At 50.5% G+C, this 69958-nt stretch overlaps 3 protein-coding genes across 7 annotated transcripts in view; 2 read left to right on the plus strand and 1 right to left on the minus strand.

Annotated features, from left to right (window-relative positions):
- The first annotated feature begins 20553 nt into the window (after nt 1-20553).
- LOC116834697 (phosphatidylinositol 3,4,5-trisphosphate 5-phosphatase 2A-like) lies at nt 20554-49640 on the plus strand. Of its 4 annotated transcripts, none has more exons than XM_032796969.2 (27): nt 20554-20674; nt 21524-22134; nt 27691-27754; nt 28970-29108; nt 29424-29577; nt 30048-30188; nt 31207-31294; nt 33263-33349; nt 34711-34818; nt 35346-35460; nt 35902-36008; nt 38156-38258; nt 38787-38983; nt 39954-40071; nt 40435-40531; nt 41120-41258; nt 41526-41625; nt 42440-42528; nt 43132-43213; nt 43346-43435; nt 43866-43982; nt 44738-44826; nt 45298-45385; nt 46110-46265; nt 46589-46664; nt 46991-47558; nt 48390-49640. In XM_032796969.2, exons 2-27 carry the CDS (start codon nt 21998-22000, stop codon nt 48399-48401), a joined length of 3261 nt encoding a protein of 1086 aa, XP_032652860.1. In that variant the 5' UTR covers nt 20554-20674; nt 21524-21997; the 3' UTR covers nt 48402-49640. The 4 variants fall into 4 exon arrangements, with proteins under 4 accessions (XP_032652860.1, XP_032652861.1, XP_074924849.1 ...); XM_032796970.2 differs by having other exon boundaries at nt 20560-20674; nt 29424-29499; XM_075068748.1 differs by lacking the exon at nt 20554-20674 and adding an exon at nt 47956-48080 and having other exon boundaries at nt 21918-22134; nt 48390-48606.
- Nucleotides 49641-52535: 2895 nt separating this feature from the next.
- P2RY4 (pyrimidinergic receptor P2Y4) lies at nt 52536-68622 on the plus strand. Its single transcript, XM_032796995.2, has 2 exons — nt 52536-52657; nt 65783-68622. The coding sequence occupies exon 2, from the start codon at nt 65799-65801 to the stop codon at nt 66858-66860; it is 1062 nt and encodes a 353-aa protein (XP_032652886.1). The 5' UTR covers nt 52536-52657; nt 65783-65798; the 3' UTR covers nt 66861-68622.
- A 976-nt stretch (nt 68623-69598) lies between these two features.
- Nucleotides 69599-69958, minus strand: part of LOC116834701 (diacylglycerol O-acyltransferase 2-like) — an 18723-nt gene continuing 18363 nt past the window's right edge. For both annotated transcript variants that reach the window (XM_075068749.1, XM_075068750.1), the window contains exon 9: nt 69599-69958. This exon is cut by the window's right edge and continues 5430 nt beyond it. The gene's annotated coding sequence lies outside the window, so the exon portion shown is untranslated.

A 69958-nucleotide genomic window follows, 5' to 3' on the forward strand; every position in this document is an offset into this window, starting at 1 on the left:
ATTATTACTCTGAGAAGGCACAAAAATATGGCAGGTAAGATCCATCTCATGCTGCTGCTATAGGAAATTATTTCTCCCATCTCTACCCCCACATGAGTTTAACGGGAATGCATAATTGCCACTATCATTGCTTATTCGTCCTTAGCACTATACACATACTCAGGAAGACACAGTCCCTGCGCCAAAACCCTCACAGTCTGCTCAGTGGGCTTTCCTATAATTCAGCCTGTGGGAAATGAAAATACCATTCTGCTTGGAACATTACATTTCCATATTTAACCACTTCTGCCTCCACATCTGTCTCTTACCATTCATGCGTCCATCATCTCTCTCTTCACACTTTACATAGCTACTACGGGGAGTGCTTTTGCTCTTACTGAAATCAATGAAAACTTCCATGGTTTTAATAGTGCAGGGCCATGGTCCCAAAGTCCGTTCCAGGAGAGTACAAAACCCAGGTCAATTCCCGTGACCATAAACATCCAGTTCTGGTTCCTTCCCTTGGCCCTAGTGAATGGTTTGAGAGCATAGACTGACTTAGCGATCATTAATCATCAGAGACAATTTCAATTAAACCCTGCACTGTAGTGTTGTGCCAACATGGAGTGGAGTCTGGCTTTGCCCTGCACTCAGGGGCATGCACAAGATCTTCTCATCATCTGAATGAGGTTTACTTGATCAGTCTTTGCAGCCAGAATTATACTTGTAAACGTCTCAGTTGTAATCAGCTGATTTGTGGGGCGCTTAGCAGGGATGAGCTCGGTATTAAACTTAGATAGCCCTGCTTAAGCCAGGTGGGATAGGAATCCAGGCAGAACTGCTAAATTGGGCGGAATGTGGGCAGAGCTTTTTTGAGTGTAATTGAAATGAAACCCAGGAGAAAAAAGAAATCAGAACTCTGGGGGAAAGAGGGATGAGCCCCCTTCTGCCCCATTGGGAGACAGGTAATTAAACTTAACAACAGACTGTGCCTTTAATGCCCTGTGGGAAAGCTCTGGGATTCTTAAACCCTGGGCATCTGCCCTAGCTAGACCTCAGGAGCAGACACAGGCAGATTGCCCTGAGTCCAGAGAAAGAGGGAGCAGAGGAGGATATTATGGGCCTCATCCATTTCCAGATGGAGACAAGGCTGGGCTGTGGCAGGATGCCACATGCCACATGGGATGTAGTGGGAATTAAAGAAGAAAGTGGATGGAGGAAGCCAGAGAAGAAAGGAGCTGAGTTCCTTCCTATTTCTCCTGAGGAAGGGTGCACTAGGGTTTTGGAGACATATTATGGTTTGGTTAGGATGGGGCATCTCCTGCTCTGATATATTAACACTTCTGTTCTCTAATTTCCAGCTCAACCACATGCAGGTTCCTGGGTTCCCTGCATGGGGTTGGCAAAGTTCTTTAGCATCTCAGCAGGCGGCAGCCCTCTTTTAGCCCCCTGTGGACCAGAAGGCACTACCCAACTACCTAGCCACTACTGATTATTAACATTACTGGTCCTTAGCACTTTACAAGACCCAGAAGGGTCTCTGCCCCAGTGAGCTCACAACGTAACCACATAGGGTAACCGATCTTCCGCCAGAGTACTAGATGGGAGGGACAGAATCAGCCCCTTCCTCTCCCAGCTTGAGAAAAAGGGAGGTAGATAGGTCTTACCTGTGAGATAAGTGAACAGAGCCCAGCTCCTCTTCCAGCCCCTTCTTCTGTAGACAAGTTACTAGGAGGCTTCTGCTCTCTGCTCGTAGGCTTCTTATAGCTCCTTGTTAGTCCCTCCCCTGGAGACTGCTCTTGCCAGAGGGGCTTTGACTGGAGATGTGATTTGTGTGTGTGTGCGTATTGTAGGGGGAGTATTTTCAGGCTAGAATCCTATTACTTTATTAGTTGGGGGACTTTTAGTAAGTAAGAGTGGGCTATAAATAATGCTTCTGCTGGAGCCCTGAGAAAGCAGATTAGAGAGATTGGTAGAGCAGGCTTAAACCCTGATGATGGTACTGTAATTAAGATGGATGCTTTGCTCTTGCACATTTGAAGTTTGCACAATGCTGGGAGCCTGTTTCCACAATCACTGCACTGCTGTAAAATCACATCAGGTCATTAGGAGACTTGGTTTGAGAAGCTAGCAGGGAGAGGTGTGGTGAGGAGCCCTGGGAAGGCCAGGTTGAGAGCTGACATTAGAATGGAGAAGCTTTGTGGTCCCTGTTTCTTCCTGTCATTCTTCAATCATTGAATCATAGAAATGTAGGACCTTGAGAAGTCATGAAGTCTAGCCCCCCCATGCTGTGCTAGGATCAAGGAAAACTAGACCATCACTGATTGGTGTTTGTCCAACCTGTTTTGAAAAACCTCTAATGATGGAGATTCCACAACCTCCCTTGGAAGCCTATTTCAAAACTTAATGGTCCTTATTGTTAGAAAGATTTTCCTAATATATAACCTAAATCTCCCTTGCTGCAGATTAAGCCCATTACTTCTTGTCCTACCTTCAATAGTCATGAATAACAAATGACCATGGTCCTCTTTATGCCAGCCCTTAACATATCAGAAGACTTTATCAGGTCCCTTCTCAGTCTTCTTTTCTGAAGATTAAGCATGCCCAGTTTGTTAACCTTTTCTCAGAGGTCAGATTTTAAACCTTTTACATTTTTGTTGCTCTCCTGTGAACTCTTTCCAGTTTGGCCACATCTTTCCTAAATTGTGGTGGTCAGAACTGGACACAGTTCTCCAACAGAGGCCTCACCAATGCCAAGAATAGTGAGATAATTACCTCCTATGTCTTACATATGACCGTCCTGGTCATATGTAACCCATGTGCCTAACAGGGAAATATCGCTTTAAGAGACCAATTGTGGGGAGGTGGGAATGAGTTGTGTCTGGGTCATTGTTCTTATTGGGATCCAGGAAGTGGGCGGACGGAAACTTGCTCACTGCTGAAGGACTTTCCCCCAGCCTAGGGGGAGGACCCACAGGTCCGGGATTCCAAGTAAGTGCGGGGGACAACCAGGGCCAGTGCTACCATTAAGGCGAACTAGGAGGTTGCCTAGGGCGCCAAGATTTGGGGGCGCCAAAAAGCAGTGCCCCCAATTTTTTTTTTTAAGCATTCCTCCCCGAGCATGTGGTTGCTGCTCCACTTCTCCCGCCTCCCAGGCTTGCAGCGCCAATCAACTGTTTGGTGCCGCAAGCCTGGGAGGAGAATTAGAGCGGGGGCGGTGTGCTCAGGGAGGAGGTGGAGCAGAGGTGAGCTGGGATGGGGTGGTGCTGCCCGGCTCCCAGGGGGAGGGGGCCTCAGAATGGGGTGGGTGGGGAGCTGCCGCACGGCTGGGGTGGGGGTGGGGCGCAAGGTGGAAGTTTTGCCTAGGGCAGGAAACTTCCTTGCACCGGCCCTGGGGACAACTAAAGATATAACAGGGACAGGAGTGAGGTCACAGAGCTAAATGAAGGGAACCTGGCCAGGACACCAAGCAAAGAACCCCGGACCGGGCCCACTGCTCCTCGAAAGTGTCAAGAGAGCCAGCAGACGCCACCCAGAGGAACTCTGCCCTGATGCATGAACCGACTGAAGATCGGAAATAGGCCCCACAGTTGCAGGAAACCCCGTCGGCCAACCTCCTTTCCCTGGTTTTGTAGATGGCCATTTTGGCCAGGGCTAGGAGGAGGCTGACAAGGAGGTCCTGCAGCTTTGTGGGGCCACGGATAGGAAGTGCACTGATGAGAAGGTGAGGGGAAATGTGCAACCAAAAATGTAATAATATATCTACGAGGAGCTGGAATAGCGACTGCAACCAGGCGCACTCCAGATATATGCATGCCAGGGTCTCCCTCATGCTGCAAAAGGGGCAGGTGTCTGGGAGGGGAGTGAACCATGCCAAGTACACACCTGTACTCACAGATCCATGAAGGCAGAGGCGGCTCAAGGCCCCAGCACGCCAAGCACCTGCTTGGAGCGGCAATCTGCGGGGGGCGCTCTGCTGGCGCCTGCTAGGGAGGCAGGCAGGCTGCCTTCGGCGGCTTGCCTGCGGAGGGTCTGCTGGTCCTGCGGCTTCGGTGAACCTCCCGCAGGCGTGCCTGCGGGAGGTTTGCCGAAGCTGCGGGACCAGCGGACCCTCCGCAGGCAAACCACCGGAGATAGCCTGCCTGCCGTGCTTGGGGCGGCAAAATCCCTAGAGCCGCCCTTGCATGAAGGAGCCGCCAGCTGATGTCCCTGGCAGGCCTCGGATCCAGGGTGGCCCACCGTGCCCCCTCACCCTCTAGAGGTGGCAGGACATCCCGCCGCTTCGTGTCTCCAAACTTCTTACGCCCAAGATCACTTTTCGAATTTAAGGGCAACCCAAGATCTACCCTGCCCTCTCCCTGAGGCCCTGCCCCTTCCCCAAAGCCCCGCCCTGCTTACTCCACAAAACCCTCCCCAGTTGCTTGCTCCTCCCCCACCCTCACTCACTTTCACCAGGCTGGGGAAGGGAGTTGGGGTACAGGAGGAGGTGCAGGCTCTGGGCTGGGGCCAAGAGGTTCACAGTGTGAGAGGGGGCTCAGGACTAAGCCTGGGGCAGAGGGTGAGGGTGCACCACGTGGGCTCTGGGAGGTAGTTTGAGTGCAGGAGGGGGCTCTAGGCTGGGGCAGAGTGTTGGGGTGCAGGAGGGGGTACAGGATGCTGGCTCTGGGATGGGGGTCAGGGCTGGGTTTGGGATGCAGGAGGGGGTGTGGGTGCTGACTTTGGAAGGGGGCTCAGGGCTGCAGTTCGGGGTGCAGGAGGGGGTATGGGGTTCTGGCTCTGGAATGGGACTAAGATATAGGATTGGAGTGTGCCCTCCTGCCAAGCATCACTTACCTCCAGTAGCTCCTGCTTGGCAGGAGGTGCAGTAAGGATAAGGCAGGCTCCCTGCCTACCCTGGCCCCACACCGCTCCTGGAAAGGGCCACACGCCCCTGCGGCCCCTAGGGGGGTAGGTAGCGGGGACATGGTTCTGCATGCTGCCTCTCTCTGAAAGCACCACCCCCGCAGCTCTCCTAGCCAATGGGAGCTGTGGGGGGTGGTGATTGCAGGCAGGAGCAGAACACAGAGGGAGACCCCTGCCCCTCCTTCTCACTGTATTTCTGTGGGGACTGAACTGTTTAGCTTTTAATTTGTTTTCTTTGTTTATGTTTATGTATAACTGTGAAGGTAATAAGAACGAGGAGTACTTGTGGCACCTTAGAGACTAATGAATTTGTTTGAGCATAAGCTTTTTAGTCCAGGAAAGCTTATGCTCAAACAAATTTGTTAGTCTCTTAGGTGCCACAAGTACTCCTTGTTCTTTTTGCTGATACAGACTAACACGGCTACCACTCTGAAACCTGTGAAGGTGATGTATGTGGATTACAAATAGCCATGTCATGCTGTAAAAATTAGATTATATGTTTCTTTATCATAAGATTTTTTAAAGTTATTTAACTAAATTCATTTCTTTAGTTCCTTTTGGGACTTGAATGTGGAGAGGTTGACCCTGTGCAATCCTTGCTGAAAATCCTTAGAGACAGAACTCTGGGTCTCCAGCTACTTTCTATGGGAGTTGGGTTTTTTTAAGGCACTGGAGATGGGAAATGAAGTGACCTCTAGCCCACACAAAGGTTACAAATTTGTGCTTGAACAGACAGGGACTTCAGGATTGCTCGGAGCTCACCTCTGAATTCTTTTGAGGATTATTGCAGTTAGTTATAAAATAATGTGGTGTTATTGAACATTATTGAATTTGTGCACTGTATTAATATTATTAAGATAATGGAAACTCATACACAGTTAGGGTTAGATCCCTGTAGGACCATTTTGGTCACTGATATGTCCCCTGTTGATAGTACAGCAGATATTAAGAGAGCTATTAGAATCTTTGGTCATGTGACTAATATGAGGTGGGTGAAGGGAGAACAAAAAGATATGATTCTCTATTAATTTGAACTCTGTTTCTGTGATACACATAGGAAGAAAATGTGTGTTGCAGAAGCTAGGGCAGGAATAGGATGTGACTCCTATTCGTTTTGAGGTTTGGCCATTTATATCCACTGGTTCTGTGCCCAAAGTACCTCAGTGCATTAATCAGGGATATTCTGTGTATTCTGACAGAGGGTTCAAGACTGAGACACAGGCTGTAGTTACACCTGTGGGTGATAGACAGACTAGGTGGTTAACAGATGCTACACCAGTTATCAACCGGGGTCTGTGGCATTATACATATACTCCAAAATGATAATACACTTTTTTGCAGCTGCGTCACATTATTGACTCATATTCAGTCTGTGATCCACTGTAATCCCAGGTCCTTTTCAGCAGTACTACTGCCTAGTGAATTATTCCCCATGTTGTAGTTGTGCCTTTGATTTTATTCCTTCCTAAGTGCAGTACTTTGCACTTGTCTTTACTGAATTTCATCTTGTTGATTTCAGACCAGTTCTCCAATTTATCAAGATGTTTTCATTTTCTTCTAAAGCAGCAGGTACTGTCTGCTGCTGGAGGTGTGATATCAGGCTAGCTGGGCCAATCATCTCTTCTGGTATGGCAGGAGGTGTGACACAGGACTAGCTTGACCAATGATCTCTCCCATGTGGCAGTGCCAGCATACTCCTATAAGAATGTGGCTCACATGTCCCTACTGGTTTCATAACAACACATGCTAGTCTCAGCTGATCCTATTACAATGCCTCTAATCAATGGTTTCCTGCTGTGAATGGAAAACTCTTGCAAGAGTAAAGGTGGCTTTGTTTTATGAGACAAAATAGCCTCCACCCTCCATTTCCTTCTGCCTTTACAGACTGGGCCAATTAGCAGGAATTTTCCCACCCTCTCTCAGCAGGGCTGGCCTTGTGTCATCCTATGGCTCCCAAAAGAGAGAGAGAGGGACAGGCCAACAGAGAGTGCCCAGTTCCAAATTGAAGATGTGATGAAAGGATGTTTCCAAACTGATGTTTAGAGCTGGGGAAGCCCCTTTGGTACCCTCATCTGCCTGATTGTTACAAGGCTGCCCTCTCTCATTACCGCAGCTCCAGGACCTTCCTCTGGTTTCTCTTGTCCCCATTACTGCCAGGATAAGGTGGCACTTACTTGATGAGAAGCTTCTCAGGCTAGGTGACTCCTCCAGAGCTGCTTAGTGCTTGGCTGTTCTGCTCTCTTCACAATGTGATGGGCTCATGCACGGGAGGCCCAAAGGAGGAGAGAGCCAGCCAGCCCCAGAAGGAAAGTGGGAGGTAGGCTGCTCCCTCAGAAGAATGTGGATGATCAGATGTGAGATCAGGGCCAAGTTCAGTGCTAATCATATGCATCACCCTGAGCCCCCTGCTGACACTGCCCTATTAATCTGCTGGAAGCTGCTTTACATTTAGTGCGAGATACTCATCAAACTCTATAGCATCCCCTTGAGGCTGCCTCTCCGATGTGTACGTCTGAACGTGATTATAGATTCATAGATTCCCAGGCCAGAAGGGACTGTTGTGATAGTCTAGTCTGACCTGCTGCATAACAGAGGCCAGAGAATGTCCCCAAAATAATCCCTAAAGCAGAGCTTTAAGGAAAACATCCAACTTTGGTTTAAAAATGGTCAGTGATAGAGAATCCACCACGACCCTTCATAACTGGTTCCAATGCCTAATTACCCCCACTGTTATGCCTTATTTCCAGTCTAAATTTGTCTAGCTTCAGCTTCTAGCCATTGGATCATGCTATATTAATAACAGCACATAATCTGATTTGCCAGTCAATGTGAAGGGAGTGCCAGGCCCCAGGGAGCAGCAAGATCAGGAGCCACTAGAGCTCATTCATGGGAAATATTCTACAGTACTATCTGTCTGGCTATCAGCTGTCACAGTCCCAGGGTGTCAGAGTTGTCAAATGGGGTGACATATGTTGCCTAACACAGCCAAAGGGAGAGGGCGGGAGAGAGGCAGGTATTGCTAAAGTACTAGATGAAGCCCATTCTCTTTGGCCTCTGACTGAGTCTGAGTTCAGAGTCCCAAAAGCTTCTGATCACAACTAAAACCCCAAGAAAAGAAATTCAACAACAAAGTCTCCTTCCCTCTTTCAGCAAGAAAATCCTCCTGGAATGAGTTTTCTTTGGGGGCGGAAATTTGGTGATTTCTGTCAATTTTCAATGTGCGGCAACATGTGCTGATCGCTCTGAATACAGAGTGCGCCAAAGTCTCCTCTCCCACCAGGAGAGATTTGTTTTGTTCCTGTGATTGCACCTGGCAGCAGGATAGTGACTGCACTCGCAGCAACACAAGATTGTGCTTTTACACTGAGGGGTTCTGGTCTGAGAATGAAGCTCTGATCCTAAGGACTATTATCAGAACCCAGCCAGAAGTGCCCATTATGAGGCAGCCATTATGGAGCAGTTTAGCATTTATAAAATCCAAGAACAAAAAAATCCCACAGGGTGAATATAAACCCTGCAAATTCCACCTGCTCAGGAGAAGTTATGGGTTTAGCCTTTCTGTTTATCTGATCAAATAGCAAATCTGGGGATGTGTGAAGACTTTGAATGCAGTAAAGAGCATTTATGCCTGGCTATGTTGGCGCTGTTACTGGGAGATGGAAAAGAGACCTCCCAGCCATCAACATCTGTGACAGAAGCAGCTCTTTCCTGGTGGGATTGCACAGCATCAGATGTGCAGCAGTTCAAGCCTGATACCTGAATTCTCTGGGGGTCATGTATGTTATTCGCTAAGCATTACACAGAGCACAACTAAGCTATAGGATCAATAACTACTATATTGTCTGGCAGACTGGAAAAATGACAACAGTGCCAAAACTATAGGCCAAGGGCTTTATTGCCACTTTGTCAATTCAAGGTGCAATCCTTGTCCTGTGTTTGAGAATTTGGGCTGTATTTGTGCCTGTGCAGCACTGAAAGATGGGCAGGGACAAACACAAATCCATCACAGACTGAGCACTAGCGGGGTCTGTACACGGACATGCTACCATTTGTGTGTGCAAGGTATAGTGCATGAGTGAGCTCACCAGGGTCTGTGCTCAGACACAATCCCAGGCCTAGGTTGCTTTATTAGACCTTTATATCCCTTTGCCTTAAGTATGCTTTTGTTTCTGTTTCAGCTCCGAGGCCCCTGCTGCCCTGTCCAACAGCCCTGCAGGGCTCCAGCACTACTGTAGATAGTGGAGGCTATGAGTGTTCGTATTTATTTTTATTGTTTTTCCATTTGTGCTTCATGGTTGGTGCATTCACAAGGTAGCTGACTCCCAAAAGCAGCAGAGGAGCAGGGCAGGTGGAATACTGGACTGTAAAGGCCTCTGATTCTGTGTCTCACTGCTGCAGCAGCACAGATACCCCCTACTCTTAGGGCACAGGATCAGCTGACCCTGTTTCAGATAGTGGCCAGCTTGCCAAATGTTTCGATCTCTCTGCCCACAGATTTTCCTCTGGGACCCCTCTATGCCCATCTCCCAGGGCTGCCAGGGACCTCTTGTGCTCATGAACTCTGTCGCCAGCCTTTAATCACTGTGTACCCCCTCCTAACGCTTAGCCCACCTGTACTCTCAGGTTTCTGTAAGCTGAAAAGAAGCATCTTTGTCAGGCCAACCTCAGCTGGGAGGGTTTTGTCTGTCAGAACACATTGCCTGTCGCTGGGGCTTGTGTTCCTGTAATTGTGCACAGGAGAGCTGCTTAGTCTGTAGATTAGCTCTGGCTATTTCCATCAAGGTCAGGAGGACGCATGAACTGTGACCTTTCTAATGACGGTCTTGCAGGGAACAGGATGCACACTCCTGAGAGACCTGTTCTGCACAGATGTAGTGGGCAGAGATACAGCCATAGGAGTGGACAGGTCTGTGTTTTTGGTGGTAGTTACACAGATACCTGTGATGGGTGGGGATGGAGAACCCTCAGCATGTATCAAAGCTGCCTAATCTCAAGGTTTTGGCCTGAGACTCAGGCTCTTAGGATAGCCCTTAAAGCCTGCTTTCTTTCAGTAGTGCAGTGGCCATGAACACTACAGAAAATGAAGGTGGATAGATCAAGTCGGAATATTGTCCAGGCAGGATGCAAGGAACACAGTCGAGAGGTTCAGTTCAGTTTATTTCCCATTGTCTGGATCCAGTGGGGAAGAACTTACTTCCCTGACTAAAACAAATAAACTGTATTCAATGGCTCTGTTTTTGAATTATGGACCAGGTGTGGGGGATAGGTCGGCTGAAAGAAACTTCTCAGGCTTTTCAGTAGCCCACTGTAGTCAGGCACAGGACAGTGTGTTTGCTAGTGTATGTGTATCAGTGTAGGGATGCACACATCTGATCTGGCCTTTCCAATCTGAATTCCCATCAGCACCCTCAGAGATAATAGCTTTCAGCCAAATCTCTGTGGGCTTGTTTTGTTTTGAGCAAGAACAAAACAATGTATTCTCTTCTGGTCACTCCGATCCATGTGAGTGCATGAAATCCCCCTTTTCCCCCGCACCGCATTTCAGCATCACCTCCTTAGCTGACATTTCTCTAGCTATCCTTAGAATTTCTCTCTAATTAGCATTTACGTTTTGTCTAAGCAGTTATGATTCTTTGTTATTTATTTGCATTTTGGTAGCATCCAAAGGCCTCAGCAGGGATTGGGTTCCTATTGTTCTGGGTGCTGAACAAACATAGAGGAAGAAACTGCCAATGGCCAAGGATCTTATCATCCAACAAGGCAAAAGTTCAACAGTGTTAACCAGATGGACACCTTGGGAACGTGTAGCAGAAAGACAGTGTTTGGAGTGGGAGGGTAGGAGGGGTGCACTTTCCATGAAGAGCTCCACCTTTTTTTCTCTTATTATCATTATTATTATTTGTATGATTCTAGTGCTTAGGAGGCCATCGGGGGCCAAGACCCCGTGCTGCTAGGCACTGTACAAATACAGAACAAAAAGACAGTCCCTGCCCAAACAGTTTACAACCTTAGGCCATGTCTGCACTCCAGGAGCTATAGTGGCCTAACTACAGTGTCGTGACTATACCATTGTAACTCTGAACCATAGACACAGACTACAGTGACAGGGGGAGGTTTTCTGCCACCTCCCTACCAGTTCCTTTGCCTTAGCTGGATCTCACAGGGGTTGGGTTGGCATAGCTATAGCACTTAAGGTCTGGATTTTTCACATCTGAGGCCTGGGCTACACTAGCGGGGGGGTAGGGGGTGTCAAACTAAGATACTTTGACTTACCTGGCCGTCCTCACAGTGGCGAGTCAATTGCCATGGCTCCCCCATCGACTCCACTTACTCCTCCTGCTGAGGTGGAGTATGGCATCGATTCGTGGATCAATTCATCACATCCAGACGATCCCCGATACATCGAACCCTACTTGCCGATCCAGTAACTATCTGTCTCAGTGTCATAGCTATCTCAATCTAAGTTTTAAGTGTAAATCAGGCCTAAGAAGCAACTTTGGGCACATCCCTCCTACTGGTACCCTTCCCCCAAATTCAAACACTGTTTAAAGTTGAGATTGGAACTGGATCCTCAAATCTGAACCCCGTAAGAGCTTCCCCAGATCCAAACCTAACCCTCCATTTGGGATCTGGGTTTGATCAAACCCAGAAGAAGCCTACTTTCTGGTTCCAGTTCAGATGCAGGCAAATCTCTTGAGAATAACTGCTGAAATTTCTGTGCATGGAATCTGAACTCAGACTCTGGTGCACCTTCAGACCCTAACCTAAATCTGATCTGGTTGCAGCTACAAAGACCTCTTCCTTGTCCCATTTCGCTTAAAGGACTGAAGGGATTGAATAGGTGACTGCAGCTCTGTCATGCCTGTGTTAGAGTGTGAGTGTGTGCAGACATAAGTAGGGTGACCACAACAACCAGATGGCCTGATTTTATATGGACAGTCCCGATTTTGGGAGCTTTTTCTTATAAAGGCACCTATTATCCCCCACCCCCTTTCCCGATTTTTTATACTTGCTATCTGGTCACCCTAGACATAAGGGAGTGTGTCAGGCCATCTCGCTGAGCAGACCTGTGATAGTGCAGAGGCTGGCTTGGACAAGGTGCATATAGGTGCTCGAGTTAACTATTTCCTAGTTGCTCACATTGCTCGTTTTTATTCCTGACTTGAGGACATTGACACCTGCTGGTAACAAAGACTAATGACATGTTAGATCTGCCCAGCAGTAGTCTTGGGGGTAGTTCATCTCAGCTGGTTTCAGTATCTGAGGTTATTCCTTCTCTGATAGCAGAGAGTCTCCTTTTGCCCTTCAGTTGGGCCCTGTGTAACCCACAGTTTCATGGAGGGCATGGAAATCGTGAAAGTGCCCTCAAATCGTGAGCTTTTGTCCCTAAAACTGATTAAATTTAGTTGTAAAATTAATTCCATGAAAACTGTAAAATTCAACACTTTGCTGTTTACACTGGCATGAATTTTCTAAAAAAATCAAAATCAAATAGAATTTTAATTTACACAGGGCCCTTCCTTCAGTTTCCTGAAAGGGAGTGCCTGAGAAAAGTCTTATGTCAGACAATATCACATATGCTAAGTTGTACAACTACAAACATACTTCCATCAAGCTTTGCAATTCATGCTAAGCTTATAGTAGAAATGTACTAACAGATAAACTGTATATGACACCTGTTCCTTGTACATATAGGACCCAACAAAAAGAAGATGTATGGTCTGTTAAGGCTTGCCAAACATGAACAGTGCTAGTTTTAGGGATAATTGGTATAAGATGCTTTCAGATGTCTTTGTTACCTGCAAAATAATTAGAAACTGGATCAGAACAGGTGTGTAAGTGCTTTAATTAATGACGTGGAATCTGTAGAATTTTCTATCTGTTGTAAACAAGTTGGGTATACAAACAGGTAGTTGTAATCCATTTGGGACAGTGAAGATGTAAGCTGCAAGCCTGTTCTCCTGATTGGGTAAAGTATTTAACCCTTTCTGTATTGGGCTGATTTATCTATGCTCAATAAACTGGACTGAGTTATCTGATGTCTTATCAATAAAGAATTGAATCCATTGGTATCAACACTTAGGTCCCATCTAGTGCAAGATTGTTTCCTACAGTGGATTTTCCAGGGCATCGCCAGTCCAGTTTTATATGTCTCTAGGTCTGCATTTCCCAGCCCTTCTCTTCTGAGATGATTCCTCTGCCTGATCAATCTCACAGGCTGGCAATGCTTCCTGATTGCCTCTAAGACTTTCTTTTGGATTTTCCATTCAATTTATCCTAGTTTGGCCCCATTAATAAACAGTCTCTCCCCGTTCTTGGCATCAGGTTCTTCCAGACCCTTAGCATATCCAATAGCCAGAATGGACAGACTTAGTCCTAATCTTTTCAGACCCCAGGGAATCCATCCAACCTGACAACATCTTCCTGGTATCTATCTATCTATCTATCTATCTATCTATCTATCTATCTATCTATCTATCTAGTGCCATAGAGCCTCCCAATGAGAATTAAGACCCCATTGTGCTAAAAGCAGTACAAAAACATAGTAAAACACAGCCCCTATCCCAAAGAGCTTATAATTAAGACAAGACAGACAAGAGGTGGGGGAAAAGGAATGCAACATAGGAACAGAAATTGATTCTGGGTGCTGAGAGGCCCCTAACTAGCTAGTTGGAGCATTGTGGGTCTCCATGGGACAAGGGTCTCTGCAGTGACAATACTGTGCAAGTTGGCAGGGTGCACTCAGTGATCTTTTGGAGGCACTAATCCTTAGTGGGGCTGGAAGGACAAAGGTTAGGCTGTACAGAAAATAAAACCAGTGAAAACTCTTCACCATTCCTTTGGTCCTGGTGCTGTCCCTTCCCCGCAAACTACTCTAGCTCCCTCTGGTAGGGTCAGGATTAAGGTTTGGTCTGCATCAGGAGTTGGCCCCATTTACTCTGCTATCCTTATTAACAGCATGTGAAATGTGTACAGATGATCCATGCTCCAACCCCGTTAACAGAGTCTGGCGTATGTATGGGGGATCCATATCCCACACCCATAGCATCTGAACTGCGTTTTAGGAGATTCTTCCCCTAATTTCATTAACAGACTCTGAAATGTGTTGTCAGGAAGCCAGGACCCATGCCTCAGCCCTATTACCAGAGTGTGTGTGTGGGGGGGAGGGCAGGGGGAATTCACTCCCTAAGTCCATGAAGAGAATGTGCAGTATGTGTGGGCAGGGGGATTCAATCCCCCATTGATGAGGATGTAGAATTACCAAGACAGAAGCTGTCAGTCTTGCCCTTCTCGGAAACCTCTTACTCTGGAGCGTGTGTGCTGGTCCTGCAGGGGGTCCCTGCGATACTGTGCACATCACCTCAGGTCATACGGCTCTGAGAATGCACTGCTCGCTCCCTCTGTGCACGATTCCCACTAGGAGGAGCTATAACTCTGGGTGTGTAAGGTCTACATCAGAGGAGATGCAGACAAGAGGATGAAGTGCCACGAGGGTTGGATGGGAGCAGGGGGTACAAGGACTCAGGAGGCACATCTGATCCCTTGACTATGATAAAAGCCAACTGAGGCTACAGGAAAAGTGCAGGGACATATAAAGAGAGTCCATTTATGACACTGACTCACAGAGCAGAGGGAACCATTGTGCAGCCTATAGCAATAGCATTGCAATGAACAGCCAAAGTGGAGCCACCAGGAAGATATTCTGAGACTCTGAGGTAGACTGAGGCTTGTCTCAGGGAGTGCAGCTCCCATTGGAATACAGAGCTAAGCAGAGGACTTTCAAAGTTCAGCAAAGTCAGCACTGTACCACAGCAGCAACTAACACCAGTAGTAAGGCGTTTAACCAATTTGCCATAACTCCCTCTGGAAGTCTTCTGCTTTCCTCTGCATTCAAATGGAGGCTTCCCCTCTCTGAATCCTGTCTTAGTCTCACTGGGAGACACCAATGCCTTGCACGGCTATGGAGAGCAACACAGTGACAGGGGACTCTGGAAGCTTCCTGGAAAACTCACATTTTAACATATTAACTCAGGGGTCAAGTTTGTGAAAAAAAGGTGATTGCACTCTTCCAAGCCCCACCCCACAAAATAAGCTCCATGCACATGCGGCACTACGCACTGAGCAGAATTGTGATGGTGCAGAGGCTGGCTTGGACAGGGTGGGTATAGGTGCTCACGTTTGGAATATGACTATGGGTGTTTGCTTGACAGGACCGGCTTCAGGCACTAGTTCAGCAAGCAGGTGCCTGGCACAGCCAATGGGAAGGGGCAGCACGTTTGGATCTTCAGCGGCAGGTCCCTCAGTCCCTCTCAAAGGGAAGGAACCGCCACTGAATTGCTGCCGAAGTGCCATCGATTGCGATCGCGGCTTTTTTTTTTTTCCATGCCGCTTGGCGTGGCAAAAACCCTGAAGCCGGCCCTGTTGCTTGGCTTCACTGAGTTTCTTGAGCATGGGTCCCCATTGGTGGGCTGGAATGCCTTCCTGAACTCCTCTAGACTCCCAGGGCTTTGCTCCTTGACAGGAGAGAAAGCCAGTATTGGTATCTCCCAAATGCCATCCACCATGGTGCCCCAAAATGAGATGCCACTCCAGATGATTGTGGAGATTAAAGACCTTCCTCCCCTACAGCCCACCTTTCTCTTCCCACACACTTTAATGAACAATGGAATAGTTACAATGCTAGCTTTTAAATAATCTTCACTGGGCATCAGAGTTAACCCCTCATTGAGAGGCATGGGCCAGTTCACACCTCTCAGAGCCATTGTTCCAGACTCAGCCAGAGATCACTACAATCTTTACCATGCCATTCACACATTTTCACATGCAACCACAGCAGCTTTAGATTTACTTTATTGACAAATGAGAGCTGAGATTCTGGAGCCTAAATGGCAGCTTGGGAAAGGTGTTAACATGCCTGCCCTCCCACCACTTACTAGGCCAGTCCAGCCCAGCTCTGAATGTAGAGCCCCCCATGTTGTTATTCTCCTCAATGCACTTTCACTTTGAGGTGGCCACCCACCCAATGGATAACACACTGTGTTCCAAATAGAGCAGGAGTGGCCAACCTGAGCGTGAAAAGGAGTCATAATTTACCAATATACATTGCCAAAGAGCCACAGTAATGCATCAGTAGCCCCCCATCAGCTCCCCCACCCCACTCCCAGTGCCTCCCACCCACCAGCAGCCCCACCAATCAGCACCTCCCCCTCCCTCCCAGCACTTCCTGATCAGCTGTTTTGTGGCATGCAGGAGGCTCTGGGGGCGAGGGGGGGAGGAGCAAGGACACAGCAGGCTCAGGGGAGGAGGAGGGAAGGGGTGGAGTTGGGGCAGAGCCTGTGGCAGAGCCAGGGGTTGAGCAGTGAGCACCCCCCCGCACATTGGAAAGTTGGTGCCTGTAGCTCCAGCCCCGGAGTTGGTGCCTATACAAGGAGCTGCATATTAACTTCTGAAGAGCCGCATGTGTCTCCAGAGTCACAGGTCAGCCACCCCTGAAATAGAGCCTGCATTTAATACACTGGTGTGTGTGCGTGATCATGTATCCCTATAGTAGCTGGTTCCAGTGACCGAACAGCCCACTACTGTCTCACAGCTAACAGAGCTTTCCCTTAGTTCAAGTGGTAAAGGCCTGTACTTCTGGTGCTCAAGGCCCAAAATGTGATCCCAGCTGACAGCCATGGTGTCTGTATGTGCATGCATCACACATTGTTACATAAACTCTACAGAGATCCTGTGCTGGAGCCATTGTATGACTGGTTCAGACTCTCGTCATTTCCCAAAGTCCCTCAAAGCTTCAAACTATCTTTCCTTCTCTGGTCTGGATTAAGGCATGTGAGTGGCATTAATCACCAAGCTCTGCTCCCAGATCTGGGCATCCTCTTAGGTCTGACAAATTAGTGCAATGCTGTTAAATAACTCCTGCTTGTCTAAAAGGGGAGATAAGCACCCCCCTACTAGCCAAATCTGTATTGGAGAGGGTCCCTGAGAGGAAGACAGCTTCCTCTGTGACTCTATGGAAAGAGTCCCTAAGCAGCTAGTCTCCTGGCTGTCCATTGATTGCTATTTCTGATCCTGGTGGCTTGTGTAACTGGTGAGCAGCCTGTCCTGCTTACACACATTATATCACTAGAGGAATTAGTATCACTCTTTAGCATCTCTCCCTCATTGCCCTGAAGGGTCAGAAACACAAACACAGCAGAGCTGCTCGCAACCCAGGGAGCCACCAACTGAAAACAAAGCAGGCAGCAAAGGTTCTCTGAAACCTCCAAGCAGGCCAGCCCAGAGACCCTCCCACTGATGTTAAAGGGCATATGTGACAGCAACCAAAGTGCACAAGAAGCGGCATGCTGCTGCCACCCTTGGAAAGACGATTTGGCCACTTCAGATCCTGCAGTTTTATGTAAATGGTTGTAGAATCCTGGTTTTCCTTTGTGCTCTCCCTGCTGGGTCAGCGGAATGGCCCTCCACGGGCCCCAATTCAGGGGTAGGCCCAGAGCAGGGAGGAGGTGTGTTGGGGAAGGATGGGGCGTGGTTGCTCTGAGCTGCTAGAGAGTTTCTTGGGGACCATTGCAGGCTGGGTTTGGTGAAGCTAACAGCAGAGGCTAAACCTGTCCCCAGCAGACCCAGGAGCTGTGAAGGGGGTGCACTGCCACCTTTGCCCATCCTGCATTCTGGACTATACCAGCTACAGCTGAGATTCAGGGCCCCAGTCCCCAGCTTCCTTTACTCCTGGGCTTTCCAAGGTCCTCTAGCACAGGGCTCCCCACCCTGACCTCTTCACACACCTCCCAAGCCTGCCTTCAGGGAACCAGGACATTCACTCATACTCCTCATTCAGCCCTAAGAACCTCTGCCTTGCTCACTACAGAAGACTAAGCAGATGAATGCTGTCCAAGCCATAGTCCCTGTGGTTCCTGCAGTTCCAATAAAACAAAGCGAGGGAGGTACAGTCATCTGTGCTGAAGGCACATGGCAATTCTGCAGTAAAAAGGGCTGAGTAAGGGGCCTAAAGAGGCTCAGAGGCAGAGTTGGCTTTATGATTTGCTGTGTTCCATGTTGCTGGAGGGGCACAGGCCTTGGTTCTAAGGCAGAGGGGCACCTCTCCTGGCCTGAAACCTGGGCCCCTCCTCCTGCTGGACCTTGGCTGTCACCTATCACCCTCTCTCTTTGCCCTTCTGGTCTCACCTTTCCGCAGCCTCCCCAGTGACAGATGGTGGCTATTGCTCATCTGTAATTAATTGAACTCTGTGCTGATAATCATCCTAACAAAACCCTAATTAGCTTCTCTCTCAGGAGCCAGTGGCCACAACACAGTACCTCCCCCCACCAGCACCGCGCACGCACATACACAAGCATGCGCACACACACACACTGACTCCCTCTAACAGCCTATTTATAGTTGCGCTGATGGAAGCTCTTGGATTTCTGTCTGGGAAGAATCTAGCAAGCTCTGGTGGTATTTGCTGCTCTGCCATGCCTATCTATTCCCATGAGCCCCACCACTCATTCTCACCCAAATTCCAGGAGGACCCCAAAGCCCTTAATTCATGTCTTCCCTCCCCACTCCCAGAGAATGGGGATGTGGTGCCATCGTAAGTGTGATTACAGCCGATGCCAGACGCACTGAGGATTTCTCTTCCCATATGGACAGCCTCCCTTGGCATGGATGTGTCGCAAGGGCAGAGTCACAGAGCAGTCCTTGTGGGAAGCCTGTCCCACTGACCAGGTCCTACCCCATGGAACCCTTGGAGCCCATCTCTGCTCTCTGGGTTGTTTCTGCTGTTTGCTCCAGGCAGAGCTTGCTGGGTTCTCCATTCCTTTTGGTGAGGTCGGTTTGTAGGAGAGGGGGCCATTCTCTTTATTTTCCCATCTCCCTTGAAAGCCCCATGCTGGGCAAACCCACTCTTCTGGCTGGGAGGTGAACCCCTCAGGAATCCATCATTACTCCTGGGGTGGCTGAACCAGGCTCCTCTTGCTGGAGGAGCATAGAACAAGTTTTAACCATGGTTTTGCCCTGGTCTATATCCAAGCCATACTAGCGCCCATTCAGCTGAATGTTTTCCTGACACCTGGCAACAGCAAGAGGTAATTTTCCTAGTGTTGAGGGGGTGTTGAGGAATGCTCTAAAATAGTCTCTGGGAATATATGCTTGAGTTTTTCACTGACTAAATCTAAGCTCATGCCCCCAGTGCTTAATTTCTGCCAGGGCTTGCCAGGGCTGAGCCCCAGCATTTCTAGGCTTGGCAGTTCATAGCCCCAGCACCTCTGAGCTTGCCACATCATTTATGAATGTAAAAAAATTGCTAGAGCATTCATGTGGTTCATAGCCTCGGCACCTCTTTCAGTACAACTTAAGCACTGCATGGCCTCTCTGTATTTGCTCCCTGAAAACATTTGGTCCAGTAAGTTTTACTTGCCTGGATGTTCATAGAAAGCAACTGGCCAAGTCACAGGTATGAATATTCATATCAAAGTTCTCTTATGCTTATCTACTTAGGGATCGGAAATAATACCACATGAATGCTCTAGCAATCACAACTAACCAAGACACTGGAATCACAGGTACTGAGTATTGCATGCTGCGATCAATCCGCACAGGGCAATATTCACCAAGTAAATGTGAATAATGAATCCATACGAGGGCAGTGCAGTCTGTTCCCAGATAGCCCACTGTTCGACCAGTGGAAAAGGAGGCTTCGGTCATCGGCTACCACAGTGGCTGAAATCTGATGCTCACAATCTGTGAGTACATGAAGGGTGTCAACACCAAGAAAGGAATGTAATTATTTAGGGTGGTACCAGGGGGTAAAATGAGGAGAAATGAGATGAAACAAAAGCCTGGTCAACACTTAAAGTTTAGGCCGAGATAGATGCAGCATTCAGGGGTGTGAAAAATCCATGCTGGCAGCGCTGTAGCTATGCTGGTGAGCGCTGTAGCTATGCTGGGAGTGCTGTAGCTATGCTGATCTAAGCTGCAGTATAGACGTAGCTAGACTGATGGGAAAATGCTTGTGTCAACCTATCTACCACTGCTCGGGGAGGTGGTGTTCTTATGGCAATGTAAAAACCCCTTCCATTGCTGTAAACTCTGTCTGTGCAGTGGATTATGCTGCATAGCCACAGTGACCTAGATAAACCGCCATAGTCCCTGTAGTGCAGACATGGCCAACAAAAAGAAAAGTGTAGACTGGTTGTGGGAAAACATTTCAAGCCAGCAAGCTGTGTAGTGATCTCCCCAGGGCATGGGCTGAATGCCTCAGTGCCTGAGACCTTTTGAACTATGCTGAAGAAAGCACTCAACAATGTCCAACAGGAGACAACCCTGCCCTGGCTCCTGGGAGAGGAGCCGGGTGTTCCAATGGGCCGTTTCCATTGCTAACCCTGAGGATTCTGTGAAGCAAAGGCTAAGACACTGCCAGGACTCACTCAGCAGCTCGCCCCCCTTAAGGGGTTCTCTGGCTGCCTCTCCCCACAGGGTTGGGACTGCGTTGCAAACAGGGCTGCATTCTGAACCACTGGAGCTGTGAGAATGGAGGCAGCATATGAGTGTTGCACCCACATGACTAATACTGGCTTCCTCTAGCAGAGCGGCTGCTGCTGCGCCTGCTGCAGAGTGACTGAACCTGGGGGAGGGGGAGCGAGGAGGCTGGTCCTGACAGCCACGGAGGAGAGGAAAGTGGTGAGAAGAAGGAAGAGGAGCACAAGCGAGAGAGCCACACTATGCGGAGAGGAGCAGCTGAGGAGGACCCATCCAGCAGGCAGGATGATGCTGTTTTTCTTGCTCCACAGGACATTGGTAAAGAGCCACTGGAGAAAGTTTTCCTGGGCCTGGGTATTCCTGAGGGGAGGACTGTGGGGGCCTGGGCTAAGCGTCCAAGCTTAGTCTGGGATGTGTCCAGCTTTGGTGCAGCAGCTAGGAGTCTCGCAGGGAGCTGCAGCAGGCTGGGGTGTATACCTGGTGTAGTCAGGAGAAACGGGCTGCGGGGGGAACCGAAATCAAGTGGACATTTAGCACTCAGCACAGCTACCAGCAGCTAGCAGGGCTCAGTTGGCTTTCTAGGGTGCACGGGACTAAGTTGCCCCAGGGAGTGACTGAGAGCCCCACAGGTACAGGGTATGGGCTTTGTGTGCTCCAGAGAAATGGCCCAAGCTCTGGATGGGGCATATGTTTGGAGAGGTCCCTGTGTGGAGTCTGCCTGGGTGTGTCCTGGCTAATGAAGTGAATGGGCCCTGTCCTTAGGCTGCTCCCTGGACAGACCCCAGGGCCAGGGAATCCCAGCATGGAGACCCTTTGACATGGGACCAGTCATTCTGAGGGAACTCCCTCCCCTTCTGACGGTAGCACAGATCCTGCTCCCCAGGACAATCCCAAGGAATCCCAGGCTGAAACTCAGCTCCCCCTTCTAAGCATCCCTATTAAAGGGAGGTTGCTTTTATTGGACTCCTGTACAGAATGGGTCTCCCTGTCATCCTGTGATAGGTCACATTCACTGCTGCAGAGATTGTTCAGGCTCTCACAGGGACCATAGGCTACTAACAGAAGACCAGGTAGGGGCCTGGCAGCTCCCTGGGGTAGACGGTTACTGGAAATAGCTGCGGCAGAAGTGCGATTACTAATCAGCCCTTTTGTCTTTACCTTTCCCAGCTCGTTCCCTCTCCTATCCAGCAGGCCCGACGGAATGATTTGAGATGAAGAGTATACCAGCGTTCTGGACAACTAACCCTCCTCAGCAAACTTCAGCCCCATTTGGCTCTGCTTGGACCAAGTTAAATGTTTGTGGGGGTTCCGCCTGGCTTGGTTCGCATGGTCATGCAGATCCAAGGCAGGGTCCCCTAATGGGTGGAACAGATGAATCAGAGACCACATGCAGGACATGCAGATTTGAAGCTGGCACAGCTGTGTTCTGATCTTCAGCCCCTAATTTATCCAAGGGCTGGGAGCCCCTTTCACCTCAACAACTCTCACTGCCTCTGTACTGAACCCTGGGGCTTGGACCCCATTAGTCTGGCCTGATCACTGACAGCAGCTGCTGATCTCAGAGCTTCTGTGGCAGCAGGATCAGTAGGGTGGACTTGCCTTTGGGGACAAATTTTAGTCCATGCCCAACTTGTGCAAAGAATGACAGCAGCAAGTTGGTATCACCGGGACATCAGTCGTGTTGTGGCTGAGGATTTGTTGGCCAAAGCTGGGAAGGATGGGTGCTTCCTGGTGCGAGACAGTGAGTCCGTGTCTGGGGCGTACGCCCTTTGCCTGCTGTAAGTGCCCATCTCACTTCTCATCTTTGTCTCTCTCGGTCCCTTTTCCTTTTTCGGGTTCTGACACCTGTCACTTACAAACCTGCTTGTTCTGCCAAAAGGCTTTGACCTGAGGCCCAAATCTCCAGTGCCCAGACCCAGGGTGAGAAGCAGGCTGAACCTGGGTGAATGATTCCTGGAGAGATCTCTCTGCACCTCAGGCTGGTGCCAGCCTTTCTAATCCCTTTTCTCTCTGACGGTGCGCTAAGACTCCTTGGATCATTCCTGGAGAGGTCAATAGGGAATAATGACAAAGAGATGCCCTTTTCTAACTATGGGCCACCTGATCCTATGGTGTAAACATGCACACACGCTCACACATTGCTGTGAGAATCTGGCTATGGTGTCTCCAAGCTGCTCATTGTGGAAGTGACTAATAATATTGCTGAGCACTGATAGCCTTCAAAGCCCTGTGCAGACATTAACCAAGCGGGTAAGGATTGTATCCCCAGATGGGGAAACTAGGCACAGTGAGGTGAAGTGACTTGGCCAAAGGCATAGGGTGAGACAGTGCCTGAGTTAGATTTAGCCCCCTGGAGTCCCTGGTTCCTAACCGATACTTCAACCCCTAGATCACAGTACACCTATATCAATGGAATAAGTATGAGTCTTTCTAGTGGAAGTAACTACACAGCCTGACTGTAAGACAGTCCTGGCTACACCATGAGCTATGTAGCCTGGGAGCCCTCTTTTCTGAGAAGTGAGCAAATGAGATATATTCCTCACCACCAGCCCTTCCTCATGCAGGGGAAAATCCTGTTTCTAAGGGGGCCTGGAGTGCAAGTGGCTTTGCCTGGTTTGTAGGCCAGCAGCCCTGCTCTGCGAACAGGATCTGTGATATGTGGCTGCAGAGGCAGTGACTCTCTGGTGTGATTCTCCATTCACACCATGTTCAATTCATCAGTGTAAGGAGGAGCAGAATCAGGTCCTTAGACTCCAGAGAGCCTGCCTCAACTGTGTCCCCATCCGTCCTAGCAGAGTCTGCCTCTGATGTGGGTGTCCAGTGGAGTCACTGTGCACTGGGTGACCCTGCTAGTGCTGTGAGTGAGGGAGTGAGTCACCCAAGCGGGTGCAATCCACCCTCTGTAAAAACGAAGTCACCCCAAAACTCAGCAGCAGCCAGACGACAGAGCACAGTTAACTCTTTAGATTCCAGGGCACGGAGATCCTTTAAATGTCCATCCCTAGCATGGGAATGTGTTTGCTAAGTCCTCAGCCATGCATGGCACTGCACAAAAAGGACAGGTCCCTGAGGAGGACAGTATGTGCAGGTAACTCAGAGTGGAGTTTTGATGAGGGCAGCCGATTCTCCCTATGCTCCATGTAATAGTAATCCCTCTAATAATTCACTCTGCGTAGGCAATCCCTGGTACCCAGACCCTACTGGTGCCCTGAAATCTAAAGTGGCATTCTGCTCTAAACATGCCTGTATACAAATGGCAAATGTGGAATCCTATGTTCATTGTGTCTTAACTCCAGGTCATACTAGCTCAGTTTGGAAGTGAAAAACTGTCGTTTTTTTTCTAGCAGCCAGCGCTGCAAACTCCCCTGGGATCGGAGAATTGTGCTGGGCTCTTTCTGGCTTATCAGCAATATGGTTTTGCAATTGGCTAGTTAGTTAAGAATTGTGTGGGTGATGAAGGAGCTACCACTGAGGTAGCTCCCTCTACTCTAACTGCACTGGTTCCTGTAGGCTTTACAGGCGTAAAAGACTGTGAAAATCAATTTGTCCCTGAAGTCAGCAGATCTGACTCTGACGTGCATGACGCTCAGATCTGGTGAGTAAAGAGGAGCCATTTTTATACAGTCACATTTCTGATCATAACCACAATTTTAAATTTGCACTAGCAGACAGAGCAAGCTGTGGATGTGTGCAAGGATTGGACTAGCAGGGACTCTGTAGGTCAGGGCTGAGCGCATTGGCAGATCTGTGTGGGAGCTTGGGGCTGGACTAGCCAGGGATGCTGCAGCTCTGGATTTGAATGTAGTAGCAGGGCTCTGCATTGCATTTGGCTAACCAATGCTGTCCAATTGATCGTATTCCTGAGGACAACATTGTATCAGATTTGCCTAAACATGGTTTAAAGCCTTTGACTGGAGATTGACTGCTGGGTGTGATCTGAGTGGGCAAGTGTCCCTTTGTGCTGTCAGTGACTGAGCTGCCACATTGATCCCGACTCCCAACCAAGTCACACGTCTGCAGAACTCACAGAAAGCTCAGCTAGTAGTCAGGCTGCTGCAGGAATAAGATGCTTTTCCTTTAAGAGTCTTGGAAGGATGCCGTTCCATTTCCGATGTTTTTCCTGGCCCAGAGCATGGTACAAATTACAAACACATGGTCCTGAGGAGAGTGGGATGTGCAGTGCATGCTGGGGATTTAACCAATGAACTGCCCAGACCCCCAGAACTTGCAGAGACTTAGATACTGCTAAGAACTTTTTCTCTCCAAAGCTCTTGCCTTGGCTCTGAGTAGCAGTGGGGTGTTTGGGCTCCCAGAGAAGGACATCCTCTCACTAGCCCAGGCCTAGGCTGTCCTTTTGTGGGCAGTTTAAGTCACACTTGAACAGGAGTGGCCACATGAGCTACAGAAAGTCTGGCTCTTCAGCACAACACCATGGGTCAGTGTCTGCTTCCTGTGGCCTGGCTGTAATATGTGTGCTTAACCCTGCCCCCGACACATCCAAAACCACATTTTCAACAATCAGAGTGGTAGCCGTGTTAGTCTCTATCAGCAAAAACAACAAAGAGTTCTTGTGGCACCTTAGAGACTAACACGTTTATTTGGGCATAAGTTTCGTGGGCTAGAACCCACTTCATCAGATGCATGGAGGGGAAAATACAGTAGCAGGTATATATATATACACACACAGGACATGAAAAGATGGGAGTTCCCTTACCAAGTGCAGGGTCAGTCTAATGAGACAATTCAGTTAGGTGACCAGATGTCCCAGTTTTATAGGGACAGTCCCGATTTTTTGGGTCTTTTTCTTATATAGGCTCCTATTACCCCCTACTCTCTGTCCTGATTTTTCACACTTGCTGTCTGATCACCCTAAATTCAATTAACAGTAGAATACTACAAGAGGAAAAATCACTTTTGTAGTGGTAATAAGGGTGGCCCATTTCAAACAGTTGACAAAAAGGTGTGAGTAACAGTAGGGGAAAATTAGTATGGCAAAATTAAGTTTTGTAATGACCCATTTACTCCTAGTCTTTATTCAGGCCTAATTTAATGGTGTCCAGTTTGCAAATTAATTCTAGTTCTGCAGTTTCACATTGGAGTCTGTTTTTGAATTTTTGTTGTTGAAGAATTGCCACTTTTAAGTCTGTTATTGAGTGTCCAGGGAGACTGAAGTGTTCTCCTATTGTTTTTGGAATGTTGTAATTCCTGATGTCAGATTTGTGTCCATTTGTTCTTTTGCACAGAGACTGTCTGGTTTGGCCAATGTACATGGCAGAGTGGGATTGCTGGCACATAATGGCATATATCACATTGGTAGATGTGCAGGTGAACGAGCCCCTGATGGTGTGGCTTATGTGGTTAGGTCCTATGATGGTGTCCCTTGAATAGATACGTGGACAGAGTTGGCATCCGGGTTTGTTGCAGGGTTTGGTTCCTGGGTTAGTGTTTTTGTTGTGTGGTGTGTAGTTGCTGGTGAGTATTTGCTTGAGGTTGGGGGGGCTGCCTGCAAGCGAGGACTGGTCTGTCTCCCAAGGTCTGTGAGAGTGAGAGATTGTCCTTCAGGATGGGTTGTAGATCCTTGATGATGCACTGGAGAAGTTTTAGTTGGGGGCTGTAGGTGACGGCTAGTGGCGTTTTGTTACTTTCTTTGTTGGGTCTGTCTTGTAATAGGTGACTTCTGGGTACCCGTTTGGCTCTGTCAATCTGTTTCTTAACTTCACCAGGTGGGTACTGTAGTTTTAAGAACACTTGATAGAGATCCTGTAGGTCAGGGGTTCTCAAACTGGGGATTGGGACACCTCAGGGTGTCGCAAGGTTATTACATGGGGGGCTGTGAGCTGTCAGCCTCCAACCCAAACATTGCTTTGCATCCAGCATTTATAATGGTGTTAAATATATAAAAAAGTGTTTATAATTTATAAAGGGGGGTCGCACTCAGAGGCTTCTTATGTGGAAGGGGTCACCAGTACAAAAGTTTGAGAACTACTGCTGTAGATGTTTGTCTCTGTCTGAGGGATTGGTGCAAATGCGGTTGTATCTTAGAGCTTACTACTGTTACTCACACTTACAGTTACTCACACCTTCTTGTCAACTGTTTGAAATGGGCCACCCTCATTACCACTACAAAAGTGATTTTTTCCTCTCGTAGTGTTCTACTGTTAATTGAATTGTCTCATTAGACTGACCCCCGACTTGGTAAGGCAACTCCCATCTTTTCATGATATATGTATATATATATATAAATACCTGCTGCTGTATTTTCCACTCCATGCATCTGATGAAGCGGGTTCTAGTCCACAAAAGCTTATGCCCAAATACATTTGTTAGTCTCTAAAGTGCCACAAGGACTCCTCGTTATTTTCAGCAATGGCAGCTAATTTTAGGTGGCTTCGATTTTGGATACCCAAATTGAGACAGCTTGTGCATGAGCATCTACAGCTTCTGCTGATGCCAAATGGAGCTGCAGGGATTAAGTGCCTCTGAAAAATCAGGCCCAGTGTACTTCAGCTGAGACCCAGAATTGGAAGCATCTGTAATCAGTGGCCTCTCCTGAAAACTTTGCCCATAAAGTCCTTTTGTGCTTGGCCTGTCACTTGAGAAGGAGGGAGGGAAATGTGTCACTCAAACCCTCCCTCCACAAACCAGGAGTGAGACCTTGAGTCAGAACCAGTATCCAGCTGCAATGGCCTTGTAGAGGGGGTTCTTTGGCCAAACAAGGATGTTTATCCAGGTGACAAGCCAGTTAGCTTCAGGCTTCAATGGGGGCAGGGCATACGTCCATCAATGGGGCTCCCTGTTGTGTGGCCTGGGTTGGGGGCAGCTACTACAGCTTAGAGCCTATAGTGATAATTTTATTTCCAGGGTTAGAAGCTTAATTTCTCTGGCCCCTTTGTCCCAGGTACTAATTATGGGTAATGCTCTGAGAGCCAACTGGGCCCTTTATCACAGTGCTGGGGATTGTTGGCTGCTGCTCTCAAATGGGACAGAAACTTATGATGTATTTGTGTTGTGGCAACACCCAGAGGCCCTGTTGGGGTAGGGACTGCACTCACATACACATGGTGAGAGACAGTCCCTGCCTCAGGGAGATCACAAGCTCCCCAGACAAGACAGAAGCTGGGAGAATGGGAGTATTATTGTCCCTCATTTCCCTGAGAATTGGTTTCCAGATTCATCCAGATATAGCTGAGCTCATGGGTGCTGCTGTGATCCCTCCCTGCCTTCCTAATGGGCTAAAGGCTCTTCCCGCCGTCACTGCCTGCGCCCCCCCCCCCGACTGTTAGACCCACAAGGGTGGAAATTTGGTGTTGCTACCTTGTTCTGTTTCCTCCTAGGTTCCAGAGACATGTGCACACCTATAGGATCCTGCCCGATGAGGAGGGGCTGCTATCTGTGCAGGTTGGTGGAGTGGGGTCCACTGGCTGCAGGTGGGAAGGAGGCCCAGTCACTAGTATTGCTGTCCCTTGAATCTCCCTCTTTCGGATATGTTTAAGGCACCTCTCTCCATGGCCTTTAGGTGTGGAGATCCCCTGTTGGCTGCGTGATTTGGGGTTTGCACAGGAAGCAGATGTGGAAAGGTCCTGCCTCTACCCTCTACCCTGCAGGTGCAAATGGGAGGAACCCAGCACTGGCCGCATCTGGGGATGGGACAAGGGTGTATATATGCCTCCCTTCCTGCTGGGAGCCACAAGCTAGCACTGTGGTTTCCTTTCAGCATAAGACATCTGCAGCGCTCAGCGCCCACAGGATGTGTTTCCTTTGCACAGACGCAGTGCCTAACAGCCTCACACTCATCTCTGGTACAGCCTGGCACTCAGTGACAGCCTGGGAACGCAGCTCGCTGGCCGCTCCATGCTAATGTTGCTTGCCTGCATTATATGTTACTGTCATAACTGGGGTGGCTCTAGACAGACATTTACTTCTCCCCATTTCCTTTCTGACCCACCTTCAGTTTCAGCTGGATACAGGATTCTTTTTCACTTCCTGTCCTGAACTGCTGTGTGGGACTGGGTGACAACTCTCAGAAAACAGTGATCACATCCCATCCCAGATGTGTTCCTTTTTACAGCCCTGCATGGTTCCTCCCACTCAGATCAGACCTTGGCTCTTGGCATGTCCCCAATTCTCCATTACTTGTGCCAATGGCACCAGCCTCCATGACCCTTTGGGTCTTCCTCCTGTTCTCATCTTTCTGGTGGCTGCCAGGTTGCCCCCTTGTGTGTGCAACGATCTCCCTGTCCCACGGCCCCCATCCTCTCCTCACTCAAATCTCTCCTAAAGACAGATCCCATGAACAATGACCTACATTAGGCAAACTCCCTCCCTCCCCAGCGTGATGTCAGGGCAGAGGAGAGAAATCTAAGGCTGTTTAATATTCTAAGTGAGCACCCCTCCCCAGCTCCCCTGGGTCTTGTGGAGTGTAAGTTCCTTGGGATGGGAACGGTCTTCCATTGTACGCTGAGCCGTGTCAGGCTCATTAGCTTCACCCAACAGAGAGATATTGTATCATGTTCCTAATCCTAATCCTTCCTGGGCTGGCTGCAGGATGCCGTGGGTATCCAGAGTCTGGGGTGGGAACTGCCAGAGCAACAGCCATTCTTCTTCTTCCCTTAGACCATACAGGGCATCCAGGCCAAATGCTTCCGCACCCTGACTGATCTAATAGTGGCCTACCAGCAGCCCAACAATGGCCTGGTGATCCCACTGCTCTACCCTGTGAACAGAGCAAGAGAGTCAGTGGATGAGGACTCTGGTGAGTCTGGAGGGACTAGGGGTGTGTGTGTGGGGTGAGGGGAGCGTTTAGGGGGCTGGTTGAAGCCATGGGCTAGAGAAGGAAATGAAATGGGGGGATGTGGAGGGTGCAGATCAGCCATTCAGCTCCCCAAGAGAGTGAATTATAGTCTCCACAGCACCTAATTGTGCCTGGGGGGTCATGGCTTAAATGGGGTGTAACTTTCAACTCATCCCACACCCCCTTAACCCAGCAATGGGGAGACCAGGAGTGGGCTTGGGGGAGGGGAAGCTGGTTACTTGTCTCTCTTAAGATGCTGTGCCTTTCTGTTTGCAGATGGTGAAGATGGCAGAGCCAGCCACCCTCCAAGCCTGGTGCCTCACAGTGGGAACGTCGTGGGCAGCACCAGTGGGTGGGTTAGTGCTCAGCCAAACAAGGCCCAGATATCTCAGCAGCTGCAGCTGAGGCTGCAGGAGCAGGTTCACAGCAGGTACTGCCTGGCACCTCCACACCTGTCACAGAGCAGGTAGCAAGCCCTATATTTTGGGATGTCCAGAGGCTGTTGGAGTGAGTTACCAGTGCACGTGTGAGGAGAGCTTCCCTTCCTGCTATGGAGAGTGGAAACTGTCCCATTGGGAAGAGCAAGGCCACAGCAGTGAGGGGGGGAATTGGATAGTTCGATTAAAGGACACAGTGGGGGCTGTACCTCTAGCACCTGCCTTTGCCCACAGGTGGCACTAGAACACCCCTTCTCGCCCAACCCCACATGGTGAGAGTGAGACTGGAGAGCTCAGGGTGACGGGCAGCCAGCCCTGTCTTTTCCCTGAAGTCTGCAATATCCGCTGACTTTCCCCATCGTAGTGCCAGGGGCAATACCTGCATCAGCACAATGCGGGGCAGGCAGCTGGAGCTCTCAATAAGAAATTCACTCACACGCTCACACATCCCCACCTGTTGCAGCCCGGCCAGTGATTTCATGGGATTCATGGCCGAGTACCTCAACCACCATTTACAGCTTGACCTGGAGGCTCTGAGTAATGGGAACCTGCAGCTGAGACACCTGAGCACAGCCTTAGTGACCGCCTGCCGTGGGCTGCACAGGTGAGCAACGGAGGGAAAGGAATTGGGCTGGGGATAGACTCATCCTAAGTCAGAGGCAGAAAAGCCCCATGAGGTCCTAGGGCTGGGTTGTTCTTTCCTGTCTGTTCTCTAGAGACAGGGTGTCAGGTTTCTCTAGAGACAGGACAGCTGTCTCATATCCGGCCCTCACAGTCCTTCCTCTGGGCATCTCATCTGTGCTGGGTACAGATGCTATCTGCTACTTTAAACTCTGGCAGGCTGTTCTCTGCTGGGTAAAATTGGCATCTGCTGCTTTGAATACCTTCCCCTAGGGGGTCTTATATGTGCTGGGTACAGATGGCACCTGCTGTTTTGCCCTTTTACTTTGGCTCTGTGTCCTGCAGCCAATGAGGCAGAAGAAAGTCCCCCTGCGAGGAGGTAGCTTGCACAAGGCCTTTGCTAGGAAGCCAGGCCATTTCCTGCATGCAGAGCACCTGGAAGTCACTGGCCTCCACAAAACCCCTGTGTGAATTTCTTCTTGTGTGGATGCTGGGGGAGTGTGGTTCGCTGAACTCATCCACAAGCTGAGAAATCTCCACCCAGAGGGTCTCATGCTGTTCCCTTTGCTTGGTCTCAGCCCTAATTACAGCACCTTTCCCATCCCTCCCAATTATCCCTCTCCCTCAGTAGCTGCATCCTTCAAATTCAAGTGCCTAAACAGCAGTTGTGTTAGCAAGTCACTGCAAAGCACACCCACTTCGCAGAGTTTTATGGAGTCTTAGGCCCAACCCTGCTTAGACTCCTCCAGCACTGAAAGTGTCTCTGGTTTGCTGAACTCTCTGGTGGGAAGGACCTGCTTCTAGCACTGTGGTGTCAGGTGGCACCACCTGATGGCGGTCCCCACCAGTAAGACAGAGGGATTGCTGCCCCCAGCCCAGCTTCTCTGAACGGGTGTGACTGGTGGCTTATCAGGACCTGGGATAGGACCAGCAGGGGTGTCCTGGTGACTGGCTCCTTGGACCACACAGAGCTTCCCCACTCACTGCTCTTCTCTCTGCAGTGAGATTGACTTCACGCTGGCTGGTTTAGAGACTCTGGCCAAAGTGTTTGACCCTCCAGCTTCCCCTCGGAGCCCCGTAAGAGAGCAGGTGAGCCCTCCCCATCCCCAAAGTGCTGGCCCAGGGCAGGGAGCCTCACTGTAGGTGACAGCATGTCTCTGCCCCTGAGGCTGGCCTGGAGGGGGAAGTTGGTCATGGGGGATTTCATTGTTTGAGTTTGGTTTTCCTGCATATCTGCACCCATAAAGGGCACCATGCTCCTTTCCTGGAGCGAGGCCTAGCCAGCTGCCTATGTTCATGAACCAAGTGCTAGAGCTCAAATCCAGGGAGAGTTCAGATGCAGCAGGCTAGATGCTACAGTGAAGGTTGGAAATTGCAAAGCAGGGACCTGGGAGAGGAAGAATACTTCAGTGGTGGGACAGGTCAGGGATCTGGTCTGAGACACCTCAGCTGGACTGACCCAGAGCATGTTGATGAGGCTCAACAAGGACAAGTGCAGAGTCCTGCACTTAGGAAGGAAGAATCCCATGCACTGCTACAGGCTGGGGACCGACTGGCTAAGCAGCAGTCTGCAAAACAGGACTTGGAGATTACAGTGGACGAGAAGCTGGATATGAGTCAGCAGTGTGCCCTTGTTGCCAAGAAGGCCAGTGGCACATTGGGCTGTATTAGTAGGAGTATTGCTAGCAGATCGAGGGAAGTGATTATTCTCCTTTATTCAGCACTGGTAAGGCCACATCTGGAGTATTGGGTCCAGTTTTGGTCCCCTCACTACAGAAGGGATGGCATGTGGACAAATTGGAGAGAGTCCAGTGGAGGGCAACTAAAATGATTAGGGGGCTGGGGCACATGACTTATGAGGAGAGGCTGAGGGAACTGGGCTTATTTAGTCTGCAGAAGAGAAGAGTGAGGGGGGGATTTGATAGCAGCCTTCAACTACCTGAAGTGGGGTTCCAAAGAGGATGGAGCTAGGCTGTTCTTAGTGGTGGCAGATGACAGAACAAGAAGCAGTGGGGGAAGTCTAGGTTGGATATTGGAAACACTATTTCACCAGGAGCGTGATGAAGCACTAGAATCGGTTACCTAGGAAGGTGGTGGAATCTCCATCCTTAGAGGTTTTTAAGGTCCAGCTTGACAAAGCCCTAGCTGGGATGATTTAGTTGGTGTTGGTCCTACTTTGAGCAGGTGGTTGGACTAGATGACCTCCTGAGGTCTCTTCCAGCCCTAATATTCTATAATTCTAAGATCTGCTTGGGAGTGGAAACCTATGTCCTGAGCCAAAGCCCCGCATGCTGTTCCAGTCCCAGCCTGCCCTCACTGCTCTGGCTGTGCGCCTCAGTCCTGCTCCACAGCTCCCTGCAGAGACCTATGCACAGAGGTGCTAACTGTGCTAAACTGTGTATGTTTTAGTTCCATAGAGAAGTGTCTCCAGACCTTCCCAACTCTTTGCTAGTGACCCAAAGTGTAGTTAATAACCATTACAGTAGGGTGACCAGATGTCCCAATTTTATAGGGACAGTCCCAATATTTGGGGCTTTTTCCTATATAGCCTATTACCCCTCACCCCGTCCCAATTTTTTACCCTTGCTATCTGGTCACCATACATTAGAGAGCCTTTTTTTTTTTTCAGTTTGGCAAATAGTAAATTTTCTGAAAAATGCATTTGTGGGCACCAAAACTATTCAGAAATTCAGCAAATAATTTAGGCTGAGAATACCTAAAATTAAAAGTTTCAGAAATGTCAAAATGTTTAAAAAAAAAAATCTCAATTCACGTCAACCTCCAAAATGCTTTGACCGACCTAAGCAACATATTTTTGTGTTTTAATAAGAAAAAAAATTCAGTTTTGACTCAATGATTTTTTCCAGATTTTTCAGTTTAGCTACCAAACTTGGGGGGGCGGGGGGGGACACAGTTATTCATGCAGCTCTACTCTCCATAGGTATTGAAATGACCCTGGAAACTGGTCGAGGTTTCTGGACATATCCAGTACAGTTTAATCTATCATTGCTGCTTTAAGAGCACCAGGTATCAGAATTTGTCTCTCTTTCTGTGCAGGGTCTCTTGGCCAGCGATCCAGACCTTGAACTGCTCCTCAGCAAGATCTCCACTGTCAACCACCTGCTCTCCTCTCTAGAGAAAAAGGTACCTAGTGAGTTTGTAATCTCAGCACAGGTTGCTAGGGCTTGGGACTGTTACTCTGCAAACAAGTCCAGGGTTACAAGTTTGCCACCCTGCAACCATGGCACATGAGCAATGCATTTGTCAATGATAAAGCTACAAAAGGAAGGCAAAGAGAGCAGAAGTTAGAATTCCATTAAATAGAGGGAGGTTTAGACTTGAAGCTCCCAGAAGAGGTAAACTTAAATTACAAGAATTACAGCAAAAACCTCTGAAGAAATACCCTGTTATAAATGAAGGGTAGAAGAGCTACTAATTGCAACCTTTACTAATGTCCCCTAGCTCTCCAGACAAGAATAAACTCCTTAGACTTGAGCAAACTCCTAGGATAAATTAAAACTCCCAGATAGAGCAAGTTTCTACTAGGTTGAGCTCCCAGACAGGAAGGGTACTGGCCTCTCATTAAATTGGAGGGAAGGGAATTCCTTCCACCTGGAGCATGCTTTATAGTTCCTTAGTCCCACCCCTAACAGGTTCTAGCCAATCAGCCCCCTCCACCTTACTCACAAGACACATTACCAATTTAACACTTTCACAAACCAACCTCAGCCCCTGGGCCTCCATGCTCTTTGTGCTGGCCCACTAGGTCACCTGGTTCCCAATTCCTGCTCACTTTTGCTGAGATCCCTGAGGTGTCTATCACAAGCAGTGTGACATTGCTACTCCTGTGGGACAGCCATGAGGGACAGATCTGTGTCATTGCCTCCTTCCTAGAGCAGGGCATTGTGATTTGTAGCCAAGCCATTGCTCTGGATGCCTCCGTGGCAAAGCTGACAGAGTCTGTGTATGGCTCTCTCAAACATGAGCTGTTCACCTTGTCCCCTCCCTGGGTGACTGGAGCACTGGGCAGGAGGGAGCACATTCTGCTGACTGTTGCCTGGCTTCTTCACACTGATGGCTCCAGCACTGCCTAGTCAATACATGCCAGATAGTGCCAATAGCTGATGGGTAAATTCAGGCACCAAAAGAGGAGGTGACTGATTGCAAGCAAGTCAATGGTAGGGCCAGGAACAGAACCCAGGGCTCTAGTCTCCCCCTCTGACTAGTAGGTGGTGTTGCCTTCACTTTAATCTGTGCAGACACAGAGCAAACAGCAAGTGGTACCTCATCATGACCTAACTCCAAAGTTCCCGCTGTCACTTGTTGTGCTTAGCAGGAAGGCCCAGCCATGCCCTGCAGCCAGCAACATGTTAGAATCTCCTGCTCCCACTAGACCCTAGTTCGCCTGCTGGCAAAGCAGCTGGATTTGAACCCTCTCTCTTGTGCAGTTGGTCTCTCTGTTTGTGTTTCTCAACACCTGCCTGTCTCTGACTCTTTCTCTGCAGGTGCTGAAGACACTGCAGGAGACAGTGACCAAGCACAAACTGGCTCTTCCCAGTGTGGCTGTGGTGTACCCCCCTGCTGCCAAGCCCATGGCTGTGCAGAACTTTGAGGTGAGAGAGGCACCTAGGTGTGACGAGCTCCGTTGCACTGCTCCCTTCAGGGGCTTTGATGGGGCCTTTCCCAGCACAGGCAGAGACTAGGGTGGGTATGATCAACTTGGGCCCTACATAATGTGGGGCCTGCAGCTTGTGGGCCAGCTGGGCTGTGGGATTGTGGGAGAGACAACATGGGGTGTGATTTCCCCTTCAGGCAGATGAGAAAGCCAATCTGGGGGGAGGGGCAGGAAGTCTGTGGGGCTGCCCTTCTCCTATTCTCCAATGGACAGCGGAAGCTAGCGTGAGAAGGGCTGGTTTACACCTGCCACAATACATTGGGGTTCAGACACAGGTGTGAAGCAGCTACAGCACTTGCCTAGTGAGCTCAGCGAGGTGCCATGTGAGCAGTGTCCCTCCAGGAGAGGGGTAGCCCCTGGCCCAATGGTATACAGAGATAAAGGGGCATACATTCCCTGCTCCTGCCCTCAGTTGCACCCAACCTAGTTGCACCTGCCTCAATAACCTAGTTCCTTGTGCTGCAGGTGAAAGTGGGCAAAACACAGAGGGCCTCCCTGACAGTGGATGTGGAGTCTGGGACAATGGCCATCACAAAGAGGGGCTGCAGCTCTCCAGAGGAGACCATCTCTCAGGACAAAAGTAGGGGAAACCCCTTCAGTCCATTGACTTGGCCGTAGGCCTTGGAAGGTTGTTGAGTAATTGGCCCATTGTGGAAGTAGACCCCTGGGAGAAGCAGCAGTGAGAGGTCAAGAATACTCTGTGATGCACAAATGGAACATGGCCACCACTAGGCTTCCTGGCTGAAGCCAGGGTGATGGGCTCCTTCACCCAGGGTAATCTGCTGAACAGTTATCTCAAGGACGGGAGGGATAAACCAGAGCCTGCTGGATGCACACAGGAGCCCTGCTTGGTGAGCTTCCTGCAGTGTGACATCCTGCGGGAGCGAGGGGCAGCCGTATCCACACCCCTCTGTGTTATGCTGAGAGGCAGCAGCAGTGCCCTTCCTTAGGGGTTTATTGGCCGTGCTTTTGGGGGTTGTGCTGTTCCATGTTTCACTGTCACTGGTGTGGTTGTCTTCAGTCTTGCAGCTGATTAAATACCAGAGCATGCAGAGCAAAGTGAGGCTGGTGTATGACAGAGACCAGCACAGAAGCCTGACCAAGGACTTCATCTTCCAGAATGCACGGGTAAGAGGTCCTCCCCCGGCCTGGGCTCCCACCAGCTTCACTGCAGCAAAAGACTAGGGCCAGGCCTCAGACCATAGGGCAGTATTTGCCCCTGGTGCAGACTAGCCCTGTATGTGGTCTGGCATCCTGGCTCTCTCTGCCTGGCCTCTGAGAATTGGCTGGTAGGAAACCCACTTATGCTCTGCTATATGTGGGCAATGAGGGGATGTTGGCGTGGGAAGCCCAGGGGACTGAGAGCAAGCTCTCTGAGTGACACATGGATGCAGGGTATTGCAAAGGATCATTGAAAAAGTGGGTAAGGGCTTCCCCTCAGCACCCAGGAGGTGGAACATCACCATGAAACCAGAGAGGGGACCAAGGGGCTTCAGCCTGTCTTCCGAGCCAGGTGCTCATGTGGCTGTGCAGCACTGCCCTCTGCTGGTGTGGGAGAGACCTCTCGGGCACCACTGCTTTCCTTCTCTGGTGTGAGTCAGCAGAGCTGGCCCTTAGCTTATTGGTATCCAGTAAAGAGGGGCCAGTATCCGGAATCCCTGTCTGTTTGCTTTGCACTGTGTGTTTACAGGTAGCTGATGACCATGGCACTTATATGCATCACCTAGATCAGGGGTCTCAAACTCAAATGAGCACAAGGGCCACATAAGGGCTAGGTCATTGGCCCAAGGGCTGCGTCACTGACACGCCCCCCTTGGTGCCTCTGGCTCTGCCCCAACTCCACCCCTTCCATGAGGCCCTGCCTCTTACCACCCCTTCCCTGCCCCCATTCCAACTCCTTTCCTGAAGTCCTCACCCAACTCTGCCCCCTCCCTGCCCCCAGAGGGTGCATGAGGGGTGTGGCGGGGGCTCAGAGCAGGGAGTTGAGGTGCAGCAGGGAGTTGGGGTGCATACAGGGGGCTCAGGGTGCAGAAAGGGTGTGGGGTGCAGCAGGGAGCTCAGGGCAGGGAGTTGCGGGGCGGGGTGCAGGAGGGCTTCGGGCTCTGAGGTGGCAGCGGCGCACACCGGGGCCAGGGCAGGCTGCCAGCCCCGGCCATGCTCCGTCCTGGGAAGTAGCTGGAACCATGTCCCTGCGGCCCCTGAGGGATGGGGGGATGCAGGGCTCCACACGCTGCTTGCCGCACCTCCAGATACCTCCCCTGAAGCTCCCATTGGCCGCGGCTCCCTGTTCCCGGCCAATGGGAGCTGCTGGAGGGCTGTGCCTGGAAGCCAAGGCAACATATAGACAGAGCCTTTTGCTTCTCCCCTGCCCCTGTCGCTTCAGGGAGCGGCACGGGGCTCGAGGGGGGCAATCCTGCAGCTGTAGTTTGCCCACCCCTGGCCTGGAGGTAGGCCAGGGGGGCGGGCGAGGGAGCGGGACGCTTTGTGGGCCACAGGAAATAGCCCTGAGGGCCGCCGCGTGTTTGAGACCCCTGACCTAGATACTATGCTGGGGGGTGCACTGAAGAGAGCTAATCACAGACTAACCCTAGACTCTGAACTATTCAGCAAGGAGGCTTGGCCTGTGAGGCTGCAGTGTGCTCCATTGCTTTCTGCTGGAGCTGGTGGGGCCTCCTCTCCCTCTACTCATTAGCTGGCAGGAGCCTGGAGATTTATTATTATAGTGGGCCCAAATCCCAGTGTACTAGGCACTATACCACACAACATGAAAAGACAATCTCTGCGCCAAAGAGTTCACAGTAAGTTAAGACAAGAGATGACAGGTGGATGTGGACAGACAGATGGGGGAGAACTAGGACACAATGAGACAATACTGGATAGCATGACTGACAGTGGCCTTGCCACAACAGCAGCCCAACCACTGTCAAATTTTGTTCTCCTTGCCTCTTTCCATGATGCCCATGTGAGCTTGACTGTGGTCCTGGAGGCCCTTCCTCCTGTGCTCTTCTCCTAAGAAGTGGGTCGTAGGACAGTTACATCCATTGATCATCAGTAGACATGGGGATTACAGCTAAAAGCAGGATTGTCCACCACTATGAGGCTTTAGCGATGCTCTGGAATGAGACAGATGAGTCCTGCACTGAAAACTGGTAGTTAACATTGGCTACCATCAGTCTGCAGCTCTGTGGGGACAGGCCTGTGGCTCAGCTTGGGCGCCATGTTCTCTTGAACTCTGTGTCAGGACCCAAGCAGACAGTCATGTTCTTCTCTTGCAGAAGCGAGAGGCCTTTTGCCAACTGCTGCAGCTCATGAAGATCCAGCATTCCAACCTGGATGAGCCAGACCTCATTTCTGTGTATGTTGGGACGTGGAACATGGGTAAGGAGTAGGGACAGCTCAGAGACCTCCAGTGTGACTATGGGTTCTTGTCATGAATCCAGGGACAGTTCTGGAGTTGAAATCTCTGCAGCTTTCCAAAGAGAGCTATGCCCAGGAGTTCTGAGATCCTTGTTGAGTCCTAGTGGGGTGAGAAGGTTGGAGAAGCCCTCATCCTCAGGCCTTACCTGGGCTTGGGTCAATATCGTGATGCACCTGCCACACCTGGTATTTTTGTTGAGTAAATAGAGCTGCTGATATACAGTCAGTGATGGTGGGACATGTCAGTGAACCTCATAAACAAGCTGTCTCTTAGCTGGACTCAAGAGCTGCCATAGTACTTTCCATCCTTGACAGGGGACTTATTAGACCCCCCAGGACCTGGCACAGAATGAGAGGTAACCAAATCCCACTTCATCCAGCGTGGTCCCAATTTAAGGGCTTGATATTCCACCAGTGTGCTTGGGTTGGTGCATGGGAGGGGAGGCAATGAAATGTAGCAATCTGATCCCATCTCTCCTTTTCCCCCAGGCAGTGCTCCACCCCCCAGGTCCATGGCTTCATGGCTGACATCAAGGGGGTTGGGACGGACTCAGGATGAGACCACAGCTGGCATCCCACATGACATCTATGTTATTGGCACCCAGGAGAACTCGCTGGGGGACCGTGAATGGGTGGAGTTCCTGCGAGCCTCCCTGAAGACCTTGATGTCCATAGATTTCCGAGTGGTATGGGCCCAGGCCACCCCATTCACGCAACCCTGAGGGAGGGACAACGCCCATGTCCTCTAGTATCCCCTGTCCCTGTTGTCTCCCCTTACCTTACCTCTCTGGCTTTGTAAGAAGTGGTGCCTGCCAGCACTCACTCAGTTAAGAGCCTATCCTTCATCCAACTATTATTGGAAGTAGATCACTCAGCAACAAATTGTCCTTGGGCTGTTACACCCAAAACCAATTGTCTAAGATAAAGCCAGAGGGATCCAACACACCACCAGAGCCCTTGACAAGCAAGAAATATGCCCTCCCCAAATGGAGCCTGTTGTTGGGACCTGGTGCTCAGACACTTTGGTGGCTTGTTTGACCCCACCTTTCTGCTTCCTTTACCATCCCCCTTTCCACCTGTTGGCTGAAGGATTGGAGATCAGTTCAGGGACCCACAGATGCTTCCAGTGGGAGATGGGAAGCCAAGATCATCCTCTCACCTGTGTCCTCTTCTCTCTATCTCACGGCCCTGGGTTCTCTCTCCTTCTCTCCCCATTTCTCCAGTTGAATTGAATTCTCTCTTAGGCATCCTCCTTGGTGTCTGCCTAGGCAGAACACGTTCTCTTATCTGTGTGGTGCCATTTTTCAGGCTGTGGCCTCTGCAGCCAGGACCTTGTGGCATGGATGGTCACGGTCATGCCCAGAGAGCTGGGAAGCAGGCCTGAGAAATCTCCCCATAGACTGAGTTCAGGCAGGTCTTGCCCACAGCCCAGGAGCGAGCTAATGGAGTCTTGTCCAGGCCAGACCCAGCAAACGCTGCAAATCCAAACTTGACTTTGAGCCCAGGGAGGGGGTGTTTGTACACAAGACTTCAGGGATGCCTGGTCCAGCTGCTGGAGGGTTGCCTATTGCAGCATGATTTCCAGAAGAGGACAGTGTGTTCTCATTCCCCTGCTCTGCTTTGGGTGGTCTCACTCCTTCCCCAATCTCGTTGCAGGTTGCCTTACAGTGCCTCTGGAGCATCAAGATTGTGGTGCTGGTGAAACCAGAGCATGAACGCCGGATCAGCCATGTGAACACGTCAAGTGTGAAAACAGGAATTGCAAACACACTAGGTGCAGCAGAAAGGGAAGGGCATCTGGGGGCTGGAGTGGGAGGAGAGGAGAGGAGAACACTGTGGGGCAGGGGAGTGCTTGTAGAGCCATGTTGGGGTGGGGGGAGGACATGTTCCAGGGCCATATCTGGGGAAGCGGCAGGGGAGTGGTCTGGGTTCTGTATATGGATCATGGGAAGAGGAGCTGGGGAGTACTCTATATCTGGGGGAGAGGGGAGTGCTCTGGGTGCCATTCCAGGAGGTGAGGCGGTCTCAGGTCCCAGTGGGTATCAGAGCACAGGGGGACAGCCAGGTCCTGTGAGGAGCTCCTGGCAAGGGGAACATGCAGGTCTGAGGGCTGATCGGGCCTGGTGTGTTTCCTCAGGTAACAAAGGGGCTGTGGGAGTCTCCTTCCTTTTCAACGGCACATCATTTGGATTTGTGAACTGCCACCTGGCCTCAGGGAGCGAGAAGACACACAGGTGATTGGGGGGCTTCTTCCTGACCCCTGTGCCTGCATGAGACCTTCAGGGGGTTGGGAATGCCAGCACAGCTGCCCCATAGCCAATGCATCACCTCTTGCATTGATTAGCCACTTCCTGGTCTTTCCTCTGCCTCAGCCACAGTCAGCCTTCATCTCAGCCTCCCCGCCATGGCCAGACAGCCTGGATACTGGGCTGGACATGCTCACCCAATGACTGAACTCGTCCAGTTGGCTGGGGTAGATGTGTGCAGGGCTGGGACTCTGTCCAGCCTACTGCAGGGCTGGGAAGAGGCCAAGGTGTTGGCTTGAATGGGCTAGGATTGGTATCACTTTGATAACTGTCAAATTGGAAAGTAGGGGCTGGGAATGGGTGAGGACAAGGAGAGGGGGTCTTGTGGGGGCAGGTAGGTGTCAGGGTGAGATGGGTCCCAGGTTGATTTGTGGGGCAATGGGATGCTGGGAGGATTTGTGGAGGCAGGTAGGGGTCAGGGTGGGTTCTGTGGAGGCAGGTGGGGTCCTGCAGATTTGCAGAGCAATGGATCTCCCTGATTTTCTCTGCCTTGTGTGACCCTCATCATCGGTGCAGGCGGAACCAGAACTACAGTGATATTCTGCGCTCTCTGGTCCTGGGCGACAAGAGACTCAGCAGCTTTGACCTCACCCTGCGCTTCACCCACTTCTTCTGGTTTGGAGACCTCAATTACCGCCTTGATATGGAGGTCCAGGTAGGACTTTGGTCCCGTTTGTGCCCTGGGTTGCTGCTGAGCTCCACACAGCTGCTCTTGAGAACAGGCCACCTGTGGGAACACCCTTGGGGCAGGTCCCTCCTCCCAGCCCAGCCCCAAAGGCATGCAGGGGATGGGTGTGGACTGTGACCATGGAGCTCCTTGTCTTCTCTGAGGACTCCTGTGGTGGGATCCTGTGCTGGGGGAAGGGTACAGAAAAGCCCTGCAAACCCTAGTGCTTATGGACCTTTCCCTCTTCCCTCTCAGGACATCTTAGCTCATGTGAACAAAAAGGAGTTTGAGGCCCTGCTGGCTGTGGACCAGCTCACCCTGGAGCGGGAGAAGAACAAGGTGTTCCTGCGATTTAGTGAGTGTGATGGTGACAGATGGGGAGCCCACACTGCCCTCCCAGAGCACTGCCTGTCTGCTGCCTTGCCCCCAGGAAGGCCCCCGTATACCATGCCCCCATCGCCAGCCACCTCCAGCACTCACAGTTCAACAATGCTTTAAGGCAGGACAAGCTCTACAGCTGCTGTAAAATGTGCAGGAGAGACAGGAATCCCCAGGTCTCCAACAGCAGCAGATACAGCACAGCCAGGATGGGGCTTTGCCCTGTTTTTGGGGTTTAACCCCTGCCATGATGCAGATAACAGCTATAGGCCGATGAGCTTTGCTACACCCCCCACACCCAGACTCCACAGATTCACCCATCCAAACCATCACTCTGTCCCCTACCCCAGCCATGAACAGTCTAGTGTCACCTCCTAGCCAGGGCTGTGCTACATAGTGTCTAAATATGCTAGAAACCTTTATATGCACAAAAGAAACCCAGCTTCAGGTGGTAAGCTCAGTGAGGTAGTTGGCTCGGCTTAGTCCCCAGGGGATGTTTGTGCACAGTTCACTGTGCTGAGGAGAAGCCCTGGGCTGGACAGCAGAGGGGCTACAGGCCAGCGTGGAAGTGCTTTGGCAGAGCAAGAGCAGGGATGAAGTTCAGGGCTGGGAGGAAATGGTAGATCTGTGTGTGTCAGTGGAGGACAAGTAGGTCTTTCTAGTCTGACAGAATAATCTGGCTGGGTTTCTCTGGCCCTGCCATTGGTTCTGCGGGCAGTGTCTGCCTGCCCTGGGCTGTGGGTGTCTGGCGTGGTCTCACCTCCATGTCTTCCTGTTTGCTCCATTTCCAGGTGAGGAAGACATCTCCTTCCCCCCCACATACCGATACGAACGGGGCTCCCGAGACAACTATGTTTGGCAGAAGTTCAAAACCACAGGGGTGAGTGTCTGGCCCCGAGGGGAAGGGGCTGGGATCTGGCCAGGGCTCCCATGTGGGACTGTCCCAGGTGAGGTGCTCCATGGCCCTACCTGACTGCGAGAGGGAATAGGACTGGGCCAGCAGGCTCGATTCTGTCTTCCAGCTGAGTTGCACTCAGGGTAGGGATGAAGACACAGTGGCTTTGAGCCACCCCTATTCTCAGGCTGGGTCTCTGAAGTTCCTTTGGCTTGTGCTGGCTGCCTGTGGCCACGAGGGAATAGCTGGACCAAGGAAGTCTAGAGCGAGGCAATGGCAGGGCTGGAGTTAGGGCTTGAGAGCGCCTGGCTCCCAGCCCTGTGTTCAGCCCACACTGCCTCACCCTACACTCCCTGCCTCTCTCGCACTGTGATCTGTGCTGTCCCTGAACAGTGAGCAGCGGGGACCCCACGCCTTCAGTGACACTGGGATGATCAGTACCCTGCCCTGGGGAATGAACAGGATGGTAACCTCCCTAGTTCAGCTGGGAGGGGAGATGTGCTGGGAGTGTGGGAGGCTGCAGGGAAATCCAGGCAGCTCAAACCAGGCTCAGCCATGCACCTAAAGCTTCTTTGCTTTTGGTTGCAGGTGAGGATCAACGTTCCCTCGTGGTGCGATCGCATCCTATGGAAGTCACGCCCTGAGACTCACGTGCTCTGTAACTCGTATGGTGAGTGAAGAGCCCCGGGGACTGTCTGGGAGCACAAAGGCCATTAGCCTGCACCTCCAAGGCCCAGCCTGGAACATGTGCATGGAACAGTGGGTTTCTGTGGCAGACATGGCTCCCTCTTTGGTGTTTCAGGCTGCACTGATGACATTGTGACCAGTGACCACTCGCCCGTCTTTGCCACATTTGAGGTGGGAGTGACGTCTCAGTTCGTGCCTAGGAAAGGTAAGGAGGCTGCCCTCCGTGGGCCACTGGACAGGGTGGGGAGGGCTTACTCCCCTGATGAATCTAGGGCAGGAGTGCTGCAGTCCTAGCCCCGTATTTGCTGAGTCGGTTCTGCCATCCCTTCCAAACTGCAGTGTTCTCAGGGCCAACACATGTCACCACAGGGCTACCAGCCAGCAGTGCTGGGTAGCATTGTTAGTGGGGAGATGAACAGGTCAGTCTTTGCCTGGGGAGTAGGGTCCAGGGAACTCATTTTGCTGACCCCACAGACAGACCTGAGCTATGACTGGGGTAGTGGCAATCTGACACCCTGCCCAGGTCCTCAAGGGGTCATATCAGCCAGCATGGGACCAGCTCATCTGAGGGGTCAGATCTGGGGACAGGGTGGGGCCCCTTCAGCATACACTGATTGGCCATTCTGTGCTGGCAGCTCCTGGCTCCAGCACTGAGTCCCTGGCCTGCATCGAGTGGGACAGCATTGAGGTGATTGTGAAAACAGCCAGCCGCAGCAAGTGCTACATTGAGTTCCATTCCTACTGCCTGGAAGGTGAGAGCAGCCTGGGCGTGTCTACTGGCCACATGCCAAGCCCGTCCAGTACCTGGAAGGGAGACCAGCAAGGAAAACCTAGTGCTGCAGGGAGCAGCACAGGGGACTTTCCAGACCAAGTCAGTACTGACCCCAATGCCCCAGTGCAGTGCTAAGGGGCTCTGTGCTGCAGAGGGCTCCTTGGAAGGGGGTGCTGTCCCCAGAATCAGTTCTGACCTCAGGGTCCAGCCTGCTGTGCTGCATGAGGTGCCGTTTTTCAAGTGAGATGGAAAGCCAAGCTTCTGGCCATTTGTGCTCATTACATATCCCAGGACATTTTGTGTAAGGATTGAGGTGCACCGCTGGTGTCACACTTGGGTTAGATTGTGACAACCTCTAGTTTCACTAGGATTGGGCCTCTTCTGTCCTAAATGGTTGTGCACTGTTGCTGTGTGTGGTATAAGTAGCTGCTACATCTCAGCTCAGAGGTGGCTGCATTTCAGCAGAGGGTGATGTGATCTCTGTGCAGTCTGTTCATGTACTGGGATTCTTCTTCTGGGGGCAATGGGGCTGGCAGCTCTATCTCAATGACAAACTGGGATTTGTCCTGGGTGGAGTCCACCCGCCTTCCCCCTGGCAATGTGGTTGGTGCCTAGGAGAGGTTGGTGCTGGCAGGGAAGAGGAGGGAGGCTGGTACCCAGGTGGAGAGAGGGGTGGGTAGGTTGCAGCAGGATACAGCTTTGCTCTTGTAATTCTCTCTCTTGATTTCTTGCCAGAATCTCAGCGGAGTGGGGAGAACAGCTCCCAGAGCAGTGACATCCCAGGCTTCCTCAAACTGAGCTGGTCAGCTAAACAGCTGCCAGTGGTAAGCGCGGGGGGGGGTTGGGGGGCGGGGGGGAGTGCAGGCAGGTGAGTGTGTGCATGGGCAGGGGCTGGCACAACAAAGAGGAGGCAGGTGAGAAGGACATAGGGAGACTATAAGGAGTGACAGCCTGTAGACTTTGTTAGACTCCCTGGCTCCTCCACCCTTCCCCGGCCCTGACTTCCCATGCCACTAGCTCTGAAGCACACCCCCATCCCCTGTTCCCCATCATACCCATCCCTCTCCCTCTGCCCTGACTCCCTGGTGCTCCCTTTCCCTGGCTGATCTCCTGAGCAAGTTCTTTTGCCACAGAGTGAACTCAGTGGTGACCACTGGGGCTTTATCCCTTGTACTGTAGGACAGTGGGATCAGTGTGATGTCTCTGTACCTAAGCCCAGCGCTCAGGCCCCATGGCTGTGTGGCTGGATTAGCGGTTTGCTAGCCTTCTGAGAGTTGTTTTCTCTCCCTGTGCAGCTGAGCCCAATCCTGTCAGACCTGGAGTACCTGCTGGACCAGCACCTGCTCCTCAGCATCAAGGGCATGGACAGTTGCGAGTCATATGGTGTGTGTCCAGCACCTCCTCTTGAAAGGGGGAGTGTTAGGGAGTGGCCAGGATGGCACATGAACCCCACAGAGGATTAAGGTGATTCCTACAGGGCTCCCTGTATCCTGGAGCAGCCCAGAGCAGGAGACCCGGGGTATCAGGGTGAGCACCTACATTAGTGAAGGGTCCAGGTCCCCCTGTGGCTTCACCTGCCCGCTCCTGAACCAGGGAGCAAGAGACTAGACTCAGGGGCAGTAGCAAGGTCTCCTCACAGCAGTGCAGGGCACTCTCCTTCAGCCCCTGCTGCCCCTGGGACTCCGGGGGGAGGACCTGGGGGCCTGTAGATAGTGCAGGCCCCTGACCACCAGAGAAGGCCCAGGAAGGAGAGGCTCGTGCCTCACTGAAGACGTGCTGTAGCCTGTATTTGGTGACCAGAGACTGACTCCTGTCTCCCTCAGGAGAAAATGGTTTCTCCAAGCTACTGGGAAACTAGAAGCACATCTGGGGTTTTGGCAGGACAGGCTATCCCCTCCCCTCCATGGACACTAGCTCTGTGTATATGAGCAACTCCATGCTCCTGGTGGGTGTCACATTGTGGTGTGGCGTCCGCCAGTCCCTGGCTCTAGTACTTTTCCATGGGAACATGTGAGTGGGAGGAGGAGGATGCTAGCTGCTGTCGGTGGGTGCCTGAGTGACCGTGGGGTGCCCCGTCCTCTGAGGTGACGCTGTGCTTTCTGGGCAGGTGAGTGCTGCATTGCCATGAGATCTATGATTGGCAGCCTGGCCCAGCAGTTTGAGACTTTCCTCTTCCACCGGGGTGAAGAAACAGGCTCCATGCGTGGCTGGATGAAGGTCCGAGTCCCCAAGGACAGGCGGAGCACACGCGAGAGGCTCTACGGTAATACAGCCATGCCACTGAACCGCTGCTGCTTCAGAGATATAGGCTTCAGTTCCCTGCTTGGGGACCAGGGAAAACCCAGAGTAGCTGGGGGGAGCTCCCCTGCAGCCATTTCTTCTGCCCCAGGATGCACCAGGCCAGGCCAGGCTGGGAATAAGTGGGAGTTCCCCTGCTGCCATTTCTCATGCCCCCTTCCCTCTAGAGCTTCCAGCTGGGAGAGGCTGGGACTGGAGCAGCTGGGAGTTCCTGCCATCTGGGCTAACAGTTCAGTAGAAACACTCTGCAGCATTCCCATTAACCTTTACAGTTTTTGTATTGTGTAGAGTGGATCAGCTTTGAGACCGACGAGACAGAGTCCGACTTCCCAACCCTCCCCAAGCCAGCTTTGCGTGCCGTCAGGTAACTGCCAGCATGTTTGGCCATTAACTTGCTACGACACTTGGTGCTGCCAGTCCAGGGCTTGTGATGGGAGTTGTTTTGTTTGGTTTGGTTTCTGAATGAGGGCGCACCCTGAGTGGGTGAAGTAGCTGCTTGTCTGTCTGTCTTCTAGGATTGTCGGTCCATCTGCCCCAGAGTGGTTGTCGCTCTGTCGCGGTGTTGGGGATGTCAGTCAGTTTGTCTCTGCCAGGAACTGGGGATGGATTTGTCCCAGAGTGCTGGGATTATCTATCTCTTGGCGTTATCTTTCTGGGCAAAAACACCCACTCGACTGTTGTGTGTTTCAGAAGCCGGCCCCTCAGTCTCCCGGATGCAGCCAGCAGTTACACCAATCCAGCCTATTTCATATTTGAGGGGGTCCCCAACACCTGGGCACAGTGTCCCAGCCCGTCTGAACCTCCTTACAGTCCAGCCAGTGACACGCAGGCTGACAGGCACCTAGGCCATTCTCCATGCCACAGGCTGCAGAGCCTGACAGGAGCACAAGCCGCCTCCTCCTCCTCCAAGGAACAGCTACAAAGAAGCTCCCACTACCCTGTGTCTGAGACCACCTCCTGTGGGCACCAGCTCAGCCTCTCCCAGACTGAGAGGCACAAGAGGCCCAAGTCAGCCATTCTGATGAGAGATCCGCAGATGTCAGGTGATTGTTCCCTCACAGCCCTGCACATGGCCTGGTGCCTCAGTGACGTGGACACACAGCCCCCCCAGAGAGGAAGCTGCCTGGGCGCCAGCCAGCCAGAGGGCCGGAAGAACCTGCTGCGCCACACCCGCAGCGCACTGGAGCCGCCACCGCAGAGCTGCTGGGAGGGGGCAAGGTCCCAGCGGGACACTCGCCGACTCAACCGTGCCAGAGAGGTATGTCCCGGGCAACTCACGCTGGAAAGCACCAGCTGACTCATGTGCCAGGGAGACATGATGCCTGGTGAGGGCTTCGTGTTGGCCTTGAAGGAGCTCCAGGCATAGGGAGGGTGTTAATGCACAAGTCTCTGGAGACTCATGTGTAAATGTGTTGGTTGGGCATCAGCGAGCTTGGGGTCTCCCATCCTAGTTCCCTTGTCCACACTGGGTATCACAGTCAGTCTGGCTCAGGGGAGGCCTGGGGATGGAACAGCAGGATGCTGCAGGTCACAAGGGAGGCACCTCAGCAGAGCTGTGATGGGGGATGAGCAGGGATAGCACAGGACTGGATTCAGGAGACTCAGCAGAGCTGAGGCTAGAGTCGTTGTGTTGTAGTCCCCTGGCGTGACGCTGTTGGGCCATATCCTGTGGCAGTGGTGATCACCCCTGGAGCGTTGTCATGTGGCTGAGTCGCTTGGGCCTGGAACAGTATGAGGCGGGGCTGTATGAAAATGGCTGGGATGATCTGGAGTTCTTCAGGTATCATAAGGATAGTGGTGTGTGAGGGCTCATTGGCTCATGTGTACCACTGTGCCTTACTGGAGTATAACAGTCCAGCTCGTGTGCCCCACAGACATCCTGTCAAGAGCTCTGGGGCAGGAGGAGAATTGGGGTTCCTAGCTGAACCCTGGATGCAGAGTGCAGGGCAGAGACTAGGGGGAGATGACCTCTGGAGTCCCATAGTCCTTCCATGTCCAATAGTCATAGGTGGTTGAGTCCCCTTCCTCCCTGCCTTGTGCTGCATTGCTGGCTTCTCCCTCAGTTGCTCTACTTCTCTCCCTTGTCTAGAAATATCACTGACCAGGACCTGCTGGACGCTGGCGTGCTGAGCACCACTCATCGGAAGCTCATCCAAGCCAAGCTACACGAAAGCAGCCCCAGGAGCCTGCAGCAGGGACCCAGTCTGAAACCAAACCCATAGTGAATCTGGCATTCAGACTCCTCCGTGCCCTTCTAATCTCTGGACAGCTTCCTGGTGCAAGGGGTTGGAGCGCTGCTGAAGGTGTTCTGTCCCTGCGACAGGGCCAAGATCTGGGGTCACTGGCCTAAGCCTCTGGATTGGAAATATCCCCCTTTCTGCCTTCCTTTGCAACCTTCACTGTCACTCTGATGTCATTGTGCATAATTTCCCATGGCGGTAGCTGCAGAAATGCCCTGTGCATCTGGCTGAGGCTCTACCAAAGGCCTGGACCCAAAAGGACGTTTAGCCTTGTGGTGAAACTGGCCACAACCCCAAACTGTCTAGCTGGGTTCCATGGAGGGGTGACTGGGAATTCAGAGTAGCCAGAACATAACAGGGGAGCCCCAGTAGCTACTGAGACTCCAGCACTAACTTTTCATCCTTCCCTGTTTGAACGACAGAAAGGGCCTGGCTTCACCTCTGGTGGGCATGGATCCTACTGCTGAGCCCTGTTCCACTTCCACCCAGCATAGAGGCATGGTACACTCTGAGCCAGGGGAGATGGGAGCAACAGTCCATGTGGCCACATCGCACTGGAGCTGAGACTTTCCTTGTTGAGTCTGATACAGCTGATGTGGGTGGTGACACTACAACCTGGGCTGGCTGGGCACCTCTCCCAGTCTCTGCCCACACAGATGCTGGAGCACTAGATGTGGACTGTAGCTTGGTCACAAGGGTTTAATTTCCCTAAGGTCTGAACTGAACCATGAAACATCACATGGAGGAGAGAGCCTCAGCACTGCAGCCTCATGAGGACTCCAAGTGCGTCACAGGCGAGAACACGCTAGTCTAATGCACTTATTATGTATGGGCAACTGTTTCTCAGAGTCCAGCCACCCTTGAGGGCAGAGACCTGGTCCCTCTGTGGGAGAACAAGGCTGCTTGCTCTGCCCCTTAGATGGCAGCTAGGTGTTTGCAGACACCCCACAGCCTCCTGTCATGTGCCTTCAATCACACTGTGTTTAGCTGCAGTTGCCACATGGAGTTTTTAATAGGCTCCATATTGCTGGTTTCTCATAAGATGCACTTTCTGTTTCAATTAATAATAAAACCCCAAAGCTGCGAGGAAACTCCACATCTAGGCCACTTTCTGGTTTCTCTGACCCTGTGGTGACAGGATGAAGTTGGTGCTTGAGGCAGGAAGACGGTGATAGTGCTGGCTAGAACCAGGCACATTATGAACAAGGCTGGTCGAAGCTTTTTCCTCCAGCTAGCTCTAGCAACACATCCATCCCACCCCTGACCTGCAACCCTCCTGGCAGTAGTCCTGGTCTTCCCACAGAGCTCTGCCTATGCCCCTCCAGTGCAAGCAATAACACCCAAACCTTTCCTAATCAGAGCCAGGTGTTGGCTGGTGACAGACATGGTGGGGAGAGGTGCTTGTGAGTCTGTGTCACACACAGAGTAGAAGGCTGTCCTAGAGGAGCTTGTGTGCATTTGTAATGTACATGCCCCCTCCCTCTGCTGTGGTGACTTTGCTTTCTGGGAGGAAACACTGGTTCCATTTGCAATGTTGTTGCTGGTGCTTTCTGTCCCAACAGGTTCTTTCCTGTTCCCAGCATGGAGCAATCTGTTTCTTAATATCTGAGCAGTTCAGCTGCGCCCTGCCCATGCACAGAGATGGACCTAGGTCACACAAGCCGCTGTGTATTGTTTAACACTAAGCTTCAGGGTGGACATTGAGCAAATATTTGGGTTTTGTTTGAGCATCTAGTCAAGCCCCTACTCAATGCCATCTCAGCCGGATGTGGGCGTGTTTGTGCGTCCGCCTGGCCAACTGGCGTGCGATATCATGGCTGAAACATGCAGGGTGGTTGGCAGTGTTGCTTGCTACACCTGCCCCAGATACTCATTCCAAGGCACTCTTCTCAGACTGGCCTGTAGGTGGCAGCACTAGTCTTTGTCCCAGGACTAACCCTAGTAGAGGTCGGGCCTCACTGGCACTGGTGTGAATCAGGAGTAACTCCTCTGAGGGCCCCCCCCACCCCCCCGGAAGTCTGCTGCTGGGTGGGGATAAGTGGGAGGGCACTCAGGGCTGCCAGGCCCAGTTCAGCAGCACTGGAGCTGAGCTTAGCACAGGGATCATGGAGGAGGCGAAAACCCTGTAAGGTGCAGGGAGCTGATGCAGCCGTCAGCACAGGTTAGAACAGTTCCTGAGGGGGCTGCCCTAACTTGTACCAAGCTGTCAATGGCTTGTGCGCTTTTCTGCCAGCTGTGAATACCAGAGTGTGGGAATGCAGCAGCCACAACCCTGCTGCTCCGACACATGGATGGTTGGGGATGCTGGGGGCTGCTTTAGCACTGGCCCTGCTGACTCTGATTGCGCTGTACAGCAGGGGTTGCTCAGAGGGCACTTATGGCAGTCATACAGCTCCTATATACTGCCATAGCCAGTACAAAAAATGGTGAGGAAATGCTGGCTTGGATCTTTGTGCCCTGCCAAGCTCCTGGTGGAACCTAGTGACATGGGTCCAGTGATGCACGCTGTATCAAATGCCACACTGCCCCCGGTATCAACCCCTGCACCCTGGTGCTCACAGGCAGGGGAAATATCTCCTGTGCAGAATGTGCCACAGGCCATGGCCTGCTTGTCAGCTCCACGTGTGTCCAACCTTCACTGGCTCAGGGACAGAAGCTGATGGCATTCTGTGGTGCCCCAGAACCCTGGAAGGCTGCAGCCTGTAGGGGGCACCAACATGTGTCACCTGCTGCTCCAAGTCAGAGCTGTGATCCACACCTTGTATCTGCTAGTTTCTCACCTGCCACTCAGTTCTGCTGCAGTTGGACAACTCTAGCTAATGCTAGGGACAAACAACACTTCAGGCTGCCTTACTGGCAGTATGGCACCAAGGTTCTGGCCAAAGGGAGTGGTGTAGGGTAGGACTCAGCACAGGACAGGCAGTGGTGCTGAGTAGCAGGTGTGACACAGGCAAGGGGTATGGTATAGCACCGGGTAGGAACGGAGCATGCGGCCGAGGCTGAAACGCAGCTGGCACCTTAGTCCCACAAATGGGAATCTCTTATCATTCAGTTCAGTTTTCTAAAATGATGCACTATTTGTTTTTTGATGACCAGGTTTCTGGTGATGGGATGGCCAAGCCAGATGCCACAGGAAGATAGTATGGAGCGGTAGGGGAGTGGAGGCTGCAGAGAGGGCATGGAGGATTGGGGCCCAAATGCCAGACAAGAGAATGCTAAGGCTCAACATAAATGCAGGCTGTGCCTTTGGACTGCAGGTGTCAAGAGAGCGGGTCAATGCAGAGCATCGTTAGTAAAAAACAATCTTCAACGGATGTCACAACAAAGAGCAGCAAAACAAGGGGTTCTGAGTCTTCTCCTGAACCAGGAGCCTTTGGCCCTGTCTCACCACAGCAGGAATCCAGTGGGTCCCCTTCTGGGGCTGGGAGAAGGCAGCGCTGGCAAAGGAAGGCAGGGAAGCTGAAAGGAAGGGTGGTGGCTCACCTACTTGTGATGGGGGATCAGAAAGCCAGTGACTTCCACTCTCCCTACCCCTCCATTGCAGTGCAATTTCTTTTCAGGCAGGCACCTGAGTCAGGGCACCCATTGCCCCTGCAGCTTCCCAGACCCTATATCCTCCCTCTAGTCTAGTCAGTGGGAGTGTCACAGTGTGGTGAATCTACAAAGGACCAGAAAGTTTGTTGGGCAATCCAAGAGGCAGTGAAGAGAGTGTCTGAAATGTGGCAGAGGAAGGGCAAAGGGAATAAACAAGTGGGGAGCGATGAGGTTGCAGATCAGGGATTCTGGCTGGATCTGGGCCCCTTGGATAGGCACGTTTGAGGAGGGGATGTTCTCAGAAGTGCACATTGAGCTGGTGAGCTGGATGGAAGGAGGGAGTTAGCACTGACAGCCTCTGGCTTCTGTCCCCGCCTCTCCCCACCCCTGGCCCTCCCTCTCCTTGGCACATTGTTCAGAGAGTAAGCCTGAAACTCTGCAAGTGCCCAGTTTGAGCAAGAGCTGTATGGTGACCAGGAGGAACTGCAGCACCGGCTGGCCAGGGATGGGATCAAGCTGGGGCCCAGCCCAACACAGGGACACACATCACCTGAGGAACTGACCCTGAAACCAGGAAGAGCAGGTGAGGCTGGGCATGCGGGGAGACTGTGGAGTTCCTGCAGGGAGCTGTGGCAACAGGGCCAGGCTGACCCAAATGGCCATGGAGAGGTACTGCAAGAACCTGCACTAGGGTGACCAAATGTCCCAATTTTATGGGGACAGTCCTGATTTTTGGGTCTTTTTCTTATATAGGTCCCCCCCCCATCCCAATTTTTGACACTTACTGTCTGGTCACCCTTCTGCACAAAGGAAGGGGAGGGAGAAAACCCAGATTCTGTAGCTGTATTGGAGCCCTATGCCATCCTGTGATGTTTGGGGTGTGGGATGAATTGTCATCCTGCCACAAAACTAACCCCCTACAAATACCAGAGGCTCAGAAAGGCAAATAAACACAAGTGGGGGAGGGTCCTGCCTTGGAGAGTGGGGTTCACTCCAGAACCAGCAACCAGCAAAACAAAATCAGCTGGGGAAAACATAGGGGCAGTGGCCAAGACCGGGAAGACTCCTACTTTGAGGGGAACAAATTTCACTCCAGGGTGCACTCAAGAAGTGCTCAGACACAGACTGTAACTGTTTTGAGCTTATCTTTTTGTTATCTGTGTGTACAACATCTAACACAGAGGGGCCCTGATCCCTGATGGGGGCCTCTGGTACCACCACAGTCCAAACACTGGTAATCAAACCCTCCCCAGCATGGAGTCTTGAGCTATCCCCTCCCAGCCCCATGTCCAGGCATGCAGGGGTTGGCTAACCTCAGCAGGCCAGCATACTGATACTATTCCTGCCCCAAAGAGGAACCGGGCCCAAGCTTCTCTAGGGATGGGGTCTGGGTTTTATGGATGTTAAATAGAAATAGCTGAATAACTCACCAAAAGCAATGTGTGGTGTCACCAGGCAGAGCCCTGGCTCATGTCCCAACGTGGGTCCCTGCTCACTCAACACACCTGCTAACTTCACCACCTCTTCTTCCTCACCCCAACATGGCTGCCTTCTTTGCCTCTTGTAACATGGCCTCCCCCTCCTCAATTCAACATGGCCACCTCCTCACCTTCTTCCTCACCCCACATGGCCACCTTGGTGTAAGGTAGACTTGCTCTTTGCACTGATCTTCACTAGCTTTGAAAGACTGCACAGGTTCCCTCCTGCCTCCACAAAGGTGTGTGAAGGGTGAAATTCCCATGCATCCCATTGTATGAGGGTCTATTGGGTGGGAACACTGGCTCCTGGCATCTTTCTGCTGACAGAAAAAAGGAAAGGGCCCTCACCTCCCATCCTGCTTGGCTGAGAAACTGGGTCACTGTGGGGAGTAGCAGGCTGTCTGTGGCATTGTTGGGCTGTCTTTAGCTTCAGGGAAAGGTCTTTGGGGACCTGGCCCCACTGTACCTGTTTTTGCTGCTGCTGTGAAGGGAAGTCTCAGAGAGAAATTGGGTCATGCTCCCCTTGTGACAGAACTGTAGCATAGTGATTACAGACAAGGGGCCTTACACAGGAAGTTTTACATTACTTCCTCTCTTGTTTTGCAATTTCCTTGAGGAGTGTAGAAGATGAAGGTGCGCTCCTCCCTGCTAGACTGACCAGATAGCAAGTGTGAAAAATCGAGACAGGGGATGGGGGATAATAGGAGCCTATATAAGAAAAAGCTCCAAATATTGGGACTGTCCCTATAAAATTGGGACATCTGGTCACCCCAGTCCCTACCCAGGTCACAGGATGACCCTGACTGGGTTTGTTCCTCAGCTGCTAAATCACTGAGATGCATGTCTGTCCGTCAACAGCACCCAAGTGCCCATCCCTGTATACAGTGCAATCTGCACTCCAACCCCCAGAGTGGTGGCTTAGGACACACACCCTTGCAATTTCCTGCCAAGACAGGGTGCGTCATGCAGATAGAACAGAGTATTATATCATTGGATCCTGAAAGGAAGGAAACAGGAGCTTTGAGCTGCTAAAGGAAAATCTGGGCTCTTTACTGACAGGCTCATTCATTTTATTGACACTTTTAAACTGCCTGTGTAAATGTAGAAACTAGGAGGCACCTGGAATAAAGTCACACGGCAGGGTTCAGTATCCTTTTCCAGCAGCAAGTGCAGGTGAAGGGAGTGTCAAAGACTCCAAGGCCAAAAGGGACCACTGTGATCATCTCGTCTGAGCTCCTGTACTGCGCAGGCCACAGAACATTCCCAAAATAATTCCCAGAGCAGATCTTTGAGAAAAACATCCAGTCTTGATTTAAACCTTGGCAGCAGGAAGCATTTGGTGCAGGCAGTGGGAGATGAGTAGTGGAAGACATTTGTCCTGGGCAGGGAGATGGCAGGGTGTGGCATGGGAGAGGGACAGCAGAATGTATTTAAAGTGAGCAGCGGGGTCTGTGCGGGCCTGGGAGTGGGTGGTGGGGTACAGACAGGGCCTGGAGCCTCAGTCTGCAGATTCCTTCTTGTGTCAAAGGGCTGAGGCCAATGCATCCCCTAGTGCCTCCACCTGCTGTAGCACTCACTATTTCTTGGTCACTGTAGATTTGCATGCCTGGCCATTGCAGGGGCTGGTGCTTCACTAATAGCATTGGGTTAGAACCATAGGGGGGAACAAAGGGGCTGCTTATGAGAGGGAGTCCATGTTGCATTGCCTGACACTGATCGTACATCTTTCTGGGCGGTCATCACTGTTCTACCCCTTACATCACCTCCCCCTCTATAGGCTCTGCCCTTCTCTTAGACAGATGGGGCCCATTTCCTTCCAGAACCTGGCAATGCTGCTCCTTCTGTTGGCTACCGTCCTGCTGACCATGCAGCCATGGCTACATTGCTATTTTTAGGGTGCTAGCTTGATCAAAGCTAGCGTGGGTATGTCTGCCTGAGCTAGAAATTACATCTCCAGCTCCACTGTAGGCATTCCTCATGTGTCAGGGCCAGGAGGAGTGACACATTCAGATGCAGTAAGCCACAGTGAAGAGGGTTCTGGGGATCATATTCTGTGCAGTGTATGGGACCTGAACCCTGCCCCTCCCCCCAATGCTTGATTTTTGTTTTAGATGACATTACAAACTTGATTGATAAAGGGAATAGCAGTGAGGTAATAGACAGACTTCAGTAAGGCATTTGAGATGGTATCACTCAAAATCAACACAACACACATTAAAAACTGGTTAATTGACAGGTCTTAAAACATAATTGTAAATGGGGAATCAGGAATGCGTGGGGTGTGGGGCCAGCAGGGATCAGTTCTTGACTCTATGCGATTCACTATTTTTATCAATGAACTGACTGAAAACATAATGAACAGGGCAGGTCATTTGGATCACTTGATAAGCAGGGTGCAAGCAAACAATATGTTTTTATACATGTAAAGTCCTACATATAGGAAGAAAGCAAGCAGACCATACTTATGGGATGGGAGATGCTATCTTGGGTAGCAGTGACTCTGAAAAGGACTTGGGGTCCTGGTGGATAATCAATTGAACATAAGCTCCCATTGCAACACCATTGTCAAGAGAGCTAATGGGATCACTGAATGCATAAACAGAAACCTTAAGTAGAAGCAGGGATGTTATCATCACCTCTGTATTTGGCACCACTGCTAGAATACTGAATCCAGTTCTGGTGTGCTCAGTTCAAGAAGGATGTTAATAAATTGGAGACGGTTCAGAGAAGAGCCATGGGAATGATTAAACAGACTCCTGGTGCTCAAGCTGTTTAGCTCAACAAACAGAAGGTTAAGGGGTGACTTTATCAGTCTATAAGTACCTTCATGGGGAAAAGAATATCTATCTTTTGTTAGACCAACTTCTGTTGGTGAGAGAGACAAGTTTTTCAGCTTACACAGAGCTCTTCTTCAGGAGCCCTCAAAAAGAGTTCTGTGTAAGCTCAATAACTTGTCTCTCTCACCAACAGAAGTTGGGCCAATAAAAGACATTACTTCACGTACCTTGTTTCTCTAATATTCTGGGACTGACTTGGCTCCAATATCTCTGCATACACGGGGACAGGAGTTTGATAAGAGAGGGCTCTTCAATCTAACAGACAAAGTGCAACAAGATCCAAGGGCTGGAAGTTGAAGCGAGAGAAATTCAGATTAGAAATAAGATGCAGTTTGTTAACAGTGAAGGTAATTGAGCATTGGAACTATTTACCTAGGGCTGTGGTGGGTTTTCCATCAGGGGACGTTTCTAAATCAAGATAGGATGTTTTTCTAAAAGATTTGCTCTAGTTCTAACAGGAATTAATTCAAGGCAGTTCTCTGGCCTGTGTTATGCAGGAAGGCAGGCTAGATGATCACAATAGTCGATTCTGGCTTTATAATGTGTGAATCTTCAGTGCCCTGTCAAGGACACCTGAAATTGGGAGCACTTTAGACTGAGCAGTTGGGACTAGGAGGGATCCTGGAGAATGGTTACTGAGGGTCCTCTTGACTGGATGCAGAATCCTGTTCTTGTTCTGAGCTGCTCCAAGTTGCATCTGGCCTGAGAATGTCTTCCTGCATCCCATCTGGAGGATGCATCTTCTCATTTCCCCAGCCAGTTTCCAAGCCAATGTCAACGGTGAGAGCAAATATAGAGCTCTCGCCCCAGGATAGCACAAACCTGATAGGAGCGATTGCTGGGAGGGGCAGGGCTGAGGGAAGGGCATCAGCAGGGAGGTGAGGGTGGGGAGGCAGGGGAGTGCCCCTTGACGATGAGCTGGGCAGGGCATGGAGAGAAGCAGGGATCCCTTTCTGTGAGCTGGCAGCAGCCGTGTCATACTGGGTGTCACTGTCTCACACCTTTCTGCCCTGTGAGGAGATGAGCTTTTGGGAGCCTTGTTCTGCCACTATTGTTGACAATTCTTGAAGGAGGAACTTGCCCCAGAGCAGAGGGATTCCAAATGTCTCTTCCCTACCTTCCTCTCGGCCCTGGCCCTGCTCCATCCTCTTCAGCAGAGGGCATCTATCTCCAGTATTCATAAGGCCCGTCACTACAGCATTCAAATGTCAAACAACTGACATTTGCATGATGCAGCTCTTTGTCCCTTCCCATTCCTGGAAATGTTCTTCTCTTAGGGAGATGCCATTCCTAGGGGAGACCTCACTGAAGAGATGGTTTTTGCCCAGAGATCTGAACAGGCTCAGCCTGAGCCACTCATGGAAGATGTGCTCTACAGCTGAGGTCCCATCACCACATACACTCTTCCCTGAATTTAGGTTTGCTGAGCTCCATCAGCCCTGGGGAGCTTTGTGTTATTCTGTTCTATATGGGAGGTTCCCCAAATTACCCAGGGCAATTTCATGCCTGGTATTCTGAGTGACTCATTCCTTCAGTCCAGAAATTGGCCTCATTGCGCAGTATTGGGGAGTTTCCTGTGCAGTTTTGTAAAGAGGACACATCCACTTCTTCACTCTGTGAAGGTGCTGTCGCCGGTGAGATAATGTTGCTGTCCCCATGGTGAATTGCAGCGTTTACAGGGTTTCCATTTGTTAATCATTCCATCTGAGATAAGGAGCTGTGGAATGTTTCCTATCTCCCAGCTGTCATGAGACTTTACTGCCAGGTTATGTCCACTAAGGAGAGACCCTGGCACAGAAAGATGTGTCAGTTCAGAATCTGACAGTGGCTTCTCCTGTCTCAGGCTCTCTGCAGCCTCCAGGGCTAAAGGCAGAGTGAGTAGTTACTATTTATCTTAGGGTTTTATAGTGCCATCCAGATAAAATCAACAATAAAATCCTTCCTTGGAGGTTTTTAAGGTCAGGCTTGACAAAGCCCTGGCTGGGATGATTTAGTTGAGGAATGGTCCTGCTTTGAGCAGAGGGTTGGACTAGATGACCTCCTGAGGTCCCTTCCAACCCTGATATTCTATGTCTATGAACAACAATAGCAAAGTCCTTAGTGAACTTCATACAGTCTCTCACACTCCTCCCTTTTCAGAATCAAAACTCTGTAGGGTAGAGTGTGGGGTTGTTTTTTGGGGGGTGATAGCAGTGGGTAAGGGTTTGAGAATAGAAGTGCAGCAGAATCAGGGCCATTAGAGCTATTTCATACAGTGAACCAGCTAATCAACCCCAACTGTGTAGCCCAGTATCGACCATTGTGAAGAGCTGTTAGCATACTTCACTGATAAGATCAGTTGAATACCTATGGAGCTAACTAAGACAGAAAATTCCTCCCCGGGTGTTCATATTGTGAGCACCACATAGAGTGGAAAGGCCTTCTCAAAGAGGAAGACCTTGCAGTGGTTCCTCAAGATAGTCAGGCTCTGGATTTGCTTGATCACCTCTGGAAGACTGTTCCATGCATTGTGCTTCGCCCAAGTCTTTGAGATTTTCTATTGCCCCAGAGGAGTACAGGTGTCATGATGATTCATAGTTCAAAATTTGGTCCGCGATGTAGCCAATCCATTAATTTCTTTGAAAATTAGGATCAAGGCCTTAAACTGGCCTCGGAGCAAGTGGAGGGACTTGAGCACAGGCCTGATGTGATCATGGCAGCCTATGCCATGGAGAAGGCAGGCAGCCACATTCTGTATAAGTTGGAGCCTGTGTATCATCTTGACTTTCAGCTTCAGATACAATGATTTACTGTACCACAGTCTGGAGGTGACAAATGCATCGATTAGTATGGGCAGGTCCTTGTCCAGGGGGAATGGCCTAAGTTTCCTAACAATCTGAAGGTGAAAGAAGACATTTTTGGAAACCGATACTGCCTGGTTATCCAGGCTTAGCAAGGAATCAAACAAGACCATGAGGTTTTGTACGACTCTGACCAACGGGGGCTCCATGCCTTCAATGGAAAGTGGAGACAATATCTTGGCCAGCTCTTCAAAGTGTTTTCTGTTTCCAACTAGCATCCTTCTGGTTTTGCTCAGGTTTAGCTTGAATCAGCGGCTCTTCATCCAAGAGCTTATTTCTTGTAGGCATTCTGACACTTTAGTAGTGGCAGTGGTTGCATTAATTGAGGATGAAATAAACAGTTTGTCCATGGCATACTGTAGGCAGCTGAGCCCATGAGGTCTGTCTCTCTCCCCCAGTGGTCTCTTGTAAGTAGTGAAGAGAAGTAGGGATAGATAGTGTGGATCCAACAGGACCCAGCAGGTGAGGCCTTTGGAGAGGAAGAGTCACTACCCATCACCACTCTGGGTCTGCCAGTGAGGAATGATTGGTGTTACTATAATGCTGAGCTTACTACTCCAGCTTTGTCATATAGGTGCGTTAGTAGCGCCTTGTGGTCCACTGTATCCAAGGCTTCAGAGAGGTCCAGCAGAGTGAGCATGGAGATCTGACCTGTGTCCATGGCCATGAGAAAATTGTCTTTTAGTGTTACTAGAGTGGTCTTTGTGCTGTGCCTTGAGCTGAACCCTGATTCTGAGCTATCCAGTGTGTTGGCTGATGTCATATGTTGGAGCTATTGTCTCAATTATTTTGTCCAGGTAAGGGAGGTTGGAGACAGGATGTTAGCTGAAGAGATCTTCAGGGTCAAGTGTTGGCTATAGCTGATGACAGGTGAACTATTGCATTTTCCAAGGAGTCTGGTAGGTGAGGGCACAGACTATTTCCATTAGGAGTAGGCAGACTTGTTATTTTGTGGCTTGTACCAGCCAGAAGCGGCATGGGTCTGTTTCATAGGTTGTGGCTCCAATATGTTTCAGGGCTTTTTGAGCTTTGGCTTGCGTGATTGAGCCAGACTCAGTCATAGACCATGAGGCAGCTAATACAAATCATGTCGGGGAGGAATTTTCTGTCTTAGCTCCATCGGTATTCAACTGATCTTATCAGTGAAGTATGCTGACAGCTCTTCACAATGGTCGATACTGGGCTACACAGTTGGGGTTGATTAGCTGGTTCACTGTATGAAATAGCTCTAATGGCCCTGATTCTGCTGCACTGATTGTTGATGAGTAGAAGGTTCATTTTGACTCTGTTACTGCAGTGGCCTAGTCCTAGAAGTGTTGTTTGTGCTGCTGGCTGAGGGATTCAGAATGTTTTTTGCATCTCTGGAGTTTGAACTTTCTGCATGTGTGCCTCAACTGCTGTAGTTCATCTGTCAACCCTTGTGTCTTCTTGGTCAGTTGGGGGTGGGGGAAATGGATGGGTCGGGTGCCGATGGTAGTGGACAACAGGTGATTGTACTGTACTAACTCATTGGTGCTTTGGCCTTGTGTTTGTGTGGCTTTTCTCCGAGGGCGAATTGAAAACCTAGGGAGTTCAGGAGTCTTCAGTGATGGACCAGCTTTGGTTGATCATTACCATTGTGGAACGGCTCTGGTCTCTGCCTAGATGAGGTGGTGATCAGATGACAAACTATATGATGGTGACATCTCCAATATCCATTCCTAGACTGATGATAGGCTTCAACATATGTCTGGCTGCATGTGTGAGTCCAGAGACTGCCTGGGAGAATCCCATGGTTTCCATGTGGTTACTACTAGAAAGAAAAGTCCAACCACTCCTTAGCAGCTGAGTGGACACAGGCCGGTCCCCACTGTTCTATTCACCCCATTTCATTCTTCCTTTCTTTCCGTATGGGACTGTTCAACAGAGCAGCTTCTGTCTGGGCAGCAAGTCAGATCTATACCACCCTTCAGTGAGGAGAGAAAGTGTTTAATGCTTCCCAGGGACACACTGGCCAAACCAAATGGCTGGTTGAAGTGGGCACCACTTCAAAATAAATCAAACTTCACCTGACCCAGAAGGATCTTCTAGCCAGTAAACACTCACAGGAAGCCTCTACCTTGTGCATATTCAAAAAGGAATTGACGGACAGAGCCCTGGGGTGGGACATGGCAGCTGTTTCTTTGGCCAGATTCTCAGCTGGTGTAAACTAGCATATTTCTATCGACTTCAATAGAGCACTACTGATTTATGAACCTGAAGATATCTGATGGATCATTGGGTATTTATATCACGCCCATCACAATGATTGCTGATTAATATCAACATTCTATAGCACTTTAGGAGAGGAGAGAAGGAAGAATCCTGGATCCAATAGAAACTGCAGAGGAATTTTAGGGAGGCACCAGGTTACGTAAACTAGTCAGCTTAGGGGGCTGAGAACCTGACATTCTTGTGAAAAGTATCACAGGTGGTTGAGCATTTCATCTCCTCTGGAATATCATGTCTCCCACAGCACAGTCACCTGGCATCACAGTGGGGCGTTGACTTAGCACTGACTCAGAGGGACAAGGGCCACCTCCTAAATCTCCAGTAACATTTCCTGTAGTGTCTGGATTTCCCTGGGTGATTTCTCAATGAAGTTGTTATAACCAAAGACAATGCTACAATCCTGCAGCATTCCCCACAGGAAAGCCAAGTCACAGCTTGCAGAAGTGTCCTGCATCTGGTAACAGCAGCTTTTGTGAAGGTTGCTAGACTTTCCTACTTTCCCATTTTTCTCATCTGTTTACAGTGGAATTGGCTGAGCTCCATTTGTTAATATTTGATAGGGCCTGTCTGCCCTCTGAACTCAAGGCGTTTGCTTTCCAAGGATACTGCATATAATTTAGCTCTGTAATAAACCTGTGTAGCAATGTGCACCTTTGGTAGCTAGAGGGAAATTGCAGACAGTGTTTAGTCTGGGCTTCAAGATCCAGTTCCATCTGGAACACAAGTAAATACTGCAATCATGAGATATGATTGACACTAGCATTGGATGTCCTGCAGGTGGAAACCTACAGCAGCCTCATATGCACCCTCTGCATGTCAGTCTCACTTGCATCCCAGTCCACCTGCAGGATTATTATTACTTTAGGTCCAGGAACTGCAGTCAAGGATCAGGGCCCCATTGTACTAGGCGCTGCACAGCCAAGTAATGAGGAAGATAGTCCTTGCCACAGAGAGCTCACAATCTACATGTCAGATAGGATACAACAGGTGGATGAAAGACAAACAGGATGGGAGGTTGCTATAACAAAATAGAGAGAGGTCTGGCTACTGCAGACTTCTGCCCTGCACCAGTGTAAACCAGCATCCCCATTACCATGCACTATCACCGTGTCTTCTTCTGAACAGGTCTACAGTTGTGAGCTACATGCAGCTTCTCTGGGCATCATGCTCTTGATGAGAAGAATGTAGCAATTTCATTAAGTCATAGATTTTAAGCCCAGAAAGTACTATTAAGACCATCTAGTCTGACCCCCACTATAACACAGGCCAGAGAACCATACTCAATATACTCTGTATCAAGCACATAACTATAGCATGACTGTTAGAAAACAATCCAGTCTTGATTTAAAGACTTTAGGTGATAGAGACTCTACCACATCCCTAAGGATGGTGTTTCAGTGGTTAATTAACCTCACTGTAAAAAATATGCACCTTATTTCTAATTTGAATGCGTCTAGCTTCACCTTCCAACCTTTGGATCGCATTATGCCTTTTTCTGCTAGATTAAAGAGCTGTCTGCTATCAGGAATCTTTCCCCCTTGTGGATAGTAATAGGCTGTGATCAAGTCATCTCTCAACCTTCTTTTGGTTAACTTGATAGATTGAGCTTCTTAATGCTTTCACTCTAGGGCATGTTTTCCAGATCTCCAGTCATTATTTTAGCTCTTGTTAGAACCCTTTACAATTTTTCAACATTCCTTTTGAAAGGTGGACAGCAGAACTGAACACACTATTCCAGTAGTGGTCTCACTACTGCCTCATGCAGAGATAATACCAGCTCCCTACTCCTACTTGTATGCCCTTGTGTATACATCTAAGGTCATCTTTGCCCTCTTTGCTAAAGCACTGCACTGGGAGCTCATGTTAAACTGGTTACCTACCATGACCCTTCGGTCCTTGTCAGTGTCACTGCATTCTAGAATACTGTGTCCCATCATTTAATGTGACCTACATTGTTTGTTCCTAGTATGACTTGCAACTGGCTGTATTAAAATGCATATTATTCAAATGATTGCACCTTACTAAGTGATCCAGGTTAGCCTGTACAACTGGTCTGTCCCCCTCGTTATTTACCAATTTTTGTGTCGTCTGAAATTTTACCAGTAGTGGTTTTAGCTTTTCTTCTGGATTATTGATAAAACTATTTAATAGCATTAGGGCCAAGAACAGAGCTCTGCAGGCTCCTGCTAGGAACACCCATGTTGGATGACTATTCCCTGTTTACAGTTATTTTGTGAGATTATCATGTAACATTTTTTAATCCATTTAATCCTCTGATGCTGCAGATGATGGTGGGAATCATCAGCCAACCAGTCCCTGGTACAACAGACAGATCTAAGTTAGTGCCCTTTACAACCAAAATATATACCTTCTCCACCCCAGCCTCTGTCAAGAAGCTTGCCCCCCACAACAGGGCTTCAGAGACCATTTCTGCAGGTTGCTGCTCTCAGGACAATCCATTGTGAGGGAAATTACCAGCAGGTGTCTGTAGATTCAGGTTTCAGAATGGTAGCTGTGTTAGTCGGGTTGGTGATGAGATGCGGGGCAGACTGAGTGGCAATCCTGAGAGCACTGGGGCCTGCAGGGCACCGCTTACCCTGAGCTCCTGCTCTGGGATTGAGAGGCCAAATACTTTATTCTTGGAGGGGGCCCTGTCACCCAGTCCACCATTCACCAGTTTATGCCTTTTGGCCTTGCCCTTGATGTGACTTTGGCCTTTTGTTAATGGAGCTACACAAGTGTTGGCTTCACAGTGGAACAGGCAGTGGGGCATAGTGATAAAGCAAGCAGGACTGGCGCTAGAGTTTTTTGCGCCTAGGCGTACGGCCATTTCGCCGCCCCGTGAGCTGCTCCTGCGGCTCTGGTGGAGCTGCTGCAGCCATTTCTGCGGAGGGTCTGTTGGTCCGCGGCTCCGGTGGAGCTGCCGCAGCCGTGCCTGCAGGAGGTCCACCGGAGCCGCGCGGGACCAGTGGACCGTCTGCAGGCATGCCTGCGGCAGCTCCACCAGAACTGCGGACCAATGGACCCTCCGCAGGCACGACTGCGGCAGGTCCACCGGAGCCACCTGCCGCCCACCCCGGCAAAATGCCGCCCCCTGAAAATCCTGGCGCCCTAGGCGATTGCCTAGTTCGCCTCAATGGAAGCGCCGGCCCTGAAAGCAAGTGTACCCAGATCATCCAGTGCCTGCCTGGAGCAGCTGCTTTGCTTCAGTCAGCTGCACTTTTGTCCTCTGTGACACTGGGAGCTTTTGGTGAGTTTTGTCAGTTGCCTTCTCCTGATTTCTGCCTGTGGTCCCTCATTGTAGCTGGTGTCCTGGGTGACGGGCTGCTGCCTTTCTGAAAATGCCAGGCAGGGAAATGAGCTAATTTCAAAATCTTTAGGGAGATTCTGAGGGCTGCTGAGGTGCTCAGAACCTTCTGGGGCTTGACACCCCCATGGGATGAAGCTAATAGATGCAAGTTACTCATCTCCTGCAGGGGAGAATCAGGACTCTGGGCTGTAAATATTCTGAGATGTAAGTGGAGCCATTTTATGGATCTTTCACTGCCCTGGAGATTCATTTGCCAGACACACAACTCCTGGGCTGCTGCTGTTGATGTGCTACCTGGGACATATCCCACTTGGATTCTGAGCTCACGGCTGCCCTGGGATGAGACTCAGCTTTGTAATGACTCTTCTCTGTGTGGCTCAGAGATCAGTGTTCTGAAACTGGGAATGCCTCCAATTCGGGGAAGTTGAGGCCCCTTTCAATGCTGATGGACAGTGTTCTTCTAAGAGGCCCCTTTAGCTGCTCCTCAGGGATTTCTCCAGAGCAGAATGTGCCTCCAGGTGAGACTCTTTCCTCTCCAGTGACCCTGCACTCTCCTTTGTAAATCACCCCTCTGGGATTTGCAGCATCATTGAGGACATGTTAATTAGTCTGAATCAGTTTTTGAGAGGTCGTGCTGGCATCGAGTGTGGGGCTGCTATGGCTCACAAAGGTCTCATTGTTAGGAAAACAGTGGGATTATCTGAGTAGCTGCTAGAGTTTATGGAGGGAGGAGAGAAACAGGCTTTTCTTCTGACGCATACTTGTAGGGTCTCATAGGTGCTTTGTGTCACTCAGGGGGCTTAGAAAGGAGAGTTGTCAAATCCTCCTTGGCTGGGTAAAGGTCCAAAGGTGGGAGGCATTGGAAAACCTCCACAAACGATCATCAAAGCAGCAGGAGTGCCTGAGAGAGGAAGATCTGGCCTCCTGGATTCTTCATATCTGACAGCAGCTGAGATCAGTGATTAACAGATGTTTTTATCATTGCCTTTTCAGAGATTGGCTTCAGGTAATGGCCACTTCAGTGAGGACATTCCCAGCTCCAACATCTGATTTCCAGCTGACAGCAAATACCACCAGTGAGGAGAATTGCGTCTTCAATGAGGAGTTTAAATTCATCCTGCTGCCCATGTCCTATGGGTTTGTCTTTGTGGTGGGGCTGCTGCTCAATTCTTGGGCCTTGTGGATGTTCATCTGTAAGATGAGACCTTGGAACGCTACCACCACCTACATGTTCAATCTGGCCGTCTCAGACACTCTGTACGTGCTTTCTCTCCCCACCCTGGTCTATTACTATGCTGACCGCAACAACTGGCCCTTTGGGGAGGGACTCTGCAAGATTGTGCGCTTTCTTTTCTATGCCAACCTATACTGTAGCATACTCTTCCTCACCTGCATCAGCGTGCACCGCTACGTGGGGATCTGCCACCCCATTCAGTCGCTTGGGTGGGTAAAGACCAAGCACGCCCGCCTCATCTGCGTGGGTGTGTGGTTCGTTGTCACCATCTGCCTCATACCCAACCTGATCTTTGTCACCATCAGCACCAGAGGCAATGACACCCTTTGCCATGACACCACCAAGCCCGAAGAGTTTGACCACTACGTGCATTACAGCTCCTCAATCATGGCCCTCCTCTTTGGCATCCCCTTTCTGGTGATCGTCGTGTGCTACAGCCTGATGGCTAAGAGGCTTTGGAAACCCAGCCTATCCAGCTCCAACCAGAACATCTCTTTCTACAAGAAACGCTCTATCAAGATTATCATAATTGTAATCACAGTCTTTGCCATCTGCTTCCTACCCTTCCACATCACACGGACACTGTACTATACTGCCCGGCTTTTCCAAGCCAACTGTAGGACCCTCAACATCGTCAACTTTACCTACAAGATCACACGGCCTCTGGCCAGCATCAACAGCTGCATAGACCCCATCCTGTACTTCCTGGCTGGAGATAAGTACAGGGGAAGGCTGCGTCGGGCTGCGCTCAAAATGCCCAAATTTGAGAACCCATCTACTCTAGCCCTTGTCTCACAACTCAAGAAGAATGCCAGCTACTCCATAAATGATGCCTGAAAAAAGGGGGTGAAACTGATAGACAATGGAAGCAGCAAGGAGTATTGAAAGAACTAGAGCCTAGGGAGCCAGTATGCATCTAGGCCAGAATGTAGGACCAGCATTAGGGAAGCCAGTAGAGTTGCTGGGTTAGTCTCACTCCAGAATTGAGGTCTTCTCCATCTCCTCCTAATCTCTGTGAATTATTTCCCCACTGTGCTGTGTCTGCTTCTGACACATTCTGGCACCAGGTTTAACCTCTGAATGCTTTTGAACTAGGTTTACATTCCCACTCTCAGAGCATGCTCCGCCCCCTTAAACAGACTGAACATCTCTCTCAGAGCCAGGGATATTCCCTGTCTTGTCAAAGCATGGGAGGACTGCCCAGAGTAATGCCAATGGGAGTGCAGAGAGTAGAGACCCCTACGTCCCATAAGGAAATGGAGGAGGCCAGAGGAACTGTCTTATGAAGAGCACAAGAGACCCACAGGTAGCAAATTCCCTGCTTCAGACGCAAGTGGGGGAAGAGCAGTGGGAAGGGAGGGGACACGGTGACACTAGGTCAGAAGCCTAGGAACCTAGAAGCCCAGTGCCTGAGGCTGAGAGCAAAGAGATGGAGGATTTTACCATAGGAAAGGAGCCAGCAAGTGACCACAGGCCACAAAACTGGCCTCTTGAGTCTTTTGGGAAAAGCCCAAGTAGGCTGGTTCAAGTAGCCTGGGGCCCTGGGCTGCTGACAAGGGAAGATCACAGCGTAGTGTCTGCAGTACAATGCGAGGGAGCTGAGGACTGAGCATAGGGCATGATGTGTCTAATGATATGCCACATAGGGGAGAAGAAAGGAGCCTGTCTTCCCAGTCACAGAAACCCTATACAGAGCTTCCTTCAAAGTGACCCAGAGAAAATAGAGACCCCTGCTGAAAAATAAATAGAGACAATGCTGACAAAGAAGAATATTTAGCACTTTATAAACAGTAACTAAGTGACCTAATGGGGTCAACCCTGGGTCAAAGCGCAGGGCTGGGAGAGGACAGCAGGGAGCTCCCGCAGCTAGGACTCAAGGCGCAGCATATGCTATTGAAGACAATACGAGGGTTAGACAGGAAAGGGGAGAAGAAACAACTGACCTGGATTCCTGGGCCCAGTAGCCTGGCCTTTTGCTGGCCATACTTTCAGCAGTAGGCTGTCTCATGCCAGGAACCTTTCCTGACCATGCTCAGACCACGCTATGTCATAGCCTGAGTCAGTATCTGTACGGAGCAGTGGCTGCCATGCCAGCTGTGAACTCCCTGCTGGCAGAAGGGTATCTCCTGGATTACTAACATCACCTCATTTGCCTTGCTTCCCTTTTGCTGCTCTAAGATGGGGGGAACTGAGTCTGAATCACAAGCAAAAGTAGCTGAGCTGCTGTTGATGGAGCAGGCACCACGCCAGCAGGCAGCCAGGGCAGGCAAGGAAGCACTTTCAGGGCACTGGCTCTAGCAATGCAGGAGACTGGGGCTGGCTCTGGCAGGATGCAGGTGATGGGATAAGGATGCACACAGAGTTAAAGCCTGCACAGTGGCATGGAATTGTGTGTGTATTGTAGATGCTGTTACACGTCTCTGTCCCTTTGTGTATGGGAGAGCATGACTCACCATATAACTAACAGAGAAGGCACCACAGCACCTTTGCTCCCACCTCTCCTAGCTCCAGGTGGCTGGAGGATGGGCAAAGCCCCCAGGGCAATGAAGCCCATGAAAGCAACTAATTGATTCATGAATAAAATGTTTTCCTGAGCAATTTTCCTAGAGCCCTGGACTGTTTATTGCCACCAGGAAATCAATAAACAGGAGAGAACTGGCATGGATGAGAATCTTTTAAATGCCTCATTGAAGGTCCATTTGGCTTAGCCAGGCTGTGACGTGTCCATTGCTGAAAGCTGAGAGAGTATGGAATGCCAGGTGACATGTCTGCCTGGGCTCAGTGGCTTGGCACATTTCCTTAGGGCCTCAGGAGAGTTCAGAGCCAGTTTCACCCCTCAGGACTCCTGGACATGGCCAGAGTGAGTTTTCCACTGCAGTCAGAGTGGGGAAATAACTGAAGGCACAGCTGCTACCTCCTGATAGGTCTCGTAAAGGGGAAGGGTATCGGAGGGGAAGGCCCAGGTAGTTTCCCAGAGCCTCCAAAGAAGGTCTTAGATGGTTTGTGGGGCTGGTATTGTACCGGAGACTCCAAGCTCAGCATGTTTCACATCTACATTGCTCCTGCTGGGGACATTTCCCCATTCCCTTTAGATCTGCATTTAGTGGGCTCAAGTGTTCAGATAAAAGGTTTGAGCCTTAAGAACAAAGGCCTATGGTAGGAAGGGGGCATTTCCCCTCCTTTTTGCTAATTTTTCCACTAGATCATACCTGAAATGGCTTTCATACACCCCAGCGCCATCCACCCCCACCCCCACCCCCACCCCCACCATGTCTCACTGCCTCTCGCCCAACTGAGGATGGGCTTGTTCACACAGGTTCTGGCATTTCAGCCTCTAAAATATGCCCTTTAGATTCGTGGTGAGAGTCAAGAGGCAGGGAAGTTTCACCACTTAATGTTCCATTTTTCTCTGCCAGATATTAGCCAAATTCCAGCAAGCATTTCTAAAGCCAGTGGAAAGCTTCCCCCAGCCCCCGACAAGTCCCTAGCGTGACCTGATGTGGCACTACTGCTGACCAGGACATGTGTGTTAGCATTTCTGCAGGGAAGCCAGGAAATTGGGAGTGTAAAGTACTTAGAGGCACTATAGTAGGAAATTAACAAGCTCTTTAGAATGTTTCCTTTATTAGTTTTTACTTTTGAAATGTTTGCGTAGCTCTATTGTTTAATTGTGTGGGCATATGGTGGTATCTGCAAGGGAGCATACAGATGAGCGTGTAAAGTGCTCAAGCGATGATGCTGGATGATACTAATGCACTAGGTTGTAATGAATTAGATATTCCACATTCTAGAATTCATGAGCCCAAGCCTGCCTTCTGTGCGGAGCAGAGCTGGGGCAGGACCATCTCTGCCACTGGGAATCTGAGAGGGGAGCTGCAAAGCAACCTGTTTTGTCCTCCTCGCAGGACTGTGTTCATACGACTCAGGCTGGCCTC

Source organism: Chelonoidis abingdonii, chromosome 8, assembly GCF_003597395.2.
Source record: "Chelonoidis abingdonii isolate Lonesome George chromosome 8, CheloAbing_2.0, whole genome shotgun sequence".
In the NCBI taxonomy this organism is placed as follows: domain Eukaryota; kingdom Metazoa; phylum Chordata; order Testudines; family Testudinidae; genus Chelonoidis; species Chelonoidis abingdonii.

Coding starts and splice junctions, on each gene's coding strand:
- LOC116834697 (XM_075068748.1), top strand. CDS start 21,998: ATGACAGCAGCAAGTTGGTATCACCGGGACATCAGTCGTGTTGTGGCT. Junction 44,827..45,297: donor CAGCTAAACAGCTGCCAGTG/GTAAGCGCGGGG, acceptor CTCCCTGTGCAG/CTGAGCCCAATCCTGTCAGA. Junction 45,386..46,109: donor GGACAGTTGCGAGTCATATG/GTGTGTGTCCAG, acceptor CTTTCTGGGCAG/GTGAGTGCTGCATTGCCATG.
- P2RY4 (XM_032796995.2), top strand. CDS start 65,799: ATGGCCACTTCAGTGAGGACATTCCCAGCTCCAACATCTGATTTCCAG.